Source organism: Oryzias latipes, chromosome 22 (genome assembly GCF_053564925.1).
Source record: "Oryzias latipes strain Hd-rR chromosome 22, Olatipes_Hd-rR_3.1".
Classification (NCBI taxonomy): Eukaryota; Metazoa; Chordata; class Actinopteri; order Beloniformes; family Adrianichthyidae; genus Oryzias; species Oryzias latipes.
Genome location: NC_136258.1, coordinates 4,973,602 through 5,045,000, shown reverse-complemented (window position 1 = coordinate 5,045,000; position 71,399 = coordinate 4,973,602). Strand labels below are relative to the sequence as shown.

Sequence of the window (71,399 nt, the reverse complement as noted above, 5' to 3'; positions counted from 1 at the left end):
AACACATTTCTCCTCCTCCGTTGTTCATTGTTTACTGAAAATCTGCAATCAGTAATTTGAGCATTTCTTTATTTTCTGGGTAAATTAACTCATTACACTGATATAAGACCCTGATTTGACAGGACAGGCGATGCTTTACCGAGATGGATTAACCTGTTTTTAACTGTAATATTTAGATTATGGAAAAAGTTTATTTCAAGCATTCAAATACAAAACAAAACTTATCAAGACAAACAACAGAATTATACAGAGATATATTAAAATTGGAAAATAGTTATCCATACGGTCACATACACCTGTTCAATTGTTACTCTTAATCATAAATCGACACATTAACTCTTAAGCACACAAAACGTGACACAATGAGATAATTAAACATCAAGTTTGTCCAAAAAATTGGATTAATTGGTTGAAAGGGACTTGAAGGAAGCAAATTTAAATAATCCTTCCCCTGTTTTGCTTTTCATAACTTTTCAAATGTTTATTTGCTTTATATAATTGATCATATTACCCCTTGTGCTATCTTAGATGACCCCCCCCTTATATTGACGTGTTCTCCCTACCATGACAAAGGTGGATAAAGGTGGAAAGATTTCATGTAATCCATGGACACCAGTGAAGATCACAAATCATTGAAGAAAAAAGGTTCAGAGCACTGTCTAGTGGGTCTAGATGACCCAACTCCCAATGTTAAAGTGCCTAGGATAGCACAAGGGTTAAAGACAATGAATGGATTGTTACTTTCTATTGTCAGATGCTTGTTACAAGTAAAAAAGTGTGATTTTTGTCTGTTTTTTTTTATAAATAAGTCATTCTGTCTAAAATGAAATAGAACCTGTTGCTCACTGTGTTTTCTGTTAGTGTAAAAATTAGACAAGAAAACTTTTAATTTAACATTTCTTTAGGTTGACCTCAGTCTCTAATGTCTCTACATTAGAGGTGTGTTAGTGTGTTTTACAGCTCAGCTAATAAATGACTGAAGGTGACAGACATGGTTCTGAAACTATACAAATAACCAGAACCTTTTTGTCTCATTTCCATCAGCTGTTTCAACTAGTTTTAGCCGTGCATTTGAGAACCCCTTCAATGCGGATGGGCTTGTTGTGACGCAGTTTCTGACAATGAGGCCGAGGCCTGTCGCTCCTGTCGCCGTCTGTAAATTGCATCCACCCCCACTGGCCGTGGTTTGAGCCGTGAGGTCCCACAGCGCGTTACACAACCGTGTCACGTTAAATCTGAGTAGAGCCAGATCAAGCTGCAAATGGAAACATGGTTCAGCTGGAGTTTAAAAGATTTCAACCAGCTCTAGTGTTCACGCGTCGCTGCGCAAGTTTTTAAGCCAGTTTTTGGGCACTACATACAAAACGTGTGGGGACTGAGCGGACGTCAGAAGTTTTATTGGTTGAACTTTGACCTTTCGGGGACTCTGATTTGGTAGTGACAGATGGGTAGCGCCGTCCTCAAAACACTGAAGTGCTAACTGTTTGAAAAGGGAACTGCAGGACGACCCTCTATGAGCCCGGATGAGCCAAAAACCTGTACGAGGATCACCCCTCACATGGGTCCATGTGACTAAGACGTTTGGCTGTTTGGCACAGACTGACGTTGTTGGTCATTTCTGTATAAAACACATCAGAACTGCGGTTAAAACAGGGAATTTTCTTTGTGGTTTCTACTTCACAAGGATTGATTTAAACTGCTTTCGCTCCAAATGGACCCCAAACACTGTCTATATTCCTCCAATACCATTCGGCGAATATTTTGTTTTCTAATTGGAAACAAATTCAGGTGTTAATGTGTTTTTAGAGTAAAACAGACTATAAAAGGATCTCTCATACAGCATATTTTTCTATCTTCATAAATAAAAATTCAGTGCATCATCAAACCTCATAGGTCGATTAAACAGCCAACGGTCAATGTTCAAGACCAGTTTCTGGGTGATCCTTTTCTCAGCAGCAGGAGGGATCACCTGGTCCACGCTTAGAAAAACTTCTCTCCTTTGAGTAGAACAGACCAGAAGACTTTCTTGGAGTTTTTTCACTCTCTTTAAGATCACAGTCTCCCTGACAGACCTGGTCCTTTTCTGATCCGATTATAGTCCTGTCTAATCCAGGCCTGGTTTACTCTTCTTAGGACCAAATAAGAGAATTCTGGTCCTCTGGACCTCTGTTCAGTTGCAGGTGAACCCTGGTGCGATGGGGACTTTCTGTGACCCAAAGAGAGGAGAACCAAAAGAAGGAAATGCTGTCAGGGCAGGATGAGAAAAAAACAACCTCAGAGAAAATCGGAAGAAGCAGGAATCATGAAGAAGTTTGGAAATGTCTGCTGGGTAAAGGTGGAGCAGGGAGGAGCTTCCTCACAGGTTGATAGTCAAGTTTGTCCTCCGTGCCTAAATGATCCTGTGTGCAGCTTGTTTTGGACAAACAGCGCCCCCAAGTGAGCAGCTTCTGCAATTGCATAATGTATCCAGATTGTTTGTCCACTCTAGTGTGTGGTTCTATTCCCAGCTCAGTGTTCTCTCAGTTCTCTCAGCTCAGTTGTTGCATATCTGCCAGAGGACCTGAGAGCCGCAGAGAGCATTAATGCTTTTAAGAAAAGGCTCAACACCTATCTTTTTAACCTGGCTTTTAGCTAATTTTTGACTACTTTTATTTATCTATTTATTCAGTTATTTATTTATATGTACTTTTTATTTTTATTTTATTTATTTATCTATCCATTTTATCTTGTTTTATGAACTTGAACCTGATTTTTAACGCGTTATTTTAATTAACCTTATTTTAATGTTTTAATCAATATGTTTACTTGTTTATTCTCATTTTTATTCATTTTTATTTCCGGTGCTTCCTCAGCTGGAACCTCTCCCTCTGAGTCGGCTGCTGTTCAGCCACTGCGGCTCTAGATGGGGACCTGCATCACCGCTTAGCTGTGGTGGAGCGGTCCCGCCTGTGATGCTGCATTTGGCTGTCTATGCGGCTGTTCACGGAGGGGGAGGTTCCAATTATCAGCGTTTCCTGCATCCTGTTTTTGTGCTCAGCCTATTTCTCATTGTCCTTTGCCATCAGTTAGGGGGCGGGAGGTGTGAATGGAGTGGGGGGCTAGGTACAGGGAGGGGGGCCCTATTTATTTATTTATTTTTAAATCATCAATGCTTGTTTTTATATTTTGTTGTGTTTTAATGTAAAGCACTTTGTGTTATATTTTTATATGAAAAGTGCTTTATGAATAAAGTTTGATTTGATTTGATTTGATATGTCAATGGGACAAAAAGCTTTACGATAACAACGGCTTAAACCAATATCTCTGTGCCATTCTGAGACATGATGTACTTGATTTTAGAAGTACTGCGAAGACAGAAGAAGAACATTTTAGAAACTTGATTTATGTGAGATTTTCAGTCAAGTATTCATCAAAAAAGTTTTTTTAAAACTCTTAAGTTAAAAGTTCTCCATAATTTTGTGTCCTCTGCTTGTGCTGCATCAGTATCAGCTGATGGAAATGGTGGTGTTACTGATGCTGGTTTTAAATTTGACCAGAATTGAGACGGGTGTTTCTGAGGGCTGTGACTGTTTTGAACTGTTCAGGCTGGAGCAAAAGTCAGTGTGGAGAAGAGGTTATTCTGGATCTGCAAGCATATTTGCATCAGGAAGGTTTGTCTGTCACTTTCTTTGTCCTGGATCAAGTCCAAACCTTTATTCATTTATTCATCTTCTTCCGTTTATCCCTTTCGGGGTCACAGGGCGGGTTATGGGCGAAGGCAGGGTACTCCCTGGACAGGTCAACAGTCTGTCGCAGGGTCACACATATCACACACCCATGCACACTCACACTCACACCTATGGACAACGTGGAGTGACCAATTAACCTATGAAGCATGTTTTTGGACGGTGGGAGGAAGCCCCCGAGTGTCTTCAGAGTTCTCCAAACCATTGACGTTTGTCTTTATCTTCATCAACTCTTGAATTTTGTTGCGTTTGTGAAGTTTTTCCATTTGAACTGTATAGAAGCTTTGCTTCCTCATCTTTTGTGTAAACATTAGAAAACTCACATACACATTTGTGTTTTGTCCAGTAGCTGTGTTTTGTGTGTCCAAACATCAAGGAGCAACTTTATCTCCTTCTTGTTTAATGTCCATGTGCTTGGTGTGAAATGTTGAAGCGGTGCACATTTCGCAGTTTTATTCCAGGCAGCATGATATGAGGAAAATCGCGACTTGCGATATTAGTGATCAATATTGCGATGACGATATAACTAATAGCAAAACAACCAAAAACATCATTTCCATTTCACTGTAGTTTCATTTAAATAAGAGTCAAAATAACTTCAATTACACTCCAAATGACCCTCGTCTACATAGGAAGCCAACATCTAACATTAAAGAGCTCCATTTGATTGGTCAACAAGGTGATAGCGTCCATCCGATGGTTTTTTAATTCATTAAATACTTGCCAAAAGATTATTCTAGCACATTTAAAGTAACCATTTTTTGCAATTTTTGCCGTCTTTTAGGGTATGCACATCGCACAGCTTTATTTACGATTCATTGTGCAGGCCTACTCCAGGCTTTTTCTTTCACAGCTGTATTCTGACATGTGAAATACTTGATCTTGTCATAGAATTCCAGCTGGACACAAACCGCAATTAGTAATTTCTCCTTCATGATCAATTTTCAAATGATTGGCACTTCAGTGAATTAAAAGGTCGCCATCCAAATGTCACTACCAAATCTGAGTCCCTGATTGGTCAAAATTCAACTGGTGTTCAATGGGCGGTCGTTTTATGTGTAGAACCCGACACTGGTTTGAGGAACTTGCATAGCTATGCGTGAAGGCAAGAACTTTGAATGCGGAAGCCCAAAGCTGGCATTTATGCGTTTACATAAACGATTTGTTGGAAGTGTCTGCTTGAAAGCGTGTTGTTGGGGGCGACGTGAACTTAGCTTTAGAGAACCAAAATGAACTGAACTAGTCTAAGAGTGGGCAGAGACTATGTCTTAAGATACGTTTCGGTCCACTTGTTTGATCCAGATCAAACTCCAGACCAGAGTTTGAACGAGTGTGGTCTATCTTTTCGCACTGGACTAACATCGGGAATGAGCTCCAGGACGTCTCAACTGAACGCAAGCACAGAAATCCTCTGTAGTCTCTGAGTCAGCAGATCTGTTCATGTTTGCTCTGACAGCAAAAACGCCTTTGAAGGAAAGAACAGAAGCAGATTTTTTTCATGTGATAACAACACCAGTGTGTCTTTTTCTCTATTGCTGTTGTTTTTTTGTTTTTTTTTAGTAAAGAAAGAGATTTTATAGGACCAATGTTTAAAGAGTTGCCTTCACAGTAAACCGTATAGTGTTTGTTCTTCTTCTTCTCTCCTGTCAGGTGTCATCAGTTTATCCAGCAACGTCCTAGTTCTGCTGATGTTTGTAAAGTTCAGAGAGCTGCGCACCGCCACCAACATCATCATCATCAACCTGGCTTTTACCGACGTTGGAGTGGCAGGAATCGGTTATCCCATGTCAGCGGCCTCCGACATCCACGGCAGCTGGAAGTTTGGATACACCGGCTGTCAGGTGGGGGTCTTTAGTGGAGACAGGTTCTTCCCAGTGGGGGTATATAATGGATTAATCTTTACTCAAACCTGGCCACTGCTCCCGCTTGGCTCTGAAACACACTGACACTTCTGTCAGGAGAAAGCTCTGCATGTAAAAGTCATGATGTAAAATCCCACAAACATGCAAAAATGTTAATCTCAGACCTTTGTGTCTTAAAAAAAAGCCATATTGTCCCAGCATGGTCTCCTTCTAAGCTGCTATGAGTGGGTTCAGTTGTGGCTTATGCAGGCTTGGCTCAGCGGTGTGGCATCGGGCCTCATGCTGGAATTCCTCTGTGGATTATGTCTTTCCTCCAAAGTTCGACGTTGAAACTGCTAATCCTCATAGAGAACGTTGGACAAACTGTGTAACCTTCAGTTTGAGCAAAACACTAATTTAGTGAGGAGAAGATTAATTGTGGAGCATCTATGAAGTACAACTGTTAGAAATGAAAACCCAGATCTCACCAATCAACAGAAATGTAACAAGAAAATAACCATGTAATTACTGGATCATAAATAGAGATTTTTACAATGGTGCATACAATACACATTTAGGTCATATTAGATACATTAAGTCTGATTATTAAGGAAAGTCAAGTAGAGCTTGATTTGAAAAGGAGTGGGAAGAAGCAAACTTCCCAAACATCCCACCCTTACTGTGTTATTTCAATGTAGAGAAAAGAAGATTTGAAATGTATTCTACATTTTCCACTGTGTACTGTCTTTTAGAGCAGTGTTTTTCAACCTTTTCTGAGCCGCGGCACACTTTAAGCTTAAAAAAAATCCCGCGGCACACCAGCATCCAGAAATGAAAAAAAAAAAAAGGAGAAACTCATAGTCTGTATTGATCTACAGCCCCTCCACAATCTCACATGCATTTTTGTGATAATTATTGCAGAAAAAGCTGGAAGCTGCAGCTGTTTTTCTAAAAGATGTAACAAAAGTTAAGTTAGAAGATTTAAAAAAAGTTTGAAGTGTGTTCGTTGTTTTCAAGACGTTTAACAACAGAACTCCTTTTACGCTGTCACTCACACAACCCAATGCATCATGGGAGATGTAGTGCATAAAAACGGCCGGCGGAGATCGCTTTTCGGAGCTTCATGGTTTTGTTCACTTGTTCCACGGTCTGATACCGGATTCTGTGGAAAGCTACACCGCTAAAGACGAGCTTTAGCTGGTATTTTTGTTAGAACTGAGCGACTTTACGAGCTAAATCGGGACAAGGAAGTGAAGACTTTAACCACTTCTGATTGGTCAGACTGATGACATGTGATTAAGCCTTCAAGAATGATTGGTGGAGACAGGTAAAGGGGGGGGGGGGGGGACTTTTCCTAAATACAGCCGGAGCTGCAGCTGAATCGCGCTGCCGTCATTCTTATCAAAATGTCTTTAATAAAATAAAATAAAATAAACGCAAAGAAAAAGTATTTTACGATCTTTTATATTCCTAACTCCTCAGTGTTTTATCAGGGCCTGTTTGGATGAACACAGAGCTGAAATCCTGGAGATGGGAAATGTTTTTAGATCAGTTAATGAGGGCAATTTTCCACGGCACACTTGACCATCTCCCACGGCACACTAGTGTGCCGCGGCACACTGGTTGAAAAACACTGTTTTAGAGTACAATGTTGTTTGCAATTTGGTTTGTCTGGTGTTTTTATATTATTTGCACAGCATGTTACTTATGCCACAGTCACAAGTACAACTACAACTGATGAGGAGGCATTGGCAGAATCTTCAAGATTTCATGCCACCGCCTGACTTTTGTCATGAATGTGGACAGTGGTAGTCATGCGGCCGTCAGTCAGGCGGGTATAATGCCATTACAGTATCAGGTGACCACACAGCAGTGGCAGCCTGATCGCCAGCCGGAAGCAGCTCGGATTGCAAGATGTGTAAATGTCTCTAGACGGCGGCCGTCCATATCAATGGCCACTGACCAAAGTCAAAAAATCGTCCGACAAACATGAGTTGAACAGAAATATGTAGGTGACAGCGATAGAGTGCAGGGAACAGATGAATAATAACATTGGACATAAAGGACATTGGACAAACCTGCAGTTCTCTGATCAGAGGTCGACCTCTGCAGCCTATTACATTATGTTATACTCTACAGCACACACAATACTATACTGTGTTTATAATAGAATTGACCATTCCCTGGAAGTGTGCCATCGGTAAAGCCTATGAGTGGACGAGCCTGAACCTCTGAACTGGCAGCAGATACAGAACAAAGAGGGTGGATAGTTGGGGTCTACCCAGTTGAGGTTAGCTGGTTTGTGTGCAGGTCAACATGCAGCTTGATTGAATAATCAGTCTGTGAATCAAAGGCCAAGCTTAAAAGCAGGATATCAAATCCCTCTCTAGGGCTGCAAAAGAGGCTGCTGTTTGTTGGCTACAAACAAAAAACAGCAGACAGTGTCTGGGCCACCAGGAACAGCGGCGGGCAGTGAGTCAAACACAGCTGCAGGGCTATCAGAAACCTTAATTGCTAAATGTCCATCCTTCCACAGTATTCTCACATCATCTTCGGACCTGCAAAGCCTTTTCATACGGATAAACTAACACAGAGCGTCCTTCGATTCATTCTAGACACAGCTAACACAGGTTCTCAGGAGAATGCTGAAAAGACGCAAAGATAATCGTTTTGGGAGTCACCTCCACCTTCCTGTGAAACAGAGTTGGACACAGACACTTCTGCAAACATGATAAGATCACCTATATATAGCTAGGTGATGCATAAAATAAGCAAATATGAGATAACTTATATACATTATTCCAACAGCAACCCCCTCCCCATTTAGCTCCTATAACCCATCACCTTAGGAACTATTCTATACACTTAATTTAGTCCCATATTTCTAAACTGGACAAGCTAAAGCCTTAGTCAGAATTATGGATGGATACGGGATATCTACAGGTGAAAAAGGGAGTCCTGTACAGAATTCACAGGTAGGCCACACGAAATTTCATGGTTATAGATGATTCAGTGAACCTATAGAGTAAAAATGTTGATGCACACTTTTTTAAAATACGGATATACCGTAGAGGTAAGATTTTAAGCCCGAGCCCGAGTCAGAACCCGACCTGGGTCGGGTCGGGTCGGGCCGGGCTTCTCTCTCGCTGACTTTTTTAATAAATATATTGTAATGGCTGCAAAGGGAGCCGGTTTAGCTCGTGCTGGTTTGCGGCGCCTTCCGTCCGTGAAACCAGGGTTCGAATCCGGGCTGCTCCCCGTTCCCTTCTCTGCTTCTGTGCCGGTCAGAGAAGGTTGCATCAGGAAGGGCATCTGGCGTAAAACATTGCCAAGTTTACCATGCGACTTGTTCGCTCTGGCGACCCCGGATGGGAAAAGCCGAAAAAGACAGAAGATTGTAATGGCTGCAAAGAAGCTCCTTAGGCGGGCGGTTGTCAAACAGCTCTTTATTAATCCTGTACGTCAGAACGGTTACCGCACGAACCGAAAGGCACAGCCAGCTTCTTCTTACTCAGAGGGAGAACGTTCACCGAACACACACACACACACACACACAGGTAGACCCCGCCCCCTCTATCCCACCAGTCACCAGCCCACCGTTGATTGACAGACACTGTGGTCCAGCAACTGGCAGAAAGAGGGGGGCGTCGGCCACCAGCAGCTCTGCGCACATGTCATGAATGTAATCTTCCCTCCGCAAGTCTGCATCTATTTTGTTTAGGTATCCCCGATATGGAGCAGCAAGAAGTCAAGGATAAACTTAAGATAGGGGAACTGAAAAAGCAAACATGCACCACCGTGGCTGCAGTATTTTTCTGCGTAATTAAACGAGTGTGCATCAAGATCTCTCTTTCCCTCTCTTTGTCTGGCCTCTTATTCTGTATTCCAGCATTATTTCGTTGTGCAAATGCATTTATCATGATCATAAAAATATGTAGATTATTTTAACTTTAAGAAATCTGGGTTTTTTTCTGCCAAAAATACTATGGGATAAATTGAAATTTCGGGTTTGCTTCGGGCTCGGGCCTGCATATCAAGTTAATTGGTCGGGCTCGGGCCGGGTTCGGCTTTAATGCCGGCGGGCCTGTGTCAGGTTGGGCTGGATTTTTTAGGCCCGATCTTACCTCTAGTATACTGTGAGCAGGAAGTTGTAGCCAACACTTAAACATGTACGGGTAAAGTAGAAACAAAAACACATGGCGTGTCATATGGATTTTTCATTTTATTAACCCACCAAATCCTAGGGACTGCTTAGTTTTATGAACGTGCATTCCAGACAAGCAGGTATATTCAATTCAATTCAATTTTATTTATATAGCTGAAATGGTGAATCCTGGATGGTCTCTATCATGACGTTTGTTTTTCAGGGCTCCCTGCTCTGAGGCAGTCTCGCTGTTTTTATCTTTAAGAATATTTGAATTTATAGAATGTTCATTGTGTTCCTATGTCTAATGAAGAAAAACAAACACTTTTTCTGTTTTCCAGATCTATGCAGCTCTCAACATCTTTTTTGGCATGGCCAGCATCGGCTTGCTGACTGTGGTTGCCATTGATCGCTACCTCACCATCTGCAGGCCGGACTTAGGTACCATCACAGATCACCTGGGCGTCATTCAGACATGAGTGGAAACTACAGCAGCTTATCCACTGGTGTCTGACACAACAGTAAAGCAGCAGATGTATAAACGATTGTAAAAAGCAGGTTCCGTCATTTTTTTAAAGAAGAATTAGTTAAGTTTTTAAAGTTTTGAGGTCGAAATTAAACTTCCAGGCACTTTTTAGCCAAAAGTGGTATTTAAAAAAAAAACACTGCTTAAAATAGAAAGACACCATATTCATAGTTTGAATTATTCTGCGTGAACATTTCTAAAATACTAATTCAAAAAAATGTTCCCCTGCACACAGTGCTTAGCGCAAAGTATTCAGCCCCCTTAAACTTTTCAACCTTTTGCCACATTTCAGGCTTCAAACATAATGATATAAAACTAATTTTTTGTGAAGAATCAAAAAGTGGGACACAATCGTGAGGTAAAGCGAAATTTATTGGATATTTCAAACTTTTTTAACAAATAAAAAACTGAAATAATGGGTGTGCAAAATTATTCAGCCCCCTCAGTTAATACTTTGTAGCGCCACCTTTTGCTGAGAATACAGCTGTAAGTCTCTTGGGGTATGTCTCTCTTAGTTTTGCCTATCGAGAGACTGAAATCTTTGCCCATTCCTCCTTGCAAAACAGTTCAACAATTGGATTATTTTCCAGACTTTGACTTGGCCATTCTAACACCTGGATATGTTTAAAGCTGGATATGGTCCTGTATTTGGCTTCATCCATCTTCCCATCAATTCTAACCATCCTCTTTGTCCCTGCTGAAGAAAAGCAGGCCCAAACCATGATACTGCCACCACCATGGCAATGGGGATGGTGTGTTCAGGGCGATGAGCTGTGTTCCTTTTACACCAAACATAATATTTTGTATTGTTGTCAAAAAGTTTGATTTTGGTTTCATCTGATCATTGCTCCTTTTTCCACATTTTTGGTGCGTCTCCCAGGTGGCTTGTGGGTAACTTTAAATGAAACTTTTTATGGATATCTTTAAGAAATGGCTTTCTTCTTGCCACTCTTCCCTAAAGGCCAGATTTGTGCGGTATATGACTGATTGTTGTCCTATGGACAGACTCACCTCAGCTGTAGATCTCTGCAGTTCATCCAGAGTGATTGTGGGTCTCTTGGCAGCATCTCTAAACTGTCTTCTCCTAGTTTGAGCTGAAAGTTTAGACGGACGGCCGGGCTTTTGTAGATTTTCAGTGGTCTGATGCTCCTTCTATTTCAATATTATCACTTGTACAGTGCTCCTTGGCGTGTTTATAGCTTGGGAAATCTTTTTGTGTCCAAATCCGGCTTTAAAATTCTCCACAACAGTATCTCAGACCTGCCTGCTGTGTTCTTTGTTCTTCATGATGCTCTCTGCGCTTTAAATGGTAAATGGTAAATGGCGTTTACTTATATAGCGCTTTCTACCTTTCTACCTTCACAGTCCCATTCACCCATGCGCACACACATTCACACACACATTCACACACTGATGGCGGCTCCGCTGCCGAACACTGGCGCCAGCCTCCCACCAGAGGCAAGGTGGGGTTCAGTGTCTTGCCCAAGGACACTTCGACACATGGGTCTCGCAAGGCGGGATTCGAACCTGCAATCTTACGATCATGAGTCGACCGCCCTACCGCTGCACCACGGCCGCCCCACAATGGACCTCTGAGACGATCACAAAGCAGGTGCAGTTATACAGAGACTTGATTACATCCAGGTGGATTCTATTTATCCTCGTTAGTCATTTAGGTCAACATTGGATCATTCAGAGATCCTCACTGAACATCTGGAGAGAGTTTGCTGCACTGAAAGTTAAGGGCTGAATAATTTTGCACGCCCAATTTTTCAGTTTTTTATTTGTTAAAACAGTTTGAAATATCCAATATATTTTATTCCACTTCATGATTGTGTCCCACCTTTTGTTAATTCGTCACAACTTCTTCTTCTTCTTGTGATTTTATTGGCGGGAGGCACTAACGTAAAGGTGCATTACCGCCACCTGTTGGAGTGTGGGTCAGAGTGAGGATTACCTAACCAAATTTAACTAACAGAACAAAAAAACAAAATCTTTAAAGTCATTTGTTCACCCTCTATCATTCGTATGATATGTTTCCCTATCAGATGCAATGTATTATTTAAACCAGTGTGTCCCATCCTCAACCGTGATATTATGCAGCTATCTCTGGTGTTTACTCTGACATTCATACCTCTCCCTACTTTGTCCTGAATACTAAATAAATGTCGACCTTTCCTCTCCCTTTCCCATTGTGTCTGCCATTCTTCCAAAATTCGCCTCCTAATTATCGCCCTAAATTCTGTCCTACCTAATGGAATTTCTATCTCTATACCCCGTTTCAATGCCCTTTTTGCCAGGAAGTCAGCCATTTCATTTCCGTCCACTCCCCTATGTGCTGGTACACACATAAATCTAATGTTTATTTTCAAGTTTGCCAACCTGAACAAACTCTCATAAATTTCATATTATATATCTGCTCTCAGAATAGTAAGACTTCAGAGACATCAAAGCTGATAACGAATCTGAACAAATTATACCATCTCCAATTCTGTTCTATTCTAACCAGTGTAAACTATATGATATTGCCTACATTTCAACTGCAAAAACTGAAAGATCCTTTGACATCTTAACTTCAACAGATGTGTCCAATGTAGGGATACAGAAAGAAAAACCAGTTCTCATTGTTTCTGGGTCTTTAGATCCATCTGTATATATGGGAATAAATGAAGCATGGACTGTGTCTAATCTGTCTGCTGTTATCTCATCCCAGTTTCCCTTCCCTTTTCTATCCTCCATTGTTCTATGGAGATACAAATCCACTTGTGCAGTTGGAAAAATCCAGAAAGGAGTGGTCGGGTACAAAAACGTCTTAACTAGGGTTTTACCATGAATATTTGCTTTTCTCGCTAACCTAGCTAATTTCCAAGCAGCACTTTCGTTTGTCCCATTATCACTTTCCCAACAAGGATCAGTAGCTCTCCTAACCATGTTCTCTACATCTACACAACCCTGTATTTTCACCCAATAGTTAAGCAGCAGCTGTTTAATTCATAGTTTCAATGGTAGTTCCCCCATTTCAACTTGTAATGACACAGCAGGAGTTGACCTCATAGCCCCAGTGCATATTCTCAAAGCCTGATTTTGGATGACTTCTATTTTATGTAACAACGTTTTCACGCTGTATTGTAAACAATAATTCCATAATCTATGACTGACCTAATCATTGTAATATATATTTGTTTTAAAGCCTGTGCACTAGCTCCCCACCCAGTACCTTTCAAGCATCTCATTATATTTATGACTTTCTTACATCTCCCTACTATACTATCAATGTTCTCTCTCCATTTCAATTTTGTATCCAATATAACACCCAGATACCTAAAACTATGTACTTGCTCAATTGCTTCTTCATATAACCTTAAGTTCAAAACACTTCCACGTTTCCTAGTAAAAACCATGCATTTTGTTTTAGTCACTGAAAATTTGAATCCCCAGTCATAAGACCAGTTTTCCACTTCCGTAATCGCGTCTTGTATCTTTCTCTCCACATAACGAATATTTCTTCCCCTCTTCCACAATGCTCCATCATCTGCAAATAATGCTCTCCCAAATTCACATCCAATTGAATTAAAAATATCATTAATCATAATTGAAAACAGCACAGGGCTAATCACACTACCTTGTGGGGTTCCATTATCCACTTCGTACCTATTAGAAAAGGACTTTCCTATCCTAACTTGAACATATCTATCAAACAAAAACCCCTTAATCCAATTATAGATTCTTCCATTAAGTCCTAACGTACCTAATTTTATCAATAAACCCTCTTTCCAGACCATATCATAAGCCTTTTCAATATCAGAAAATACTGCCACCAAATATTCTTTATTTACTTGGGCTTTCCTAATGTCTGCTTCTAGACAGATTACAGGATCCATTGTCCCTCGACCTTTCCTAAAACCGTTCTGATATGGGGACAGCAAATTTTTACTTTCCAGGTAATACTGCAATCTCTCATTTATCATTCTTTCCATCACTTTTCCAACATGTGATGTGAGTGCTATGGGCCTGTAATTTTCTTGCCTGCTCGGATCTTTCCCAGGTTTTAATATAGGAATAACCACAGCCTCTTTCCAATTACTCGGCAATTTACCTTCACACCAGACCCTATTATACATGTCCTACCTAAATGTTTTAACATAACATAACTTATACCACCCCTACCGGGTAATTCGTCACAACAAATTACAGTTTTATATCTTTATGTTTGAAGCCTGAAATGTGACAAAAGGTGAAAAAGTTCAAGGGGGCTGAAGACTTTTGCTAGGCACTGTATTTCCCTCTTTAAAAATTCGCGGTTTCCTGTATTCACTGATTTTTTTTCAGTTGTGCGACTCCTCTGGGTCATCTCAAAAACTCAGACAACTCAAGACGCTTGTATGAGATTTTGCGTCCGGGGGGGTCCTGCGTGAATTTCTAAAAGAGAGAAGTGGAGATGAAGACCACACCGGCCCGTCGGCTTCCTTGACGGCTACTAAAAAATATTTCCCAGCGAGCAGCAGCTGGTTCCAGCAATCTTACCGAAGTTTGTGCTCCTGCTCGGAGAAATGGCATCAGCTGACTCAGAAGCAGCTGGAAAATATCCTGAAACGCTGAGCAAGATAATCACGAAGAATAATTATCATCTGGATGAAACTGGCCTCTTCTGAAAAAAGCAACACTCAAATGGTGCTGCAGGACCTCTCCATTTAACTGATGAATGACAGAGAAGCCCTCCTAATGTGTATAAAGGACACTATGGTGCAAAAAAAAAACTTTATGTTGAGCAAATGTTTCTAGTTTATCCGGCTCGAAGGACCAAATTAATGTTGGGTTAAAACAACCTGCAACATCTGAACTATTCAAAAGGGAAGGAGAAAGACAAACAGACAGAGGTACCTTTGATGAGGAAAACGAACAGAGAATAATGCCCAGTTACAATCTCTCTCCGCTCTGCTGCATTTTCCTGTCGCCTCCCCTTTTTATTAAATTCATGGGATTCCCTAATTTACATATGCACATAGCTCCAAGGAGGGGGAACAAGAAGGCACAGCTGCAGCACGATTAGAAAACATTAATTACGACATGTCTATCTTTTGCAGTATTCTCACATCATCTTCGGACCTGCAAAGCCTTTTCATACGGATAAACTAACACAGAGCGGCCTTCAATTCACTCTAGACACAGCTAACACAGGTTCCCAGGAGAATGCTGAAAAGACGCAAAGATAATCGTTTTCTCCCAGGGGTGTCACCTCCACCTTCGTGTGAAAGAGAGTCGGACCCAGACACTTCTTCAAACATGATTATATCACTTATATATAGCTAGGTGATGCATAAAAAAGCAAATATGAGATAACTTATATACATTATTCCAACACAAATATTCCAATGTTCTTTAGTGAATGTTTTACAAAGCATCAGAAATGTTTCAGACGGGTTTTGGATGAGTGAGGATCGGCGACTGACTTTTTCCGGCTGTGGGGGGGGTTCTCCGTATTTGCGGATTCTGTGGATTCACGGGTGTCTCTGGTCCCTGACCCCTGCGAATATGGGGGTTATACTTTACATACACACTATATATATATATATATTTATACATTCAAGGAAAATAACATTTGAAACAATTTCAACCCTACTTTAGTTTATTTCAGTTAGCAAAATAAAATTAATAATTGAAAATCAAAAATAAAAAAACAAACAAAAACAAAGAAACTCTATTGTTTAAATCAAAAAGTAACTGGTTAAAAAATTCATACCAATTGAAGAATATATAACACATAGGACTTGAAGAAGATAACTCATAGAACTGGTTCAGAATCATATTCAGCATATCATGCATGCATGCATACATTTGAGAGGCTCCAGTGCAGTTTAGAGGAGCAGAGGGATGATAGGTTGTTGAGGTGGGTGCCAGGCACTCATGGTATGGGGGGAAGAGTCTTTGTAGGTTGTGTTCTGGTTTCTCTCTGTGCAGATGGTTACGTGACAGCTAATGGCCCTGGGAGCCGTGGAGACAACTGACCAGGCGAATTTGTTCTGTTCCTGCTGGGAGCCCTGTTTTATTAAAAGGCATTCAGGGAAATTGATTGAGCCCGGATATCTGTATTAGAAATATTGTTAGGGTAATAAATCTTTGGCTTGGAAACCCCCCGTCCTCAAAATGCATTTACAACAACTTAACTTTGCCATATTTTTGTGTATTTAAGCCAAAACTTAACCATAATAAAATGTATCTAATTATGAAATTATGAGTGTTTTGTATATTTTATGTATATTTTATGTGTGTGTGTATATATATATATATATATATATATATATATATATATATATATATATATATATATATATATATATATATATATATATATATATATATATATATATATATATATATATATATATATATATATATATATATATATATATATATATATATATATATATACGCCCCTCTCACCCTCCGCGGGTGGTTTCTCCTCCAAGCTCGGGTCCTCTACCAGAGGCCTGGGAGCTTGAGGGTCCTGCGCGGTATCTTAGCTGTTCCTAGCACTGCGCTTTTCTGGACTGAGATGTCTGAAGTCTTTCCAGGTATCTGTTGTAGCCACTCCTCCAGCTTGGGGGTTACTGCCCCAAGTGCTCCAATTACCACAGGCACCACTGTCACCTTCACTTTCCAGGCTTTCTCCAGTTCTTATCTGAGTCCCTGGTATTTCTCCAGTTTCTCATGTTCCTTCTTCCTGATGTTCCCATCGCTTGGCACTGCCACATCCACCACAACGGCTTTCCTCTGTTCTTTATCCACCACTACAATGTCTGGTTGGTTCGCCATTACCATCCTATCAGTCTGGATCTGGAAGTCCCACAGGATCTTTGCCCTCTCATTCTCTACCACCTTCGGAGGTGTTTCCCATTTTGACCTTGGGGTTTCCAGTTCATATTCTGCACACATGTTCCTGTATATTATTCCAGCCACTTTATTGTGGCGCTCCATGTATGCTTTCCCTGCCAGCATCTTACACCCTGCAGTTATGTGCTGGATTGTTTCAGGGGCCTCTTTGCACAGCCTACACCTTGGGTCTTGTCTGGTGTGGTAGATCTGAGCCTCTATTGCTCTGGTGCTCAGGGCTTGTTCCTGGGCTGCCAGGATGAGCGCTTCGGTGCTGTCCTGTAGGCCAGCCCTTTCTAGCCAATGGTAGGACTTCTTGATATCAGCCACTTCAGTTATGGTCCGGTGGTACATCCCATGCAGGGGTTTGTCCTCCCATGAGGATCTGTCCTCCAGCACTGTATCCTCTGCTCTCCATTGCCTGAGACATTCACTGAGCACACTGTCAGTTGGGGCCTTGAGCTTGATGTACTCATGGATCTTGGATGTTTCATCCTGGATAGTGGCTTCTACGCTCACTAGTCCTCGGCCTCCTTCCTTGTGGCTAGCATACAGTCTCAGGGTGCTGGATTTGGGATGGAACCCTCCATGCATGGTGAGGAGCTTTCGTGTTTTAACATCCGTGGTCTGTATCTCTTCCTTTGGCCATCTTATTATTCCTGCAGGGTATCTGATAACTGGCAGTGCGTAGCTGTTAATTGCCCGGGTCTTATTTTTGCCATTGAGCTGGCTTCTCAGGACTTGCCTTACTCGTTGGAAGTATTTAGCTGTTGCAGCTTTCCTTGTTGCCTGCTCCAGGTTGCCATTTGCCTGTGGAATTCCAAGATACTTGTAACTGTCCTCGATGTATGCTATTGTTCCTTCTGGGAGTGAGACCCCCCCTGTGTGGACTACCTTGCCTCTCTTTGTCACCATCCGGCTGCATTTCTCGAGCCCGAATGACATCCCAATGTCAGTACTGTAGATCCTGGTGGTGTGGATCAACAATCCCACAATCTAGATTGAAGACCAGGGGTGATAGGGCCTTTGCTGTAAGAGCACCAACACTCTGGAACAGTCTCTCTGAAGAGATCAGGCTCGCTGGGTCCCTACCAGTATTTAAATCTCTTTTAAAAACCTACCTCTATAGGCGTGCTTTTAATGATTTTACTGGTTCTTAAATTTTAAACATATGATTTTATTGATTTTATTGTTTCTGTTGATTTCGTTGATTTCATTGATTTTTATTTTATTGATTTTATTGATTTCATGGATTTTATTGATTTTACTGATGTATCAATTTTATTGATTCTAACCACTATCACCGTTTCATGTATGTGCTGGGTTTTATTTCTCCATACTGGAAACTGTTTTTAATATTGATTTTCTCCCATATTCTTGTACAGCACTTTAATGAGGGGGTTCAGACCTATGCACAACAGCAGTGGGGACAGAGCATCACCTTGGTATATCCCATATTTGATGGACACTTGTGCAAGTGGCTTCCCATTGGCTTCAAGGATGGTTTTCCACAGCTTCATTGAGTTTCCTATGAAGGCTCTTAGAGTCCTGTTGATGTTGTACAGCTCCAAGCATTCAGTGATCCATGTGTGTGGCATTGAGTCATAGGCCTTCTTGTAATCAATCCAGGCTGTGCACAGGTTGGTGTGTCGTGACTTGCAGTCTTGAGCGACTGTTCTGTCGACCAGGAGTTGGTGTTTGGCTCCTCTGGAGTCTCTACCAATGCCCTTCTGTGTGTTACTCATGAATTGATCCATGTGCTTATTTATCTTGGTTGCAATGATGCCTGACATGAGCTTCCATGTTGTGTAGAGACAGGTTATTGGCCGGTAGTTGGATGGGACTGCACCCTTTGAGGGATCCTTCTGGATCAGGATCGTTCGCCCTTCCGTTAGCCATTCGGGGTTAGTCCCATCTCTTAGCAGCTGATTCATTTGTGCTGCCAGGCGCTCGTGGAGTGCGGTAAGCTTCTTTAGCCAGTAGGCATGTATCATGTCAGGGCCCGGTGCTGTCCAGTTCTTCATACCTGAGACTCTTTCTTGGATGTCAGCCACTGTGATGGTTACTGGATTCTGTTCAGGGAGGTTGCTATGTTCTTTTCAGACCAGCCACTGGGCATTGCTGTTATGTGCTGTCTCTTTCTCCCATATACTTTTCCAGTACTGTTCAGTTTCTAGCCTTGGTGGGTCTGCTCGGCTGTTTTGACCCTGCCACTGAGCATACACTTTTGCAGGTTGAGTTGCGAAGAGCCTGTTTATTCGTCTGGCTTCATTGTCTCTCGTGTACCTCTTTAGGCGGCTGCTCAAGGCTAGGAGCCTTTGTTTGGCAGTTTCCAGTGATTCAGGTATGGGCATCTGGCTGTATCTCTTAGGTACTTGCTTACTCATTGTACCTCTTTGAGCCTCTTTCGGCTTACTCACATCCTTCCGAGTTGCCTTGATTTTGGCCTCTAACCGTTGCTTCCATGGTGGGTACTGTTTTTTTCTTCCATGGTTGCTCTTATAGCCAAGCATCTCAAGGATCACTGCTGCTGAAGTGTAAACCAGTTCATTGGTTTCTGTGATGGTTGTGGTAGGAATTGCCCTCAATGCTTCATTCACAGTTTCCAGTAGACTTTCAGGCAGTACATCACTTAACCGTTGTAGCTGGTGTCGGGGTTGCCTAGTGATCATTGTAGACATGATCTTGTCTTTCAGGTCAGTTGCTGCCTCGCTCAGGGTAATTGTGGTTGTTGGGGCTGTGTACCCAATCTCAGGGTGGGAGTGTGGTATAGCCTCCTCTCTGACCTGTTGTTCTGGCTCTCCCGTGGCATTGTATTGTATCACTTCAATCTCAAGTTGTGATAGGAGTTGCCGTTTGTGGATGTTAGAGCACTGGGCTACCAGTTGTTTGGCAGTTAGCCCTGATTGTGGGTTTCGAAGCATCCATTCATTCCACATTCTCTGGGTGGGATTACTTGAGTAGTAGCATTCTAACAGAACCTTGTTCTCACATCTAGTCCATTTCCGTCTTGTTCCAGTAGCCCACTTTCCATCAGGGTGCTCTGGTCCCCTAGCACCTGACGTAGACCTTGTTTGGCCGGGCGATGGCTGAGCCGGCATGACAAGTGGTTCGTTGTCTCTCATGTTGTGAGGTAGGCATTAGCGTAAAGGGTCTTGCCCAAGGACCCTCACTGGGTGATGTTAATTGCCCGTTATTGTTATGGTAATTGCCGCATTTCCATGGTGATTGCCCCATTTCCATTGCCTTTTTTCCATTACCATTAATTGTTCATTCCGCTCTGGGAATCAAACCGGGGTTTCCTGCATGACAGTCCTGCACCTTACCAACCGAGCTACACAGCTAATATATATATATATATATATATATATATATATATATATTGACCTGAAAGACAAGATCATGTCTACAATGAACACTAGGCAACCCCGACACCAACTACAACGGTTAAGTGACGTACCTGAAAGTCTACTGGAAACTGTGAATGAAGCATTGAGGGCAATTCCTACCACAACCATCACAGAAACCAATGAACTGGTTTACACTTCAGCAGCAGTGATCCTTGAGATGCTTGGCTATAAGAGCAACCATGGAAGAAAAAAACAGTACCCACCATGGAAGCAACGGTTAGAGGCCAAAATCAAGGCAACTCGGAAGGATTTGAGTAAGCCGAAAGAGGCTCAAAGAGGTACAATAAGTAAGCAAGTACCTAAGAGATACAGCCAGATGCCCATACCTGAATCACTGGAAACTGCCAAACAAAGGCTCCTAGCCTTGAGCAGCCGCCTAAAGAGGTACACGAGAGACAATGAAGCCAGACGAATAAACAGGCTCTTCGCAACTCAACCTGCAAAAGTGTATGCTCAGTGGCAGGGTCAAAACAGCCGAGCAGACCCACCAAGGCTAGAAACTGAACAGTACTGGAAAAGTATATGGGAGAAAGAGACAGCACATAACAGCAATGCCCAGTGGCTGGTCTGAAAAGAACATAGCAACCTCCCTGAACAGAATCCAGTAACCATCACAGTGGCTGACATCCAAGAAAGAGTCTCAGGTATGAAGAACTGGACAGCACCGGGCCCTGACATGATACATGCCTACTGGCTAAAGAAGCTTACCGCACTCCACGAGCGCCTGGCAGCACAAATGAATCAGCTGCTAAGAGATGGGACTAACCCCGAATGGCTAACGGAAGGGCGAACGATCCTGATCCAGAAGGATCCCTCAAAGGGTGCAGTCCCATCCAACTACCGGCCAATAACCTGTCTCTACACAACATGGAAGCTCATGTCAGGCATCATTGCAACCAAGATAAATAAGCACATGGATCAATTCATGAGTAACACACAGAAGGGCATTGGTAGAGACTCCAGAGGAGCCAAACACCAACTCCTGGTCGACAGAACAGTCGCTCAAGACTGCAAGTCACGACACACCAACCTGTGCACAGCCTGGATTGATTACAAGAAGGCCTATGACTCAATGCCACACACATGGATCACTGAATGCTTGGAGCTGTACAACATCAACAGGACTCTAAGAGCCTTCATAGGAAACTCAATGAAGCTGTGGAAAACCATCCTTGAAGCCAATGGGAAGCCACTTGCACAAGTGTCCATCAAATATGGGATATACCAAGGTGATGCTCTGTCCCCACTGCTGTTCTGCATAGGTCTGAACCCCCTCAGCCCAATAATCAACAAGACTGGCTATGGATACCGACTCAGAAATGGGGCCAACATCAGTCACCTCCTCTACATGGATGACATCAAGCTATATGCTAAGAGCGAGCGTGACATTGACTCCCTGATTCACACCACCAGGATCTACAGTACTGACATTGGGATGTCATTCGGGCTCGAGAAACAATAATAATAATAATAATAATAATAATAATAATAATAATAATAATAATAATAATAATAAACTTTATTTATATAGCACTTTTCAAAATCGAGATTACAAAGTGCTGTACAAGAATATGGGAGAAAATCAATATTAAAAACAGTTTCCAGTATGGAGAAATAAAACCCAGCACATACATGAAACGGTGATAGTGGTTAGAATCAATAAAATTGATACATCAGTAAAATCAATAAAATCCATGAAATCAATAAAATCAATAAAATAAAAATCAATGAAATCAACGAAATCAACAGAAACAATAAAATCAATAAAATCATATGTTTAAAATTTAAGAACCAGTAAAATCATTAAAAGCACGCCTATAGAGGTAGGTTTTTAAAAAAGATTTAAATACTGGTAGGGACCCAGCGAGCCTGATCTCTTCAGAGAGACTGTTCCAGAGTGTTGGTGCTCTTACAGCAAAGGCCTATCACCCCTGGTCTTCAATCTAGATTGTGGGATTGTTAAAAGGCCTTTCGCCGAAGATCTAAGATTGCGACCAGGTACATATGGAATGAGGAGATCGGTTATATATTTAGGGGCCAGTCCACCGACTGCTTTAAAAACAATCATTAAAATCTTAAAATCTATTCTAAAATGGACTGGGAGCCAGTGCAGGGACGCTAAAACTGGAGTGATGTGGTCTCTCATTCTGGTTCCGGTTAAAAGTCTGGCGGCAGCATTTTGGACTAACTGGAGTTGATACACACTCTGCTGTGAAAGGCATGTGTAGAGTGCGTTACAATAGTCCAAACGGGAAAAAATAAAAGCGTGAATCACCATCTCTAGACATTTTTTTGATAGGAGGGGGGTTATCCTGTATAATCTATGTAGTTGCCAGAAACAAGATTTGACTACTGATTTAACATGCGTCTCCAAATTCAAATCGGTGTCAAATATCACCCCCAGATTTCTGCAGCTTGAAGAAACATTGTTAGATAGAGACTCCAAATTCTGAGCCACGCCATTTCGGGCCTCAACTGAACCAAAAATCATTACATCCGTTTTGTCCATATTCAATTGCAAAAATTTTTGGGCCATCCAGGTTTTAATATCAGCAATGCAGCTATTGAGATTCTTTATAAGACCAAGGTCACCAGGTTTAAATGATAAGTAGAGTTGAGTATCATCGGCATAAAAATGAAAATTAATGTTATGTCGGCGAATTATCTCCCCCAGTGGTAACATGTAAATTGAAAATAACAGAGGTCCCAGTACCGATCCCTGGGGGACACCACATGTCATTTTCACCTTAGATGAGCAGGAATTGCCGATGAACACATTAAAAAAACCTGTCCGATAAATAAGAATAAAACCAGTTAAAAACTGTGCCAGAAAAACCTACCCAAGATTTTAGACGTTGTAATAAAATGGAGTGGTCAACTGTATCAAATGCTGCACTGAGATCTAAAAGAACTAAAATGGATATTTTTCCTGAGTCTGCAGCCATTAAAAGGTCATTCATCACTCTCAGCAACACAGTCTCTGTGCTGTGGTTGGCCTTGAAACCAGATTGAAGGGTCTCAAATAATTTATTTTTATTTAAAAAGGAAATTACCTGCTCAGCCACTAACTTTTCCAGGATCTTAGCCAAGAAAGGCAGTTTTGAGATTGGTCTGTAGTGCTCCAAGCAACTTGGGTCCAGGGAGGGTTTTTTCAATAGTGGCTGAATCATAGCAGCCTTAAAATCATCTGGGACTGTGCCGGTTGAAAGAGAGGTGTTCATTAAGAACAGTATGTGGGATATTTCTTTAAAAAATCTAACTGGCATAATGTCCAGAGAGCAATGGGATGGTTTCAATTTATGAACAATCTCAGAAAGAGTGTTGGGGGAGATTGACTGAAAGTCTTCTAAGACCACTGTGGGTCTTGCAGGGGGAGTTGGCAGAATAGGAGGTGACAAAGATCTGGTAATAGATGTCTGAGACCTAATGTTAGAAATTTTGTTTATAAAATGATTTTCAAATTGCTCACAGATTACTGGGGAAGTCGGTAAATTGGTAGTATGTGGGGCTTCACTTAGCTGATTTATGAACTTAAAAAGTACCCTGGGATTATTTCTATTAGCATCAATTAATTGTGAGAAGTAGTCTGATCTTGCCTTTTTCATTTGACGGTTAAAATTATTCATGTGATTTTTCAATGTTTCCAAGTCCACAGTTGATTTAGAAACCATTTGCGCTCGGCTCTGCGACAGTTTCTTTTTGAGTTGCGAATACTATCAGTTATCCAAGGCAGATTTTTATTTTGGACTTTTCTCAACTTGAAAGGGGCAATTTGGTCCAGGATGCGTGTAGTTGCTGAGTTAAAATTTGATAAAATACTGTTTGCATCAGAATTTAAAACCAAAGGGGCAGAGAAAACATTTCCAAAATTTGCTGCAGTAGATGAGCTGAAAACACGTGAGTAAATGAAATTAGGCTTAGACTCAGGGGGATTAGCATTTAGTTCTGGAGAAAACAAAATGCACTTATGGTCAGACATGACAAAATCCAAACACGTCACATTGGGGACTGAGATCCCACATGTTAGAATAATATCTAGAGTATGACCTTTAATATGGGTTGATCCAGTGATAGCTCGATCAAGGTTAAAAGAATCAATGATGTTTAAAAATTCCCTTGCTAGTTGATTATCTGAGCAGCACACATGGATGTTGAAATCTCCAGCAATAATAACTTTATCACGTGTTGGCATAACCAGGGAGAGAAGTTCACCAAACTCCTCAATAAAACCAGATGTTGATTTGGGGGGCCTATAAATAAGAATACATAAGACTTTACTCAAACCACTTATATAAAAATATAAAGACTGAAAAGATTTAAAATCACCAAAAGTGGCTGAAATGCAGTTAAAACTATTGTTGTATAAAATGGCAAGTCCCCCACCCCTCCCTGAGGGTCTGGGTTTGGTAAAGAAGGAGAAATTGGGCGGGGAGGATTCTATCAGGGGGACACAATCACCATCCCTGAGCCAGGATTCTGTTAGCATTAGAAAATCTATTTTGTTGCTAGTAATGAGGTCCTGGCAAGTAAATGATTTGTTAACCAGGGATCTAATATTCAGAAGTCCAAAGCGTGTAGGATATGATACAGGGTTTGATGAAAGATTAATAGTGACCAAGTTATGAGGATTTCTAGACCTCCTATTTTTAAGAGGATAATGGTTCTTTAGCTGGTTGTAAGAGGAATTGAGTGGATGAATCCTATTATTATATAAAACAGTTATATTATATATGGGTTGAGGTTGTGATGAACAATTGAATGCTGACAAAGGGTATTTCCTTTGGGAATTAGTTGCACAACAGTTGGGATTCTGTGAGGTAATTGAGCAGCAGGGGGAGCTGGTGAGATAACCGCGCGGCTCCTTAGTAGCAGAAGAAGACGCTGGAGGAGCGCTTTGTTGTGAAAACAGTCAGTCACTTGGTAATGTCTGAACGGCATATCTGATCTTTGCTGATAAAATCGAACTACCCATCCTGTTTGGATGAGTTCCATCCAGACAATAAAAAGAAGTGCGGTTCCAGAAAAGATTAAAATTGTCAATAAAACTGCACTTTTGTGTCATGCATGCAGTTTGTAGCCAGGTGTTCATACCTAGAAGACGACTGAAGCGTTCTGTGCTCGGGGATAATCCTGGCAGAGGACCGCTGATGAAAACTGACTTTCCACATTGTTTTAAAAAATTAAACAGGTCCATGAAATCCGCTTTGGTTTCTTCAGATTCCCGGTGGGAGATGTCATTACAGCCCACATGCACTATCAGACGGAAAACAGTTGTTGGAAGTGAGTCTAGTATGCCCGGAAGTTTTTCCAAAATACCCCGAACTGTAGATCCAGGAAAACAGCGAGTGACAGCGTTGAAAAATCGGACATGTCTTATGATGCTGTCACCCACTATCAGGGTAGTGGACGCAAATAGGGGGCGAGGTGGATGAATGTGGGGCTCAGAGTTTGCCGAGTCCACATCACTTGGCTGGACAGGTGATGCTTCCTTCATCTCTTCCTTTTGCGTTAGGGAGCCGCTCCTCTGTGACTCCAGAGATGGGAGCCCCCCAGGGCAACGACGTAGTACGGCGTTTTTCAGGATCCTCCGCCGTGAGGCAGAGGTGGAGCTGCATTGAGAAGTTACGGGAGACATTCTGGAGATGTTGTTTTCTGTATCCATCTTGATTTGCCTCTCAGCTCCTGGCCAGCGGGGGATCACAGATGCCGAGGAATACGGATCCAGTTTTTGTGGAGCTGCCGAGGGCTTGGCCTCATGCGTAACACCTGAGGGCTCGGCTTCATGCGTCACAGCTGACCACTTCGGATTCAGGGGAGGACGCTGTGGGGATTCCCCAGTCTGGATGTCATCCGCCAGCGCAGCAAAACGATTGACAAGTTTCAATCCAGGAGCCTGAGTTGAGAGGGAACGGCTTGGACCTTTTTGATAGCCACGTACAACCACCTCCGACCATGTTGACGCCGCATTTGGAGTTGAGCAGGACGCCAGTTTCTCAGGATTCCAAGGCAGTGTGTCCTGGAGGGTTTGGTTTAGCGTGGCTAGCCGCTGGGATTGACTACCCGCTAGATCCATGTAGTTCTGCAACAAGGAATCCTTTTCTCGCAATACCTCGGAGAGTCGGCCGATGTCTTCTAACAGGTTAGCGATTTTTTTATTCGCTTTCAGTAGCATATTGCTGTTAACTTCTAAACCTGGACTGTGTACTGAATGGTTGAGCGTGGCAGCAGCCATGTTTGGTTTGCAACCGGATGGTGACAAAAAGACAAAGAGAGGCAAGGTAGTCCACACAGGAGGGGTCTCACTCCCAGAAGGAACAATAGCAGACATCGAAGACAGTTACAAGTACCTTGGAATTCCGCAGGCAAATGGCAACCTGGAGCAGGCAACAAGGAAAGCTGCAACAGCTAAATACCTCCAACGAGTAAGGCAAGTCCTGAGAAGCCAGCTCAATGGCAAAAATGAGACCCGGGCAATAAACAGCTACGCACTGCCAGTTATCAGATACCCTGCAGGAATAATAAGATGGCCAAAGGAAGAGATACAGACCACGGATGTTAAAACACGAAAGCTCCTCACCATGCATGGAGGGTTCCACCCCAAATCCAGCACCCTGAGACCGTATGCTAGCCGCAAGTTAAGAGGCTGAGGACTAGTGAGCGTAGAAGCCACTATCCAGGATGAAACATCCAAGATGCATGAATACATCAAGCTCAATGCCCCAACTGACAGTGTGCTCAGTGAATGTTTCAGGCAATGGAGAGCAGAGGATACAGTGCTGGAGGACAGATCCTCATGGGAGGACAAACCCCTGCATGGGATGTACCACCGGACCATAACTGAAGTGGCTGATATCAAGAAGTCCTACCAATGGCTAGAAAGGGCTGGTCTAGAGGACAGCACTGAAACACTCATCCTGGCAGCTCAGGAACAAGCCCTGAGCACCAGAGCGATAGAGGCTCAGATCTACCACACCAGACAAGACCCAAGGTGTAGATCTACCACACCAGACAAGACCCAAGGTGTAGATCTACAACACCAGACAAGACCCAAGGTGTAGGCTGTGCAAAGAGGTGCCTGAAACAATCCAGCACATAATTGCAGGATGTAAGATGCTGGCAGGGAAAGCATACATGGAGCGCCACAATCAAGTGGCTGGAATAATATACAGGAACATGTGTGCAGAATATGGACTGGAAACCCCAAGGTCAAAATGGGAAACACCTCCGAAGGTGGTAGAGAATGAGAGGGCAAAGATCCTGTGGGACTTCCAGATCCAGACTGATAGGATGGTAATGGAGAACCAACCAGACATTGTAGTGGTGGACAAAGAACAGAGGAAAGCCGTTGTGGTGGATGTGGCAGTGCCAAGCGATGGGAACATCAGGAAGAAGGAACATGAGAAACTGGAGAAATACCAGGGACTCAGATAAGAACTGGAGAAAGCATGGAAAGTGAAGGTGACAGTGGTGCCTGTGGTAATAGGAGCACTCCGGGCAGTAACCCCCAAGCTGGAGGAGTGGCTACAACAGATACCTGGAAAGACCTCAGACATCTCAGTCCAGAAAAGCGCAGTGCTAGGAACAGCTAAGATACTGCGCAGGACCCTCAAGCTCCCAGGCCTCTGGTAGAGGACCTGAGCTTGGAGGAGAAACCACTCGCGGAGGGTGAGAGGGGCGTTTTTTAGTTTTTTATATATATAAAACATTAATTTGTGTTGTGAATGTCTTGAACAGATTTTTTAAGTATGTTTAACCCTTGTGGTATCTTAGATGACCCCATCCTTACATTGACATGTTTTCCCTACCATGACAAAGGTGGATAAAGGTGGAAAGATTTCATGTAATCCATGGACACCAGTGAAGATCACAAATCATTGAAGAAAAAGGTTTACTGTCTAGTGGGTCTAGATGACCCAACTCCCAATGTAAAAGTGCCTAGAATAGCACAAGGGTTAAAAGGAAGCAGGATTTTCTCCAGGAGGGGGGACTGGGGCATTGGGATCACAAGTGGCCTTTTTAAACCAGAGACAAACCAAAAGGATTAAAACCAAGGACGCTAAAACTAAGTACACCAACAAATGGGACAACAAAACCTTTCTAGCAAAGAGAGACAATATATCTTCTTCAGAAAGGAATAGTTCCTGTTGACGACTTCTGCTGTAGTTTCCACCACAATTTTGCGCATCGCATTGTTTGGGCAGCAATTTATCAGCGCTTCCTCTGACCTTTTTTGTCCATGTCATCTTCTCTCCAGGGCAGAAAATGACCATGCAATCATACAACCTTCTCATTTTGGCTGCGTGGCTGAATGCTGTGTTCTGGTCCTCCATGCCCATAGTGGGCTGGGCAGGTTACGCTCCGGATCCCACTGGGGCTACATGCACCATCAACTGGAGACAGAATGATGCGTGAGACTTTTATCATATTTGGTATTGAGAAATGCTACAACTAGATATTTAATCATTATTGGAACAAGGTATATGTGTGCTGGTGCAACTTTAGAAATCACAACAATGACAAAAACCCCTGTTTAACCTGCTCATTTTATTGTGTCTCTCTTTTGTTTTACATAGTGTGACCTATTTTCTGAAATCATGGCATGCACTAAACCAGGGGTCGGGAACCTAAGGCTCGCGAGCCATATATGGCTCTTTTGATGGTCACATGTGGCTCGCAGACAAATCTTTAATTCAAATTTTTTTTCTTCATTAGACCAGTCCTTCTCGTGCGCGATGCGATGGCAGAGGCGCGCAGTAGTAGCGGTGCTTAGAGAGACAAATCTGCGCCAGCACTAGTATAAGTTTAAAATTGTCTATTAATTCACAGAGTTTGTACCACCCGGAAACCTGTGAATTGCCGTGCCTAAAACTGCGCGCTCCCGTCTCTGAGAAAGAGCGCGCAGTTGCGGGGACGGGATGTGTGAGGGAGAAAGCAGAGGGTGGGGCTGAGGTGTTGTTGGGACAGGCAGCAGGTGAATCGCGCAGGGATTGTAAAAACGTAAAACCCACTGCCTGTCACTCACTGCAGCGTGTGAGTGTGTGTTTGGCTCCCCGTCTGCATGTGAGCAGTCTGTCTCACATCTACAAAACATTCATACCAACCTAAGATCACGTTTAAAGTCTCAACGCCTGCATGAAGCAGAAACTCACCACGTAAACCAGACTAGACCATCAGCAAAACTACCACGAGAAATACTCATCATTTATTAGAAACAGCATAACAATGGTATTAAAAAGAATCCACAGACTTATTGTACTTTAAAAAGGTTGAAATTACATCAAATGCACACATTCACTTGTATTTTAGTTTTAAACATATTGTCGCGGACTGAGTTGGATGGCTGTTGGGCCGCGTTAAAAGTTCTGGAGTTCATTGACCGCATCAAGCAGAGAGCTGATTGGCTCTCAGTTCTGTCGCTCAGCCTGTTGTTAGGTAGTTTGGACCAATGGGGTTCAGCTATGGGCCGAATAAGGGAAAGGGGAGGGCTGCAGCGGGAGCAGGGGAATATAAAGTTGGGAGACGCGCTCTCGTCTCGTCTCGGCGGGAGAGATTCAGGAGTTGCTGAATTAATTGTTCGGCGTTTGTTGCGGTCTGCAGTAATCGGAATAAAGAACCTTAAAAGAGGTTAAGTCTCCGTGCCTCAGTGTGGGAAAGGGACACTACATTATTGTATGGCTCTTTCGAAATTACATTTCAAAATATGTGGCGTTTATGGCTCTCTTGGCCAAAAAGGTTCCCGACCCCTGCACTAAACCAACAAGAAATCATGCACAGGAAAATAAAAAAAAAGAAACACCCAGTATTTCTATCTACATGGAATATGTGACTTGATTATTTCCTCATTATTCTCTAATGGTTGAGTAGTCATTACCTTTTTTCTTATCAAATCTTTAATCAGAAAGATTAAATCAAAATATTATTTTACAGTTAAAAAAGTTAGTTTTGTTTTTTTGGGATCAAAATACAACAAGTGCTTTTGTGTCTTTCTTATCCCCATGAGATCCTGAGCAGATTAAAGTGGCTCAGCCACGGCTCTGACGTAACGGGAACCGGGATGAGCTGTTGCTCTGGGAGGTGTCTGAGGCTCCTCCATTTTGTTTGTGCAAAATGATGATGTCTTCTTTTACTTTTTATATAGCTACACACTTGAACATTTGAAATAACACCTCCTATAGTTGTTGTGCATCTCATCCTCTTGTGTTGTGCGTGTGCTATGTGTATGGGACACTTTGTACCACAGCCAGAAGAATGGCACTGACTGATTACAATGGTTTCTATTTGAAAAGTGGTTTTTAATCCCAGCTGCCTCTGCTCAGATTCATTGTTTTGGAGACCTAATCCTGTCTGAAATACGCCTTAATTACACTGTGTTTGCAGCTCCTTTGTCTCGTACACAATGGCAGTGATAGCTGTGAACTTTGTGGTTCCTCTGACCGTCATGTTCTACTGTTACTACAACGTGTCCGCCACTGTCAAGAGATACAAGGCCAGCAACTGTTTGGACAGCATCAACATTGACTGGTCTGACCAGATGGACGTCACCAAGGTGAGGGCACCTGTTCCTGGTCAAAAATACTGAGGCCCCACATGTCAATGTCAAAACACTTTAGATATAAAATCTACTACCATGCTGTTTTTCCAGCTCTGTGTCTCCTGCATGTTTGTGGATGTGGTCAGACCTGGTCCAGATCATCATCACCAAAGATGTTTCATAGATGTTTCATAAAGCTGACATTTTGGGTGTGTGTTTCTATTGCTGACAGATGTCCATCGTAATGATCGTCATGTTCCTGGTTGCCTGGTCTCCGTACTCCATGGTGTGTCTTTGGGCATCCTTTGGTGACCCTAAGACCATACCTGCCCCCATGGCAATCATCGCCCCCCTCTTTGCCAAGTCCTCCACCTTTTACAATCCATGCATTTATGTCATTGCCAACAAAAAGTGAGTAAGGCCATCATGAGCACATGTCAGTAGGTGGGAGGGATTTGCTTTAAGACCTATAAAAAGTTTTTTCCCCCACAGATTTAGAAGAGCCATCATTGGAATGATCCGGTGTCAAACCAGGCAGCGGATCACTATCAGCACTCAGGTTCCCATGACGATCTCCCAGCAGCCTCTGACCCAATGAAATTCAAACGTGTCATTGTTAAACTTTGTAAACAAATGTTGTGTTGTCAATGTTTTACTCTCTGCTGTCGCTCTTCTGTCAAATGCACTGTAGTGTTTACTGTGTAAACTCTGCATGCTTCAGTCATGGCTGGCCTGCATTATAAAACTGTTATTGGATTGGAAGTATCCTGCAGAAGTCCAAAACGCTCAACTAGTTGTCATGTCCACACGCTCCAGCTCTGCGTTGGATGCAGCACCTGCAGCGATACAGCTTTCAGAAACACAAAATCCTTTATTTTCAATAAAAATTTCAAATTCCACTGAGGTACAAGAACATTAAATGAAGTATAATGTGAAATTCAGGCTCCAAGCTCTTCTCAGAAGCCTTGATGGAAGGGGTTATTTGCATGGTGGTGGAGGGGGGGAATGAACTGAGTCCTTAAAGGCAATAATGAGAAGGAAGATAAGACACTTATAGAAGTCTGAGTGAGCTGAAAAGAGCATTTATTCCCACTGAAGACAATCTACTCTAAATTTTTTCTCTTCATAACTAAACAGCCCAAAATTCAGATCTTTATACTGAATTTTAAATGCCGCACTATGGAAGGCAGACAACACAATGGAACCCTCCATCTTTAAAAGAGGTCATCTTTTATAGGTGGTTGGCTCCACCCTTATAAAACCAACCCAATTACCAATCAAAAGCAAATACCTTTCCTAAGAAACAAACATTCACATGCAATTTAACAACAATCTTTAAACAAAAACACAGAATAGAAATAATTTTGAATTTAAAACAGGCCTGTCAATGGAAACCAAAATAGGTGGGTCCACTGGACCTCCTGGATACATGAAGTGCTAAGAAACCAGGGGGGTATTCCAGGAAGCATGTTTAAACTAGCCTGACTTTGAGCCTGAACTCTGGCTGAAATCCGCCTGAACTTGCTTACTCTGGGTATGTCGGTTCCAAAAGACCGGATATGAGTTGGCGTAATTACGCTCGACTTGGTAACCCTGGGTTAATGCTCGTGCACAGAAGGTACATAAAGACATTCTCAATAGATCGCCGATTTCCGGAGTCACCATGGAAACGCGTGGAGAACCAAAGAGAGCGCAATACTTTAGTGAGACGGAGTCTGAGATTTTAATGACGACGTATGAAGATTACACGTCCATCAAAAAAGTAACACGGCTGCATCATCAAACTCAATAATTGTTTATACAACTCAAATTTACATATTTATCTAACTAAATATCATAATACTCCAATTCAATTAATATTTTTCCATCTTAATTATAATTCTTGAACTCTCGTATGTCTAAATTTGAGGCGGCAGATGTACTCACAACAATAAAAATAATGAAACGCTATGCAGATTCATTTAGGAATTTTCCATCATTGTCATTATGCTACAAGATGGTAGGGGTGCTATATAAACCCATCATCCTCTCTCTCCCTCTCACTCATGGTGCAGAGACTTAAACATAACAGGACAAGTAACTGCGCAATACACTGTAAAACAGCTAAACAACTAAACAAATTTGGTCAAAAACCCACACTTAAACCCTAATCCATCCAGACAGGCAAAGGGAATGGTATCCCACAATTCCTTGCGGTGCCGATCTAACAGCAGCACCAAAGTTACATCTACTACTGAATTAATTTGAATGAAAGTAAAATAAAAGTCTGAAATCTACATGCTATTTAAAGCTGACTTAACTAAAAAAAAACGATTTATCTTTACTAAAGCTAATAATTAAGTTAGATCAAAGTGAAAAAGTTTATCTTTCCAACATCCATACGTGGTCTTATCACCCTCTCATGGCGGAAAAAGTATTATCTGAGCTTCTTCATCCACTAAATCATCTTCAAATGGACACGCCATGCTGATTCACCTCTCAAAACAAACTAACCTTCAACTAAACCTGCTCCGGACCAGGTTATGTTCAGAGCATGAGTTGCTATGGCAACTTGACCTACCCTGAAACATACCTCCATTTCTGGAACTGAAAGCTGAGGTTATCAACTTCCTTAGCCTCAAACTTACCATGGGAGCTAGCATAACCTGCTTTCTGCAATACCCCCCCTCCCCCCTCCCCGGAAGTAAACTAATAAAAACAGAAAAGCAAAAACTAAACAGTGAATTGCAATAACTGAACCTTACAGCTGGACAGTGTGAGCACCCACTGATGCTGTCAGTAACAAATCCACTTTATTAAGCTCTTACACCATGACAGACGTGTGCTCTGTCACAACCTATGGAGCATATTTTTGGACAGTGAGAGGAATCCGTGAAAACCCACGCATGCACAAGAGAACATGTAAACTCCACTCAGAAAGGTCCCCGATTGGTGTTCGGTTTCTGGTCACCCAGCCCGGACCTGAAATGGGGGTCTTCTTGCTGTGAGGCAAGAGCGCTAACGCCAAGGTTTATTTTGGGACTCAGGTTGGACAGGAAAAAGGGGCCTCTGGGAGCAACATGGTAAGAGATCAGCAGGTGGAGCAGAAGTCTCTGCACAAGAGAAGAAAGTTAGAATATCTCCAACCACTATAGTGGATAATGACGGGGGGGGGGGCTTACTTTCCTATATGCGAGGGATGCTCATGGCAGTAGGAGTCCAAGGTGAGAGAAACTGGACTGCGTGAGGCCAGACCACAGTCTGAGAAGGATTATGTTGCTGGGGTTTAGCTTGACAACAGCAGATCTCTCCTGTTGAAAACATGTGGGGAACAAAACAGATTCACATCTCCAAACTCTCCTGAGAGAGGCAACAGGTCTCTCTCAGGTGGAAAGCAAAGTTGGAAGAGGAAGGCAGTTCAGAAGCATGAGACTTTCAGGGCTTGGCAACAGGACAGAGGCAAAGATGACCTGACACTGACTACAGTGCTGCAGCTTCTTATGAAGGCAGGCACACAGGTGGAGTAAATCAGCTGATTGCACTGCTGAGATGAGCTGGCCGGGTGGAGTGGCCCAGGATCATGACACATGTCCCTTCAAGCTGGCCACGCCCTGCTCAGCTATGATGTTCTGACAACATTTCTAACAGAATTTAGAGCCATTCCAAACAGCCATCCTCTGATCAGGCTCATTAGACCCACAGCATCCTGTTAGCCTAGAATGTTGCTCAGATGCTGTTTCTCCAATCTGTGAAAACATAAACAACAAGGAGATGTTAAAGAGCAGTGGAAGTAGGTGGATTTCCTCGTCAACAACTTCTGGTGCAGGAGTCTTCTTTTCATCATGTCTGACAAGTCTCTACTTCTTCCATTCTAAGTTTCTCCATTCAATGTACCAATTTTCTGTCCTTCCCTCCTTCCTTTTCTGTCTCTTGCTACAACAGGCCTTCCACCTCTCCTTCCTGGATCAGGTGTTGTTACTTCAGGCCACCATGGATCCTGTAAGAAAGTTCTGTTCATTGATTTATTTTGGCTTTATTTTATATTGAATGATCTTTTTGACACTTCCCTCTGCATTTACCCGGACTTGGGACCGGCACAAAGAAGCACTGGATTGTGCCCCCTTGTGGTTGCATTACTATTTGTTTCTCCATAAAATAAATACATTTCTTAGAATATATAATAAATGATTTTCTTTAATTGCATGATATGTTGTGGCTGCATTAGTATTATATTTGTTTACAAACTATTTTATTGATTAAGAATCACATATTTCTATGTTAGAATAATATGACTTAATGAATTACGTGTTTCTGTTGTTTTTATGCTATGTTTGTTTATGAGATAGTTTATTATATTTAACTAAATAATCTTTCCAAGCAATTAGAATAAGAGGTTGTTGTAACAATTTGTCAGCAGATTAACAATTTATAATACTTGTCCAAAACAAATGTAATAAAAATCTGGTTTCTTCAACAGTTTTAAATTTTAGATTTAAAGTAAAGTTTCTTCAAGGGATTATTAACAAATGTACATTTTTTTGTAACCCAACTCTTTCCTGTTGGATTGTGGGAAAACTGGAGCTCCCAGAGAAAACCCAAACATCTTTCCATTTCCATTTATTTCCTCACATCTAACTTCATTTATAAAGCACTTTTCATTCTTCTGTAACTCATGGTGCTTCGTGGTCAAGAAAGAGTTCTAAACACCTTTAATAACCAAACTAAACACAAAATAAATATTTACATCAAGATAAAACTAATTAAAGGAAACAAATATAATAGATCAGAGATTCCTACATTATAGCTAAGTTATTGGTACCTCCCTCCCCCTCCCTTCATAACATTTCATCCCCCCAACAATCACCTCCAATCCCAAGATTGCAGGTTCAGTTCCCGCCTTGCCTGCCCATGTGTCAAAGTGTCCTTGAGCAAATAATGCAACCCAAAAATGTAGTACTAACACAGAACACACCACATTCTGAACTTAAGAGATTCCTACAGCTGATTCATCGGTACCCCCCTCCCCCCTCCCTCCAGAACATTGAACTCCCCCACAATCACACTAATAAAGACATTTTTATGTCTTTTTTTTTCTTTTCTCCCAGCTGGATCTGTCCCATGAGCTCTTTAGCTTTGGAAGCATACTTGGCTTTCCTTTTTCTTGCAAGGTGCTTCATGGTGATGAAGTCGTGTTGGAGGGCTTGACTCGGCGTGATTCTGTTTTGAGGATTGACTTCCAGCATGCTCTTGAGAAGGTCAATGAAAGCTCTGTGGTCATCCTCATCATGGTCGTCAAATATATGCTGATGTTCATGAATCACTGCATCCAGGTTTATCACATGATCTTTTTCCACTTGTTCACCTGTTGATTCTGTGTATTCCTCTGGTGTGCATAGTCTCCAGTGGCCGTTGTCCCTAGTGAAATGGGGTGCTTTGTACTTTGCCTTATGGAGAACTTCAGCTTCTGGTAAACCAAATATCTGCACCATAGCTCGTATTGTTTCATATTCTGTATCACATGGAAAGGGATAATTTCCAAAGTAAACAGAGGCCAACACCACGCCAAGAGCCCACATGTCAACGCTGTCATCCAAAGGGAGTCCCAGGATAACTTCAGGTGCTCTGAATGGAGTTATTTGGATTTCGGTTCCGGTTGAAAGTTTCTTTGTCTCCACAGCCAGACCAAAGTCTATGAGTTTTACATTCGCTGAGTCTCGTTCCGCAAACATAATGTTGTCCAATTTTATGTCGCAGTGTGTCACACCGATACCTTTGAGCGCTTTGAGAGCCTTCAGCATTTGCTGAGCAATGACTCTGATCAAACACAAATGGGTCCGAGTAGACGAGTCCCGCTTGTAGCTGTCAATCAAGCTCACATCTAAGAGCTCAAACACTATGCAGGTCATACCTTGAAATGTAAAGCGTTCAAACATCTTAATCAGGTGGTTCTCATCAGGATCCAGGTCTTTGATCAGTTTCATCATTTTAAACTCTTTCTGTCCTTCTCTGGAACAATTCATGATTTTAATAGCGTAACATTCTGGACTCCCCAATTTAGAACATTTAGCCACTTTTCCAAAGCTTCCTTCTCCCAGGAATTCCAGAATTTTATAGATCCCCTGATTTCCAACTAAATAATGACCTTCCATCAGCTCAAGGACTTCCATTTTTCTATTTCCTTTTCTTGACGTGCTTACTTCAAGATTGTTCTTCTTCAGATCAGCTGTTTTGAAGATTTAATCTTAGAATACAGTTGATCACAAGTCTTAAAATGTTTTTGACTTTGTCCTGGGAAAATCAACATGTATTTATGTATCAAGCAGGGGTGCAAAATGACATCATAAAATGTAATTATGCATCAAGCAGTGGTGCAAAATGACATCATAAAATGTAATTATGCATCAAGCAGGGATGCAGAATGACATGATAACATTTATGATGCAGAATGATGTCATAACAGGTCATTAATTGTGAGGTCATCCATGATGTGGAAGGGTGATGTTTTCTGATGTCATTACCGAGCAGTAACATCATTCATAGAGCAGCCGCAGTCTCGTGAGTTGTGCACGTGCACAACTCACGAGACTGCCATCAGTCGCGCCTGAGTTTAAGCACAATAAATTAAACGGAGCTCGCACGGTTTGCACGTGTGAACATAACGTGCACATGATTCTCCAACCTTTAATTTAAACCGTTTTCAACATTTCGGCCTGCTCCGGCTGATCCAGTCTCCCCCGACGACAGAAAGCTCAGCCGGACTCTGCTGACGTACGCACACAGGAGGAGCGCACAATCAGAGCCGTTTGTCCAAAACAGGTCTGGAGGAAGTTCAGACCCAGAACTCCTGAACCCTGCTGTCACGAACGGACCAAATTCTTGGAATGGCTCATTAACATGAAAGATGGTATAATACGGGTGTCGTTTAGCTGATAACTGCTCTCTTTTTCTGTCTTTTTTTCCTCCCTCTCCTGAGTTTCACACGTTCACAGAAATGTTCACCAGCTCATCTTTCTCATTTCAGTGCCTCAGAGCAGCAAATGTGTGTGTGTGTGTGTGTGTGTGGGGGGGGGGGGGGGGTCCTGTTGCCGGTCTGGGGTATTGACAGTAAATTACAACTGGACTAATTGACCCCTCCCACTGGTGTTCCAAACAGGAAGTACCTGCTGCTTCCAAGAAGCCAAAATCTTCTAGACTTCTATTGAGAAATAAACAGCTGTTACTCAGTCATTCTGTTCGTCAGCATAACCATTCATGTTCTGATACCTTTTATTAACATGGTCTTGATAAGTCTTTTTTTTTTCACGATATATTTGCTGTAGCGCAAGTTATTCAACTTATAAACTGACCAATCAGATGCCTCAATAAAAGTGGCCTTGCTAAGCGTTTGATTGACAGTTTCACCCATGCTTGTTTTCAGTGGAAGGGGTGTGGCCTTCTAACATGCTCACTCCTAATTGAAAAGAGTGGTTGCCATGGCAATGTAGACTCGGACCGACACGGACTAATCTGGGCTCACTGAGGACATCTGGTTCCAACACTGCAACGGACATATCGTGAAAAAATGGCGACTGAATTGATTTAGTTTGGTTGAAACTGTGTGTGACGTCACATATGATCCATCCAGTTATATTATACAGTCAATGTTCTGGAGTCATGAGTTTTGCTGTTTTGTCAAAAAAATCTTCTGGTATTAAAATGTTTCACCAGAAGCTTTTTTTGTGTTTTGCTGTTTGTTTTTCTGAAAATAGCAATAAAAAAATGTTAAAACACAAAAAATATGTATTGTATGCATACAGTACACAGCCACACAAACAGGATGCTGCTATCTTCATTCTTTAAAGGTCTGTTGCTCAAAGCTGCTGAGATGAATGAAGACACTCGGATTCCTTTAAACATAAAAGATAAAGACTGAACGGCCATCCAAGTCTGATTTCACAAGTCCTGTCACGTCTCTACACCAGGCTCTTCAACAAGCGTACGGCAACAGTTACTGGGACCACAGAAGAAGAAACATAAGACATGATATCATGTAATCAATGTCACAATTTGCTCAGGCTGCACATGTAGATGCATTATTTGTTGCACAAACTTGTGTGTCTTTCAGAAGTGAACCACTTTCTTGTGTGAACTACAAGATCTTCTATGAGCAGACTATCAGGCACAGATTATTCATAAATCAAGGGCAGCTGAGGATGAATAATCAAAGAAGAAAGTCAATCAGTTTTGGTAAAGAGACTTTGAATGTTGATGCTGTAACCTACAGGCAGTGGAACAGTAATAGCATAATTGTCTTTGGTAGCTTTGGAGAAAAACACACTCCAGCTATTCTAAAGGATACTTAAACCACTAAGTAGGGTTTAGAAAAAAGGCCTTAAAAAGCCTGAAAAAAAGTCTTATATTTTGATGTCTTGGTCTTCAAAATGTTTTTTTTTAACCTTGATTATGTAATTAAAGCACATTATGTATCATCCAGTGGATGCCAACCTTCAAAAAAAAAGAAAAGCAGGGTAAAAAGAAAATGAGAAAGGAGGAGGTGTATTTTCTGCATTTATCAGTATTCTTGGTACAATAATCAATTCAAATTTATTTGAAAGCCCATTCTACATTTTTATTCTTTACAGTCAAGATTTATTCTCAACTATGTTTACCTGCATTAGGGGTGTAACGATTCCTTTGAACATGTTTCTTATCATAAATTGTGCTCGCTGATTCGATTCATACTTGATATTTGGTTCATTTTAAACGATCTGATTGGATCCGATTGACTAACCTGATAAGGATCCAGGACATCTTTATTCAAAACTTCAACCAGTGTGACTCAGAGAGAAACACCTGGTGCTGAACAGTGCAGGTGAAGTTTTCCAGATTCCTTGGATTTCCTCAAGATAATCAAGTGTAAATGAAATATGTGTTCAAACAAACAAACAAGTCAACAAGAATCAGTGTTGGATAAATTACTTTTAAAGAGTAATTGATTACAGTACTATATTTACTGGATGAAACAGCAATTCAATGACTTTACCCATTCCCCAATTTAAAAGTATTTCACTAGTCATGACTTTTTTCCACTTGCACATAATGTCATGGCTAGCAAGCGTGGTCGACTCAGGTGCTGGAACCCGGAAGGAGGCTCGGCAGGCAGCGAGGTGAGTAATAATGAGGTTTTAATAAAAAAGTCAGGATAGAGTTGAGCTCCAGTATCTTTCCAGATAGTCCAAGGAGAGGTTGGAGGGTCCTGCTGGCAGCAACCGCGTGATCCGAGACTGGGGTTGGAGAACGTCAGAGCGAGAAGGCGAGAGATGAACCGTGATCAGGTAAGTTCCACAGGTAGGCGAGGTCCTGGAATGAATGTGGAGACAAAAACAGTTTAGTCTTGGAACAGGCGTTATGTGGAAAGATCAACCTGTCAGATCTTCCATTTATTAGTCAAATAGTTAAAAGACAGGATTGTTTCAAAAGTATTAATATAAATGCCACTTTAACAGCCTGGTGGGAATTTCTCAAAATATCAAAATCATCAATTCAACCGTGCAAAATGACACCCATCTGGAACAACCCAGACATCCTCATAAACAAAAAAATTATCCACTTCCCAGCTTGGCAAGCAGGGGGCATAAAACAACTAGAGCACATAATTATTGATAGAAGATTCATAACTCCCCAGGAACTTTAAGACAAACATGGAATATATAACTTCTTGGAATATCAGCAACTTAAATCAATTATTACTAAAAAGTTTAAATACAGAGACAACGATTTAAAGCTACCAGATGTAGTTACCATTCTGATCAATTTCTCAATGAATAAAACTCTCTCCAAAATATACAAACTTTTATCTAATTTAGATAACAATATTTCACTTCCGACAACAAAATGGGATGCGGATTTGAGCATCAGCACAGATGAAAGTTTTTGGTCAGAACTTTGTCTAAACACCTTTAAAATGACAAAAAGTCCAAATCTGCAGCTAATCCATTTCAAAACTCTTCACAGAATTTACTACACTGGACAGAGGATGTTCAAGATGGGTCTCAGTAACTCAGACATTTGTCAGCACTGTGACAGTAATCTATCCCACAATTACATGCATGCACTATGGTTCTGCACGCCTGTCCAGGCTCTCTGGCAGCAGGTATGTGCCGATCTATCAGTCTGGCTTAAGGTTTCAATCACAGCTTCACCGTCACTTTGTGTGCTTGGTGATATGAGTGCCATCGATGTAGAAGGAGGATTAGGCTCTATCATTTTCATAACTCTTTGCATTGCTAAAAAAACTATTTTAATAAATTGGAAAAGCAAAAAAAATATAAATATAAGTCAACACAGAAATCTGCTGCTTGATCATATCAGCTTGGAAAAAATGTCAGCCCAAAGTTCAAGTAACTTTGAAAGAATTCGGTCTCTCTGGTCTCCCATAGCTAACTCCGTGACTTAGGGGGTGGGGGGGGGCATGGTCGTCGCTGCTCCTTGCCCTTCTGCCGTGGGCCGGGGTGGGGGTCGGGGCCTCCGGTGCCTGGCCGGGGGTGGTGGGGGCTCCGTTGGTCGGGGGGTCGGGTCCGGCGCCTGGGTGGGGCGGCCCGGGGCGCTGCGTGGTCCTCTGGGCTTGGGTGTGGGGGTGCGTGGTGGGGGGGTGGGGTGGTGGTCTGGCTTGGCTTGGGGGGGTGGTCCCTTTGCCTGTGCTGGGGGGGGTTGGCGGGGGGCGCTACTCGGGGGGGGGGGGCCCAGCGGCGCTGGATGGGCTTCCCGTCTACACCTGGGGCTGGGATCGGCCCTTCCCTGGCTCTGGGGCGGGACGGGACAACCCTCTTGGGGCCCCCGGTCGCTCTGGGTGTCATCCGCTTCGGCTGCGGGGTCTGGGGGTGGGGTGGGGTGGGGGTCTTGTCGGCCCTGTCCTGTGGGGGGGCATTCTGGGGGAGGGGGGGGGGCACTATTGGTACGGGGCAGGGGGGGTTGACGGGTCGGGGTCTCCGCTGAGACCATCGGCGGTTTCCCCGGCCGGTTGGCTGCCTCGGTCCCGTCGAGGCCTGACCAGAGCTCTTCTAGGGCCGGCGTTTGGGGGTGGGGGCCTGGGCTTGCTCCGGGGGGGGGCGGCGCTTTCTGGCTCCCCTCTCTCTGTGTGGGGGATGTGGTGCTGGGCCTGGGGTGTCTGCGCCTCCGGGGGTGGGGCCCCGGGGCGGGGTGGGCCTGGCCCCCTTGCTGGGGGGGGGGGCGGGGGGGGGCTGTTTGACCACCGGGGGACAGTCTATCATCTGTCCCCAACTTACCCCCTTCCTCATATAACCTCATAATAGGGTGAGGGGGTGGGGGGCTTAGCCTGCGATGAGCCTTGGGGGGGGGGTTTACTAGGCAGTGGCCCCCCTCCTGTGGTTGCCGTATGGAGTGGGCCCCCCCTCTCTCGGTTTTATTTGCACCTTAGACATGTAGGGCCCTTGGTAGGGGGGGTGCTTGGACATCACTGCCAGCAAGCAGCGGATGTCCTCCTAGCACCCTACCCGCCAATTTTAACCGCACCTTAGACATTTAGGGCCCCTTGGTGGGGAGGGTGAGGGGACGTCACTGTGAGTAATCAGGAGATGTCCCCTTAGTGCCCTACCCGCCAATTTTAACCGCACCCCCCTTAGTACACACACCCCTCCCCCCTCAATATATACATCCCAACATAAACACACACACATGCACACACACACCATCTCAAACACACATACACGCACACACATTTTGCAAGGAAGGTGGGACCTAGGACCATCTGTCCCCTGCCTCTTCCCTGGTGGGGGGTACGGGCCCCTTTGCAACGGCGGCTGTGTCCCCGGGGTGCCGGCTTCCTGGGCCCGGCGGTGCTCTCTCCGCGCGGTGGGGGGGTTCACATTACATCTGAGCCGGGGGTGTTCGTGTCCCTGGGGGGTGGGTTCTGGTCCTTGCTCCTGAGTGCTGGGCCCCGCCAAATTTCCAACTGTGGCCGAGCCTGGTCGGCCATATTTACAACACCCCTTGTGGGCCCTCTTTTTTCCCCGGGGTTCCCCCCTCCTGGGCGGGGGCGGCGGGCCCCTGCCTCGCTCCTCCCTGGACCAACCGTCGGCCGGGCGGATGGCTGCCTGGAGTGCGGAGTGGGTCTCCCTTGGGGGGTCCTGGCTCGTACCTGGGGTTGGGGCGGGGGGATGCCCGGAACTCCTGGGTGGTGGTGGGGTGCTCGTCTGGGGCTGTGGGCGTCCTTTTCAGGTGGGGCCCTGCGTTGGGTTCTCCCGGCGCGGCGGGGGGGCTGCTCTCCTGGTTGGGCTGGGGCGGCGCCCTCTTTCCCTCCGTGCCTCCCTGCTCTCTGGCTCTGGGGGCCTTGCGGCGGCACTGCTGGCCCTGGCCTGGGTGTCGGGCTTGGTCGCCCGGGCGGCGGTTGTTCCCTGCCGGTTCCCGTGTGGCGTTGGGGGGATTCCGGCTGCCGCTGCTGGTGCGGTGGGGGTCTTGGGATGGGGATGGCTGGGTTCTCTCCCTCCTTCTTTTCACGTTCCACCATCCATTTTAGAAGAACATAAACACTCACCTGAGCACAGGTGTTAGCTCAACAGACTGAATGACTGAAATATTTCACACTAGTTGGTTTTAAGGCATAAGTATGCGTGTGAACACTATCTGTTTTGTGTACATATCGACAGGTGGACATTTTTGCAACTAACAGGTGTGTTTATAACATTTGAGTGTGTGTGTAGACAGGCTCCGCCCTTTTTTTTTTTTTTTTTACATTTAAACCTTACCATAATGATTAACAACCAGTAAACTTGTTGCTTTATGCTGCTTCATGGTCTTATCCCCCTTCCCCTCCTATTATCACCCCCTACCCCCCCTCTCTCTTCTTCCCCTCTTTCCTTTTCCGTCCGGTCCAACACCAAAGATTTTCAGACATGTTTGAAATTAATAAAGTTTGGCCTCAATTACAAAAGGGGTTTATTCAGACATACCTTTGGTTTGTCTGAAGATTAATAACCCCTCTTGTTAAAGTAAAATATGTCCAACCCAAGAGGCCCTCAGCTCTCATCTGACTGCCCAGCTGTTGGACAGGACAAGTTAAAAAAAACAAAAAAAACAAAACAGTTTATTCGAGAGCATGAGACAGGCGAGGGCAAGAATCTAAGAGAGGCCAGGAGATGCACCATAGGAGTACAACGAACTAGCGTCGGTTACAGGTCCGTGGTCTCCTTAAGAGTCTGCTGGCTGACGAGGATGAGGAGGCGCAGCTGGAGGCATCAGGTGGAGCTGATGAGGAGGAGAGGTTTGCCGGAGGCACCGTGACACATAAGTTCTAAAGGGAATAATGCTGCCACAAACAAGATACTCTAAGAGTAAAAGCATAGAGGTTACACAAGGTCAGTCAGGTTCAACACGCAAACATAAACAAATATAGCATATTATACCATGGTCCGGGTGAATACTCGATTCTGATTGGCTGCTGGGTGTGCATTAAAAAGTGATATACCACAGTGATAACTGCACGGTGAAAAAAGAAGTTCTGGTCACCTGGCTTAAATGTTTTGTAACACTGTGCCGGTTTCCTTAAAACAACCTTTATGTCATGACTTGCTAAGCTAGACAGACCTAGACGCTGGAACCCGGCAGGAAGACAACAGGTGGGTGAAGTGGTAAGTAAGGAGTTTTATTTTCTCCGATGTGGTTTGGTTTGAGGCGTAGCAGGAAGGCAGCATGGTTGGTGGTTCCGTAGACTCGTGACGTGGCTGGAGGTTCGGCCAGCGGCGGTTCTACCCTGAATTACTCCCAGGGTGAGACCCTCCCCAGCCATTTAACATTTATGAACTAAGCATACAATAGCAAAACACAACAAAACCGCTGTGTTACAGCAGAGCAGACAGACACACGAATCATAACTAATGTTACAAGTTAAAGCAGAGCAAACGTTTAAGAAGAAAATCTTTAAAATGACGTTATTTGCAACATTTGGGCCTACTTCAGTTTTAGTCATAGACAAAAAAAAAAGTTTTCATCGGCAACGTTGTTGCCATACCAGATAGCATTAGAAAACCTGCATCTAGCTGTGAGGATATACCCTTTTCTTTATCTTTTTTCTCCTCTTCTTTTCTTTCTCTCGGCACCAAATGGCTTTGACCTTATTTTCTCCATATTTCAGATGTTTTTGGCATTTAACATAAATGTCCTCACGAACGCATCAAGTTTGTCGACTAAACCGACTTTCACCTTAGTAACTGTAACAAAGATCTCCTTTGTTACTTTATTAAAGTTATAGGTATGGTACGTGGGCACACAACATTTTAAAAAGTAACATTTAAAACAGAAATGTCACATTTTATAGGTTTGAATAAGGGTTTATTGGGGTTTGCATGATTTTATTTTTCCTGTGTGGTGTGTAGATGAATTGGCAGCTACCTGGAAGGAAGGAATGTTAGTTTCATTATAATTAGGTTAAGATGTGACTGCAAGATGGACTCACCTGTGTTTGTCTTTTCCAGTGTGCTCCAGCAAAACCCTTCCCCCTTCTTCTTCTTCTTCTTGTGATTTTATTGGCGGGAGGCACTAACGTGAAGGTGCATTACCGCCACCTACTGTGTTGGAGTGTGGGTCAGAGTGGGGATTACCTAACTAAATGTAACTTTAAAAATAAAAAAAAAATAAAATAAAAATAATAATAATAATAAACTAAATTCTCCTCAATAACCTATTTCTTTTCAAAAAACCTATAATCGCACCATTGAAATTCTCCTCCCCTCCCAAAAGCTTCTTTAAAGTCATTTGCTCACCCTCTATCATCCGTACCCTACTTTCCAGTTTTCGTCTTTCCTCCCTATACAGTTCACACTGACATAGAACATGCTCCACCGACTCTTCCCCTCTCCCGCACTCACACAAACCAGTTGGATGTTTCCCTATCAGATGCAATGTATTATTTAAACCAGTGTGTCCCATCCTCAACCGTGATATTATGCAGCTATCTCTGGTGTTTACTCTGACATTCATACCTCTCCCTACTCTGTCCTGAATACTAAATAGATGTCTTCCTTTCCTCTCCCTTTCCCATTGTGTCTGCCATTCTTCCATAATACGCCTCCTAACAATTGCCCTAAATTCTGTCCTACCTAATGGAATTTCCATCTCTATTCCCCGTTTCAATGCCAGGAAGTCAGCCATTTCATTTCCCTCCACCCCCCTATGTGCTGGTACCCACATGAATCTAATGTTTATTTTCAAGTTTGCCAACCTGATCAAACTCTCATAAATTTCATATAAAATATCTGATCTGCTCTCAGAATTGTATGACTTCAGAGACATCAAAGCTGACAATGAATCTGAACAAATTATACCATCCCCAATTCTGTTCTGTTCTAGCCAGTGTAAACTATATGATATTGCCAACATTTCAACTGTAAAAACTGAAAGATCCTTTGACGTCTTTGTTAGTGTTATTTAATTATCATTTGCGTGCACACCAAATCTCCATAATATGTTTGTCTCATTTCTATCTTTCAGTAAGAAAACAATGACCTGAAAAGCTCTGATTATACGAAACTTATGATGTTCTTGTTGTTTCTGATTAAATGACCCACATTCATGTCTGCAACCTTCAGTTTTCAATAAAAGAAGGCTCCATGCACTAGGATGGCAGAACTCCTCTGTGACAGTTCGCGCTGTCACAGACCGATTCTCCTTCTGCAGAAGTCTAGCAAAAGTTCTCATCTCCTGTGTGGTTCTTCTCTTTATTAAGGAAAAAGTCAGAACCCTGACAGTCTTAACTCCAACAGATTTGTCCAATGTAGGGATACAGAAAGAAAAACCAGTTCTCATTGTCTTGGGTCTTTAGATCCATCTGTACATATGGGTATAAATGAAGCGTGGACTGTGTCTAATCTGTCTGCTGTTATCTCATCCCAATTTCCTTCCCTTTTCTATCCTCCATTGTTCTATGGCGATACAAATCCACTTGCGCAGTTGGAAAAATCCAGAAAGGAGTGGTCGGGTACAAAAACGTCTTAACTAGGGTTTTGCCATGAATATTTGCTTTTCTCGCTAACCTAGCTAATTTCCAAGCAGCACTTTCATTTGTCCCATTATCACTTTCCCAACAAGGATCAATAGCCCTCCTAACCATGTTCTCTACATCTACACAACCCTGTATTTTCACCCAATAGTTAAGCATCAGCTGTTTAATTCTTAGTTTCAATGGTAGTTCCCCCATTTCAACTTGTAATGACACAGCAGGAGTTGACCTCATAGCCCCAGTGCAAATTTTCAATGCCTGATTTTGGATGACTTCTATTTTATGTAACAACGTTTTCACGCTGTACAGTGATCCCTTGCTATAACGCGGTTTACTTTTCACGGTTTCGCTACTTCACGGATTTACGTCGTGCATTGTGTTCTGCATTCTGATTGGCTATAGAGTCACTCCGCTTCTTCTCTACCTGTGCGTCAATAATGTTGCAGTTTAATGTAATGTACACGTACGTAAATCAGCTTTCCAAATTACGTACATGCAAATCATCTTGCAATTTCAAATTTCTCTAAAACCCATAGAAAAAGACCAACACCAACTGTCAATCACTATGTTCTTCTCCCGAACAAACACACACAGCTGCACCGCGGGCTTCAGAAGGAGAAAACACTGCAGCTTCTCAGACTGAAGAGCAGTGAAATACACCTGAGCCACTATTTGTCTGTTTGTACTTTGTATTTTTTTCATGATCATTTTAAATTTTCTCCCGTTTAATTCAATTACTCTCGGGTCGCGGTGGGCGGGGCTAATCTCCGCGATTTGAAGCCTTCTGTTTACATCGATGATTCAAATTATTATTTGACAGTACAGTACAGAAGTTATTTGTTGAAAAAAAAACGTTTCTAAAGTACTTTGATTTGTGAAACAAATGCTTGAGCCTGTAAAATGGTTTGTTCTTTCTTTTCTATGTATAAAAGAGTATTTAATTGTATATTGTATTTAATTGTTAAAAAAAAATAGAGGTTTCTACTTCACGGATTTTGCCTATCACGGGTTCTTTTTGGAACGTAACCCCCGCGAAAAACAAGGGTTTACTGTATTGTAAACAATAATTCCATAATCTGTGACTGACCTAATCATTGTAATATATATTTGTTTTAAAGCCTGTGCACTAGCTCCCCACCCAGTCCCTTTCAAGCATCTCATTATATTTATGACTTTCTTACATCTCCCTACTATACTATCAATGTTCTCTCTCCATTTCAATTTTGTATCCAATATAACACCCAGGTACCTAAAACTATGTACTTGCTCAATTGCTTCTCCATATAACCTTAAGTTCAAAACACTTCCACGTTTCCTAGTAAAAACCATGCATTTTGTTTTAGTTACTGAAAATTTGAATCCCCAGTCATAAGACCAGTTTTCCACCTCCGTAATCGCGTCTTGTATCTTTCTCTCCACATAATGAATATTTCTTCCCCTCTTCCACAAGGCTCCATCATCTGCAAAAAATGCTTTCCCAAATTCACATCCAATTGAATTAAATATATCATTAATCATAATTGAAAACAACACAGGGCTAATCACACTACCTTGTGGGGTTCCATTATCCACTACGTACCTATTAGAAAAGGACTTTCCTATCCTAACTTGAACATATCTATCAAACAAAAACCCCTTAATCCAATTATAGATTCTTCCATTAAGTCCTAACGTACCTAATTTTATCAATAAACCCTCTTTCCAGACCATATCATAAGCCTTTTCAATATCAAAGAATACCGCCACCAAATATTCTTTATTTACTTGGGCTTTCCTAACGTCTGCTTCTAGACAGATTACAGGATCCATTGTCCCTCGACCTTTCCTAAAACCGTTCTGATATGGGGACAGCAAATTTTTACTTTCCAGGTAATACTGCAATCTCTCATTTATCATTCTTTCCATCACTTTACCAACATGTGATGTGAGTGCTATGGGCCTGTAATTTTCTGGGCTGCTCGGATCTTTCCCAGGTTTTAATATGGGAATAACCACAGCCTCTTTCCAATTGGTCGGCAATTTACCTTCACTCCAGACCCTATTATACATGTCCAATAATTTCAATTTCATTTTCCTACCTAAATGTTTTAACATAACATAACTTATACCATCCCTACCGGGTGATGTAATTTTAGATTTATCTAGTGCTAAGTCCAATTCAAAGCAGGTAAACGGAGCATCCATGGTTGTCAAATAAGTGTTATCATCAAAGTCCTTGTAGTGCCGTTCCCTAATTTCATCTCTCCTCCCTTTCCTATACCCTGACAAATTCTCATTACTTTGACTTCTCACAAAAGTTTTAGCCAACATTTCTGCTTTATCCGTATCCGATATCGCCAGGTCATCACCTATTTTCAATACTGGATATTGTAATTCTCTCCTTATACCCTTCATTTTTCTAATCATTCCCCAAACCGTATTAACTGGAGTTGTTCGACCAATTTTATCACAAAAAGCCCTCCAGTACTCCCTTTTCTCCTTTTTAATAATCCTTCTTGCCTGTGAACAAAGTCTCTTATAATTCAACAGATTTTCATATGTGTGAGTCCGTTTTAAGAGTTTCAAACCCTTATTCCTATTCTTAACTGCTATCTTGCAGTCTTCAGTCCACCATGGAACATTTTTCCTCGTCATAGTTGCTTTACTTCTCGGAATTGTTTTTTGCGCCGCTGAAATTATTAAATTTCGAATTTTCTTTTCCATTTCTTCAGCCGTACTCTCCATACTAATGTTTGAACATTCCTCCTCACACATAAAAGTAAATTCACCCCATTTTGCTTTATGAAAAAGCCATCTTCCTTCCTTTCCATTACTTGGTGGTTCTCTATCACCACCAACCCTAGAGAACACAGGAAAATGGTCACTCCCCATTGTGCTGTTGTGTACATTCCACTCACTACCCCCTGCCAAAACATTTGAAACAAAAGTAAGATCTAGTTCTGACATATTCCCTATTCGAACATCAGTTCTTGTTCCTCTCCCATCATTGAGACACACCAAGTGTAATTCATCCATCAAATCCTCCAATACCTCACCATTAACATCTGTCACCTTCCCCCCCCATAATGTGCTATGTGCATTAAAATCCCCACAAACAATGACATGCCCATTGTCTAGATGAATAATTGATTTAAGAAGACTGAGATCTAACTTTTTGCATGGATTATAGTAATTAACAACGTTTATTCTCCCCAGACCAATATAAATTTCAATGCCAATAAATTCTTCTTGTGTTCCTATCTTAATCACCCTGTAATTGAAATTATTTTTTATAAATGTGGCACAACCACCCCCACCTCCCTCTGCTCTATCACACCGGATTCCCGTATATTGGGAAATTCTAAAATCTAAATTTGGCCTTAACCACGTCTCTTGAATACATATAATATCTGGTTTTTGATCCAGGTCATCTATACACTTTTTCAATTCCTGTCCATTTGCCAATAAGCTCCTTGCATTCCATTGAAGTATAAGAACCATTTACTATCCCACACTTCCCACCTCCTGACTAGACTGGGCACTAAGGTTATTCCGAACCTCTTCCCATGTCAACTCATTGATGTCCAAATGGTTCGCTGCTGCTTTTACAATGATTTGTATTCTTTCTGTTTTTGATTTAGTTTCCATGGTTGCATTTATAACTCCAGCTACAAACGTGACCAGTTTCTTCAAATCTATCAAAACTCTCCCCTCAACATTCCTGTCCTGTATACTGTTTGGCACCTCGTGTATGACTCCTGCCTGTCTATCAGAACTTTTACCAACCATTTTAACTGCATCTGCATATGAGATTCTATGTAGTACTCTGGTTTTTTGAATATGGACTTCTCTCCTCATAACCTCACAACCTGCATATGCAGCACTATGGTCCCCCCCACAGTTACAACACTTTGGTTTCATCTTGTTTCCACAGGACTCATAGCCATGATCTTCTCCACACCTAGGACACCTCTGCTTGCCTTTACATACAGCAGCAGTGTGTCCAAATCTCTGGCAGTGAAAACATCTAATGGGTTTAGGAACATATTCCCTCACAGTATAAGACATGTATCCCAGGGACACTCTGTCCGGCAGGCTCCTTCCCATAAATTCCAACAATATTCCCTCAGACTCCCTCCTCACACCATCCCGAAAAACACTTAATCTCCTTGCTTCTCTTATTTCTGCCCCTCGTAGGTTAGCTTTAAATTCCGTAATAGACATTTCCACAGGTATGCCCCAAATCACTCCACTCCGCCCCTGACCTCCCAATCCTACCTTGCTCATACTAACAATTTTATGTTTCCCCACTTCTCTCATTTTACAGGCCCTGTCCCTCTGCTCCTCACTTCTACAAACAATCAACAGGTTCCCATCTCTCAGGACTTTAGCAACTTTAATGTCCCCCACTTGATTCTTCAAGATAGTCGTCAATTTTATCGGGCTCAAAGTACTTAACCCTTGTCCTTCAGAAAATCTCAAAATGACTTTATAGCCATCCCGTCCTTCTTCATCACTGTTAGTTGACATCACTCGTCTTTGTTTTTTAGGATCAGCTCCATCAAAACTATTTCCTCTCTTTTCCCTTCCTGTTTCAATCCCAAAGCTCATCTCCATACTATCCTCACTTTCACATCCCCCGCCATCTCCCCACTCCTTCCCAGTCACAACACAGCTGTGCCTACCCGTCACCGCCTTAGCGTCCATCCTCGATTTAGCCATCGTAAACCTCGAGCCCTCACACCGGGATCACCGCTCTCAAAAAACCCTTCCCCTAGGAACAAAGCTATATTTAAGGTTCCGGGAGAATCTATTCAGATGCCTGAGGGGGGAGTCACTGTATTTGGGAGATATTTGTTGTTTTAATGTTTCTACTTGATGTTTTAAATTAGAGTAATAAAAATGAATAGGATTTTAGAATTTATTTAAGGAATTTAGAATAAATAATTTGGCCTTTTTATTTGAATTGTAGATCTCAGTAAAGGTAAACCTCCCTCCAGGAAGGAGGAGATGGTATGCTTAATTAGTATTTAAACCACTTGTAATTTTAGTGGCGAGACCTCTTGCGTTTGTGAATGTGTTGGACAAATAAATATCTTTACTAATTTAACCCGACCTCTGAGAACTTCCTACACTCACACTGCTCAAAGCCCAGCTGGTGACAGTAACAATATTATTTTTATTTGGGCATTTCACACAAAAATAACCCAAAAAAACAATGATTTTTTTATAGCTTTATCACAGGGGCGGCAATTTGCTACATGGCAGCGCTGTCGCAGTTTTTATTTTTTCATCAAGCACTAAGCCGCAGCCCGTGACTGTCGCCCCCCTTGAAGATGATCCAGCCAGGTTTTGCTCATGCGCAAACGAGGGGGTGCTCCGTGCTCACCTCTCAGCCTGCACCCTTCACCCCGCACCCCTTCTCTTCTCCTTCTTTACACACATTTGCATCTACTTCTCAAAGACAGGAAAGCGCGCAGATGCGGTGCAGGGGCGCCGCCAGGTTTCAGGCTGTTACAGACTCAGTGATATAAGTAAACCATTATTGGCGCATAAATTATTTTACAAGGGCTGACCCGCTGGCGCCGCCTCCCTTCATTTTTGTGCCCCGGGCCATGGCCCGTATTGTCCGTGCCTAAAGCCGCTACTGGGTTCGGCGATGGCTTGTGACATGGCTGGAGGTTCGGCGAAGCTTCCTGGCAAGGTAAGAAGCTTCCTTGATGTAGTACTGCTTGGATAGTCTGGAAACTCTGACGTCCACTCGTGGTTTTGGTAATCCTAAAGACAAGGCAAAGCATTCTCTGCTTGCGCGGCTGATAGTTGAAACAACGTGACCTGTGATTCTCTCGTGCGAATTCTCCAGAATCACATGTAGTATGCTCCACTCCCTTCCGTTCAAACTTTCCCATTAGTCAAACTGTTATCAGCCTGTTCATGCTGCTGTTGAAATGAGACGCAGTTCTTGTCTGTTTCACTTTCAATGTGTTTTTTTTCACAATTTTTATTTTTTAATTTTTATTTATTTTATTTTTTTCCTGATTTTTTTTTCTACTCTCATGCCTGGCTCTACTGAAACCATTGATGATTTACATGATTGTTTGAAGAAAGCTGTGAGAACAAAGGAACACATTGAGTCTGCCTCCAGCTCTCTCCTCCCCACAGACTCTGCATCCCGACCAGAAGGCCCCTGTCGGTGACCTGCTTTACCCTGAAGACCATTTAACGGACTGATTGGTCACACCCGAGGTGGACAGGACCCTTCAAGGTTCTCCTCGCTATGCCAACCGCAGTACGAATTGCTGACTGACCCTTCTGGATTCACGTAAGCCACTGTAAATTGCTGAGAGCCTACGAGACTGACATTTTGAGACGCATCCCTGGTTGAAGTCCAACTACGAAGCCGCTGCAGTGTGACACTACTCCTGGCGAGGGGAGCTCCCTGGAGTGTTTCCTCTAGCGCTGCTCTCTTCCAGCTACAGTGAGCTTCGAACCAGCTAACATGGGTCCAGCTGTTCCTCGTGGTTTCATCTTGTACTTTTATTCCCTCTTCCTCTGGAGATCTCACTCACATCATCAGTGAGGTCAAGGCCCTTAAATCACAAATTTCTTCTCAGATGACTGACGCCTACTGGTCTGGGTCCCCACTTTATTGGTTTACTTCTGGTGGAGTGTACTGATAAAACTAGTCACTCCGGTCCTCTGTGTGTTTTTCTTTTTCTTTTCGTCAACTGTTTGATTCCATGTGTCAAATGAATGATCGGTGCCAGGCCGACTCTATCAGCATTATGCCAACAATTCACCTGGTTCGCATCCGCTCGTGGTTGAAACTGGTCTTTACAGATTTATTTTATTGTTTTTCTTTTGTTTGATTTGATTTTTTTTCTCCTTATTTCCTGATTTGTTTCTTGTTCTATGTAACTTTAATTAATGAAATTGTGCCGAGGTCTGGACTGGTGATGCATGCGTATCCTTACGGATGACTGCTGAGGGGCACAGAGCCGTTGATGAGTTTTGCCCTCCCTGACTGCTCAATGAATGTTTCACACAGATGGTATAAGTTTAGCCCTGGAGGTTTTCGCATCAACACTCATGTATCACCTACCACCTCTGATATGCTCATTTATTCACGTTGATTTTATGTTTTCTTTTGAATTTACCTGTACCTCTACACTTTTGTTTTCGATGCAGAGCCGATATGCTGCCTATACTGAAAATCTTCGTGAATTGGTATTTGGTTGATGATGACAGGAGTTCTGCTGACTATCCATGTATAATTTTGATATGACAAACAGGGGGGTATGTGAAGAATAGTTAGAAACTGCCTTTAACTTTTATTACACTAATGGTTTAAACTTTATTCACTGAGCATGTATTGTCATCTCAAAATTATATTACATTTGAAGAAAGCACAGCCAAGCTATTGTTCTAACAGTTTCTTCCCATACTCCCTCTTTTCTGTGCATGTTTTCTGCTGAGCAGGCCTCAGAGTTATCTTCACTTTAGCCTTGGAGGTTCTTTCCAGCAGTAACCTGTGGGCGTGATTTTCACATGAGGTCCATCGGACGATCTTCTGAATATGCAAATGCAGGGTTTTTATACCAAAGCCCATCCTTGAGCTCGTTGGTTCAGACTTTGAATGCACTTTGTTCATCTGTCTGTAACCCTACGTACAAATCTGTGGTCTTTGTGCGGAGTAAATCTACAAAAGATAAGTAACTGTCTCTGAGTCGTTATTCATTATTTCTGTGTGTAAGAAACTGACGGGGTAGCGAACTAATACAAATACAGTCCTTTCTAGAAAATCCAGTTTCTTCACAGTAGATAAGGCAAGAGCAAATACATAGAACCTGAAGAGTAAGAAGACCAGACTAAGCCCCATCTGGGGCAACGAACTGGTGATGGATACTGGTCCTAGAGCTCCTTATGAAGGCCTCGAGGCATGATGAGATGAGTGGATGCAGCGGGTATGATTGAGAGGCCAAGCAGAGAGGGGAGGGGGAGGAGAACTGACACAGGCACCATGATACTTTAGCTTCATCCTTTTTTACAAAAACAAGCGGTAAGAGGTGAACTTTCTCTCTGAACTGATGCTATATTCAACCCATCGGAAAGATCAGCATATTTATATCACCGAATCTTGACTGCAGCGGTGGTGCTGCGCAACGCGGACTATGTGTTACGTCGCACCGCACCACGCAACAAATACTGCGCTTTTTGTGAGAAAAACGATCCAAATCGGAAAAAAACAAGAATTAAGGTCTAAAAACTGGTATTGCTGTATTGCTTTTGTAAGTGACCATGGTATAAGCGAGTTAATGGCCTTCGAAGTGAGCATTATCACTTTATAACACACTTCGCGGAAGCAACCATTCAGGCTTCCAGGGTGTGTGTTAAAAAGTAATAATGCACACTTTGTCTGCAATTAACCCTTACATATACTGTAGCGGACTGACTTTAATTGGGTGGCTGTTGTTGGGTCGGGTTCCAAGTTTCGGAGTTCATTGAACGCAGCAAGCAGAGATTCTGATTGGCACTCAGTTCTGTCGCTCAGCCTGTCGTCGGGAAGTTTGGACCAATGGGATTCAGCTATGGGCCGAATAAGGAAATAGGAGGGCTGCTGCGGGAGCGAGGGAATAAAAAGTTGGGGGGAGCGCTCTCTTTGGGGGAGAATAGAGGAGTTCCTGGGTAAGTTGTACGACGTTGGTTACGGCCTGCTGTAACCAGAATAAAGAACCTCCAAAGAGATTAAGTCTCCGTGCCTCAGTGTGGGAAAGGCTACAATATGTATAATATAAAATAGTAGCCTATATAGTGTATAAACAGGTTGCTCAATGACACTAGGTAAGTGGAAAGCAGTTCGTCTCTAGGACTTACCTCGCTCTTACCTGAAATGTTTTTGCCTTTGTTTTCAACCAATTTGAAATAATCTGAACTTCTTTAGTTGCTGAATGTCCCTACATATTCGTCCATGACCATATTACCCTCTATTCATCTGACTTTGACCAAACTCCAGCTCTGCATTTGCATGAGTATCCGTTTTGTTTCACTTAACCTGCAGACAGATGTCAAAGTCAACTGTTTCCACACATTTGTTTGATTAGTCACCTGTGCTTTCACTGCACCAAAATGTGAGAAGTGAAGTCATGAGGGTCTCCCTTTGTCCAGTAATTGTAACTGATTACGTTACTCAGTTACTGACAAGTGATAGTTCTGAAATTCAAGCATTTTGTTTTTTCTTTCTCCACCGGGCCGGGAATTAGGCAGAGAAATTACAGTCTCGATGAAAATATGAAAAATATCGTAAGGAAGCCCCAGCTCTGTCTGCTGGCCAGCGAGCTGCCTGGGTGGCGGCAAAACAAGCCACCAATGTTTTTTTTTTTATATGGGCGAAGTGGGCGGTGGACCAGGGCGGCACTTCACATGCTCATGTTACACATAATGTGCTACTAAATTCAAAGAGGCAACTTTAAGCTTTTTTTTGACATGCCTGCAGCTGTTGACACTTTCCGCTCCTATTTTGACACATCAGACTGTTAAAATTTCTTCATCCTCTCTCCTCTTAACACTTATGGTGCAAAAAAGAAAAAACAAAAAAAAAAGGATGAAATAATTCAGAGTGAAACAACGTAAAACAGGCACATGAAAAGGAATTAGGCAGAACAGACACCCGTGCTCAACACAAATTCGACCAAAGCAGGCAATGGGGATTATTTCCCACAATTCCCTGGTCCGACACAGCAGACCCGACGTGCACGTGACCACCGCCCTATGCTGCACCTCTTTGTGATAGTCTTTGGAACATAACAAGTCAAAAAACTCGAGAGGGGGGCGACAACTCACCGGTGGCTGGGTGAATCACACTACAGGTGATTGGGAGTCTTTTTCTATCTAACAATCAACTCTGAGCCGCAGCTGCGCCTCCCGTCATAGAGACGGAGCCGCGTGAGTCAGAGGGAAGGGGAGGGGTGGTGGACGCAGACCATTTTTTATGGATTGAGTTTTTTTGGAGGATTTCTACTGTTGGTGTTGCATAAATTTAGGGAAATGCCAAATATTTTTGAAGTAATCCCACTAATGAGTTCCATGATTTAGTTTTTAATGTTTTATAAGACCTAAAAATAGTATTCACAATAAGTTTTTGTAGATCAGATCCCTCTGATATGTTTCACAAAGACACACACAGGACTACACACATTAAGAAATTATTGCTAAAAATGAAGCAGGAGTCCAGCTCTAAAAAATTATTATTATTTCCAGGCTTTCTTTGTTTTGTTCTGCAGCATGTTCATATTTGTATAATTTTGACAAAATATATTTTTATGGAGAGCAAAATATTATAAGTTATTTAAGGTTTAACTTGAGTTACTCTGGATTAATGTTCCTGTTTTTATTCATATTTATGTTCAAAAAGTTCAGTTTAAAAGGTTTAAAAGTTTAGCTTGAGTGTGTTCAGTAAATGTTTATCATCTTCGGCCGAAAACCTTAAGCGTGTTTTTAATTTAGGCCCCCACTGAGCGTGACCCCCCCCCCCCCCCCCCCCCTGTAATATGAGTCTAGAAAATTCATGCCTTTTTTGTGTAAAATGGCTAAATAGAAGATAGGGAACACAACAGGTTGTTGTCAAATTTTTTGTGTGTGTGTGTATGGGGGGGTGGGGGTGGGGGGTGGGGTGGCGTGGGGATTCTCGCCCATGGAGTAAGTCAATGTAGAAACGCCACTGCAAGCCACGCCCTGCTCAGCTATGACGTTCTAACAACATTTTTAACAGAATTTAGAGCCATTCCAAACAGCCATCCTCTGATCAGGCTCATTAGACCCACAGCATCCTGTTAGCCTAGAATGTTGCTCAGATGCTGTTTCTCCAATCTGTGAAAACATAAACAACAAGGAGATGTTAAAGAGCAGTGGAAGTAGGTGGATTTCCTCGTCAACAACTTCTGGTGCAGGAGTCTTCTTTTCATCATGTCTGACAAGTCTCTACTTCTTCCATTCTAAGTTTCTCCATTCAATGTACCAATTTTCTGTCCTTCCCTCCTTCCTTTTCTGTCTCTTGCTACAACAGGCCTTCCACCTCTCCTTCCTGGATCAGTTGTTGTTACTTCAGGCCACCATGGATCCTGTAAGAAAGTTCTGTTCATTGATTTATTTTGGCTTTATTTTATATTGAATGATCTTTTTGACACTTCCCTCTGCATTTACCCGGACTTGGGACCGGCACAAAGAAGCACTGGATTGTGCCCCCTTGTGGTTGCATTACTATTTGTTTCTCCATAAAATAAATATATTTCTTAGAATATATAATAAATGATTTTCTTTAATTGCATGATATGTTGTGGCTGCATTAGTATTATATTAGTTTATAAACTATTTTATTGATTAAGAATCACATATTTCTATGTTAGAATAATATGACTTAATGAATTACGTGTTTCTGTTGTTTTTATGCTATGTTTGTTTATGAGATAGTTTATTATATTTAACTAAATAATCTTTACAAGCAATTAGAATAAGAGGTTGTTGTAACAATTTGTCAGCAGATTAACAATTTATAATACTTGTCCAAAACAAATGTAATAAAAATCTGGTTTCTTCAACAGTTTTAAATTTTAGATTTCAATTAAATTTTCTTCAAGGGATTATTAACAAATGTACATTTTTTTGTAACCCAACTCTTTCCTGTTGGATTGTGGGAAAACTGGAGCTCCCAGAGAAAACCCAAACATCTTTCCATTTCCATTTATTTCCTCACATCTAACTTCATTTATAAAGCACTTTTCATTCTTCTGTAACTCATGGTGCTTCATGGTCAAGAAAGAGTTCTAAACACCTTTAATAACCAAACTAAACACAAAATAAATATTTACATCAAGATAAAACTAATTAAAGGAAACAAATATAATAGATCAGAGATTCCTACATTATAGCTAAGTCATTGGTACCTCCCTCCCCCTCCCTTCATAACATTTCATCCCCCCAACAATCACCTCCAATCCCAAGATTGCAGGTTCAGTTCCCGCCTTGCCTGCCCATGTGTCAAAGTGTCCTTGAGCAAATAATGCAACCCAAAAATGTAGTACTAACACAGAACACACCACATTCTGAACTTAAGAGATTCCTACAGCTGATTCATCCCCCCTCCCTCCAGAACATTGAACTCCCCCACAATCACACTAATAAAGACATTTTTATGTCTTTTTTTTTCTTTTCTCCCAGCTGGATCTGTCCCATGAGCTCTTTAGCTTTGGAAGCATACTTGGCTTTCCTTTTTCTTGCAAGGTGCTTCATGGTGATGAAGTCGTGTTGGAGGGCTTGACTCGGCGTGATTCTGTTTTGAGGATTGACTTCCAGCATGCTCTTGAGAAGGTCAATGAAAGCTCTGTGGTCATCCTCATCATGGTCGTCAAATATATGCTGATGTTCATGAATCACTGCATCCAGGTTTATCACATGATCTTTTTCCACTTGTTCCCCTGTTGATTCTGTGTATTCCTCTGGTGTGCATAGTCTCCAGTGGCCGTTGTCCCTAGTGAAATGGGGTGCTTTGTACTTTGCCTTATGGAGAACTTCAGCTTCTGGTAAACCAAATATCTGCACCATAGCTCGTATTGTTTCATATTCTGTATCACATGGAAAGGGATAATTTCCAAAGTAAACAGAGGCCAACACCACGCCAAGAGCCCACATGTCAACGCTGTCATCCAAAGGGAGTCCCAGGATAACTTCAGGTGCTCTGAATGGAGTTATTTGGATTTCGGTTCCGGTTGAAAGTTTCTTTGTCTCCACAGCCAGACCAAAGTCTATGAGTTTTACATTCGCTGAGTCTCGTTCCGCAAACATAATGTTGTCCAATTTTATGTCGCAGTGTGTCACACCGATACCTTTGAGCGCTTTGAGAGCCTTCAGCATTTGCTGAGCAATGACTCTGATCAAACACAAATGGGTCCGAGTAGACGAGTCCCGCTTGTAGCTGTCAATCAAGCTCACATCTAAGAGCTCAAACACTATGCAGGTCATACCTTGAAATGTAAAGCGTTCAAACATCTTAATCAGGTGGTTCTCATCAGGATCCAGGTCTTTGATCAGTTTCATCATTTTAAACTCTTTCTGTCCTTCTCTGGAACAATTCATGATTTTAATAGCGTAACATTCTGGACTCCCCAATTTAGAACATTTAGCCACTTTTCCAAAGCTTCCTTCTCCCAGGAATTCCAGAATTTTATAGATCCCCTGATTTCCAACTAAATAATGACCTTCCATCAGCTCAAGGACTTCCATTTTTCTATTTACTTTTCTTGACGTGCTTACTTCAAGATTGTTCTTCTTCAGATCAACTGTTTTGAAGATTTAATCTTAGAATACAGTTGATCACAAGTCTTAAAATGTTTTTGACTTTGTCCTGGGAAAATCAACATGTATTTATGTATCAAGCAGGGGTGCAAAATGACATCATAAAATGTAATTATGCATCAAGCAGTGGTGCAGAATGATGTCATAACAGGTTATTAATTGCGAGGTAATTCCAAATGTAGAAGGGTGATGTTTTCTGATGTCATTACTGAACAGTGACATCATTCATAGAACCGTCGCAGTCTTGTGAGTTTGCGTTCCAAGTTCCGGAGTTCATTGAACGCATCAAGCATCTCTGCTTGATGCGTTCAATGAACTCACCAACTTCGTCTGCAATTAACCCTTACATATATTGTAGCGGACTGACTTTAATTGGGTGGCTGTTGTTGGGTCGGGTTCCAAGTTCCGGAGTTCATTGAACGCAGCAAGCAGAGATGCTGATTGGCCCTCAGTTCTGTCGCTCAGCCTGTCGTCGGGAAGTTTGGACCAATGGGATTCAGCTATGGGCCGAATAAGGAAATAGGAGGGCTGCTGCGGGAGCGAGGGAATAAAAAGTTGGGGGGAGCGCTCTCTTTGGGGGAGAATAGAGGAGTTCCTGGGTAAGTTGTACGACGTTGGTTACGGCCTGCTGTAACCAGAATAAAGAACCTCCAAAGAGATTAAGTCTCCGTGCCTCAGTGTGGGAAAGGCTACAATATGTATAATATAAAATAGTAGCCTGTATAGTGTATAAACAGGTTGCTCAATGACACTAGGTAAGTGGAAAGCAGTTCGTCTCTAGGACTTACCTCGCTCTTACCTGAAATGTTTTTGCCTTTGTTTTCAACCAATTTGAAATAATCTGAATTTCTTTAGTTGCTGAATGTCCCTACATATTCGTCCATGACCATATTACCCTCTATTCATCTGACTTTGACCAAACTCCAGCTCTGCATTTGCATGAGTATCCGTTTTGTTTCACTTAACCTGCAGACAGATGTCAAAGTTAACTGTTTCCACACATTTGTTTGATTAGTCACCTGTGCTTTCACTGCACCAAAATGTGAGAAGTGAAGTCATGAGGGTCTCTTTTGTCCAGTAATTGTAACTGATTACGTTACTCAGTTACTGACAAGTGATAGTTCTGAAATTCAAGCATTTTGTTTTTTCTTTCTCCACCGGGCCGGGAATTAGGCAGAGAAATTACAGTCTCGATGAAAATATGAAAAATATCATAAGGAAGCCCCAGCTCTGTCTGCTGGGCAGCGAGCTGCCTGGGTGGCGGCATTACAAGCAGATGAGCTCAGCTAGCGGCATAGTGTTCTCCGGCGGCAGACAGCGGCTGTCTGTCTGCCGCCTGGCATAGCGATCACTTCGCTATGGTCAGAATCAGAATCATTTATTGTCATTGTACATGGGGATACAATGAAATTGCAGCAGGAAGTTAAATAAAATAAAAATAAAATAGAATAGAAATAGAAATATTGTACTTACAACTCTTAACAAAAAAAGAACAATATGTACAGAAGCTGTTAAGTGTTAAATATTTGTGGATAAGATAGAATGGAATGAGATGAGTTGCTGTGAGCACAGCATAATAAATATCGAGTTTTTGCACAGTGACCCGGTCATTGCACAGTCAGGATATTGCACGCATTGTAGTAAGAAGTCAGAGTGAGGTGTGGTTGATGGACGTATGTGTATTCCGTATGGTAATTGCCTGTGGAAAAAAGCTGTTTCTTAGTCTGTTTGTCCTGGTTCAGATGGACCTGTACCTCCTACCAGAGGGCAGCAGCTCAAAAAAAGGGAAAGCAGGATGGGTGGAGTCATTGATGATGCTAGTCACTAAGCTGAGGCAGCGTGACTGGTATATGTCCTTCAGTGAGGGGAGGGGGCAGCCGATGATCCTCTGCGGTTTCTTGACCACTGTCTGGAGGCTCTGCCGTTCTGCTTCAGTGCAGTGGGAAAACCACACTGTGATGCCATAGGACAGGAAACATCTATGATGCAGTGGCTAAATATATTTTAATTATATTATTGCTTTAAACCCGTTATCTTATTTACAGCAAATGTGTAACTGGATGTATTACGGTTTTTTCCGGTTGAAAATATGGGGCGTGTAAAAGTTCACTATTATTTCGTAGGAAACGAATTAGTATTTTTTTTACTTATGTCAGGTCATGGGCTCTGTAGTAAAACACATTGAACTGAGACACATGGAAGTGTTTTTTTTTATAAAGTTTGATTGATTGCTTGATTGATTGATATTCTCTGTAAAATATCAAAATTTTCTTCTTTTAATTTATTGGTAAATGGCATACTTCTATAGCACTTTTCTACCTACAAGGCCCCAAGTGCTTTACAGTCACAGTCACCCAGTCACACACTGGTGGTGGCTCTGCTGCTGAATGCTGGCGCCACCTACTACCAGAGGCAAGGTGGGGTTCAGTGTCTTGCCCAAGGATGCATTGACTCATTGGCATGCAAGGCAGGAATTGAACCAGCAATATTACGATCATGGGTCGGCCACCCTACTGCTGCACTACAGCCGCCCCACATTCTATGATCTCACTTCAAACATTCATTCACAACTGATAAACACATCTGTCTTACCTTTCAAACAGGTTTAACTAAATCTGAACAAACATTTCCAGCAGCCAGCCATCCCATCTATTCTCAGGTGCTTTTCCCTCACTGTGCAAAAGCGCCATTGATCTCTAAGCCTATAGGAGTAAAAACTACAGATGGACTATAGATGGAGTTGATCCAGCTGTTCTAATGTCCGCAATTCAATTCAATTCAATTTTATTTGTATAGCCCAAATTCACAACAACAGTTGTCTCAGTGGGCTTCGTACCGGTAATTGTAAGGTATACATACAATCACAAAAGATTATAAATGCATAGAATACAATAGGATGACACTAAAACAAACTGAACTGGGCATCCCTGCCCTTAGACCCTCCTTCGGGGTAAGGAAAAACTCCTAAAACGGAATCGGGAAAAAACGAAGAAAACCTCAAGGGTGTCCACATGAAGGAGGGATCCTCCCCCAGGACGGAAAGGCGATCTACCAGTACTCTTAAGAGAGAATTAGCTTATCAAACACTACAACTACATGTTTAACCCTTGTGCTATCTTAGATGACCCCCCCCTTACATTGACGTGTTCTCCCTACCATGACAAAGGTGGATAAAGGTGGAAAGATTTCATGTAATCCATGGACACCAGTGAAGATCACAAATCATTGAATGAAAAAGGTTCAGTGTACTGTCTAGTGGGTCTAGATGACCCAACTCCCAATGTTAAAGTGCCTAGGATAGCACAAGGGTTAAAGTCCAGCAGACGAGCTTCATCCAGTTGAAGTTGGGGGACGACTGGGGGCGCAAGACGAGCCGGGGACAGGATCCACAGCCAGGTGTAGGAGCAGTAATAGAGACGAGGTACACGGTCAGGTACAGGAGCACGGATAAGCCAACTGGAATATGGAAGCACTCCCAAAGAGGGACAGAACATGAATATTGTAATGTCTGTTCTTGTCTTACAGACATAAAATAGTATGCGGGACACTCTGCAGGTTCAAACTCTTAGACTTTTTATTCCTCCGTTGCTCTCTGACATACATTCCAGTTCCAGTCATTCATCAACTCTTCTTTTGCTCTTTCCTATGGAGTCCTTTACTGTTTATAATTAAATAAATAAATATTTAATTCAATAAATAAATATGACCTCATGCAAATACACAATCAACCAATTAAATCTCTCATAAATATATAAAAAGATCAGGAAATTGTGAAAAACCTGCACACAGATTTTAAATCAGCCATTATATTATTCAGTATATTTCATTTTGCTTTATAAACCTGTTCATTATTTTAAAACAGCATTTTAAAATATTCATTTTAATCATGTGGAATATTATTATAATTCTATGGCTTTTTTCAGAACCTCGGATTTAAAAATCAGTATTTTCCAAAGTAGCTTTGGTTTTATTTCATTTTGCTGTTTTTCACAATGACTTATTTATTTCATGAAGAGCTTTTTCAGCAGAATGAGTCTGTCTGTCAATCAATGCCCACTCCTCAACACTAGGGGGAGTATGCACCTCAACACATCCACAGTATTTCCAGAAATTGGGCAGTTTTGGTTCTAAATTTGTGGATAAAAGTGGCTTTGGGCGAGTGTGCATAATTCAGGTGATTTTGTGATCGGTTCGGCGGTTTTCATCTTCTCATGAACGTATATTAGTGGTCTAAGTTAGGCTGGGTGGCTGTTGGAGTTCCACAAAACTTGTATGAACTGGAGTTCCATGAACGCACCACGCTGTATGCGTGAGGAGCTACCAGCTAATGTTTTTAGCCTGATAGCCACATGGAGCGGAGCCTGTGTTTATCTCACCTAAGATGCATGGATGCACAATGCACACGGAGAATGTTAAGAGATCAGGGGCCTGTTTCAGAAAGGAGGTTCAACCAACTCTGAGGTTAAACTTGAACTCTGAGTTGGTCAATCGAGAGATTAACAACTCTGAGTTTTCTGTTTCAGAGAAGCTGATCCGAGTTAGGTCAATCAACTCTGAGTAGACTGATTCGGAGTTAAGCGTGCGCACCGCGTCTATAAGAAGCCATTATCAATGGAGCGCAGATATTACGAGTCACCATGGCAACCGTGGAAAAAAAGAGGTCTGCGTATTTTTCGCCAGCTGAACTTGACGTGCTGCTGCAGAGTTACAGTGAATATGAGCACATATTCCAGAAGATAAGCAACACCGCTGCATCTGCAAAACAGAGACAGTTAGCGTGGGAAAACATAGCTGCTCAAGTTAATGCCTAAGTTTGCATTGAAATCATTGTTATAAAATATTGGCTGTAATACCTTTCTAAATAGCGTAAGGGGTGAAATAAAAAATGGTGATATTTAGGTGTACTTTTGAAGTGTTATTCCTGGTGTAATTGCATGAAATGCTGCACAGTGTACAGAACCAATCTGGGGGGAAAATGCTTTTAACGTCGGTAATGTTTAGAGGACTTTTTTGTTAACCTTCCCCTCTTGCAAATGTTGGTCAGTTTAATGTTAATACATTCAATTATGTTTTTAAAAGTGAACTCTTGTCTACCCTTGTATTGATCAAGTGGTATTGGTTTATATGGGATTAAGAAAGTAAGCAGTGCTAGCAAATTGTGTTTCCAAAAAGTAATTGTTACATTAATCTAATTCAATGTCCCTGATTTCATTTTCATGTAGATGCAATCCTGCAGGAATTAAAAGAACATGGCAGCAGCTAAAAATGAAGTATAAAAACATAATTCAATCAGGTCAAATTTGAGCATGTCATGGATTTGACAGATGAAACATCTACATAGCAATACATATCTAATGTTGTTTTCATTGTTTATATGCAATTGACTGCAACAAAAAACGGTAACACTCAAACAAAAACGTATGGGGAAATGACAAAAAATCGAGTCTAGGTCTCAAAATCCTCGCACAACGTAATTGTAATTCTCTTGGAATTAATGCAGCCTCCTCGTCTATTGGGTCCTCCAAAAAGGACAAGCCATTCTTGTCACTTAGACCGTCTCTGTGTGACGGAAATGTGGGCAATGAAGGTTAAAGCGAAAAATACCGCTTCGTCTTTGAAAAGGGGAGGGGACCGGCAGAAACCTTGAGTTTAGAGAATAAAACCTGCTCCCGACCAGGTTAGGTTCACAGCATAAGTAACCATGTATACTGACTCCGAGTAGAAGTTACCTCTCTTTCAGAAACGGGTTTGACTTACTCTGCTTTCTCTGGTTTAACAAACCTCCCATTCTGAAACGGAAAACCCAGGGTTTCCCTGATTTCAGGGTTAACGCACTCAGAGTTTACACTTAACCTCCTTTCTGAAACAGGCCCCAGGTTTATTTATTTTGAATAGTTCTACATGATAACAATGTTTCCATGTTTGAGTTCATGAGATCATCCGAGAGAGTCTCTGCTTCAGCTCCTCCAGTGAAACTACGTCTTAAATTACGTATAAATCAGAGCGCGCAGCAAGTGTGTGTGTGAGAGTGCAAGTTAAGGGTCTGTTGCTCAGTTCGCCGGAAAAGTAAAAAAGGGTTTCCTCCAAAGTATAGAGACTGGTTCTTTTAAGCCGCTCTGGAGGCGTCAGGAACGGGGAAGTGATCCCCAAATCAAACCCCGGATCTCTGCTGCGTTTTCCGTCCACGGTCTGAGACGTCATCGCAGGAAAGGTTCAACATTTTCCAGAGAGGGAAAAATAAAATCAGAGGACCTGATTATAATCATTGTCTCAATGAAAATAGAAAAATATCATAAGATTCAGGAGGCCCGAGCAGGCTTATTCCACGTGTTCAAATTCGTGTTCTCATGTGGAGGTTGGAGCTGACCTTAGCCCTGGATGCCGGTAATGGAACCTAAGGTTATCCAGGAATGATTGATGGGGACTCTTTTCATCGGTGAACCGAGTGCACCCTCGTATGTGGTCCAACGGCAGGGCGGAGTGAACCCTGTGGCTGCAACTCCAGCTATTAGGCCAGTGAAAGCAGGAGGGCTCTCGGCTGACGTATCAGAGCTACCAGGGGCGGAGATTCGGCCGCCACGATGTTTCCGGAAGGCGGAGATTCAACCACATGTTAAAAAGACTGTTTTGATAGTTTTCTTTTTTTTTTTTTTTTTTTTTTTTTTAACTTGTCCTGTCCAACAGCTGGGCAGACAGACGAGAGCTGAGGGCCTCTTGTGTTGGACATATTTTACTTTAACAAGAGGGGTTATTAATCTTCTGACAAACCAAAGGTATGTCTGAATAAACCCCTTTTGTAATTGAGGCCAAACTTTATTAATTTCAATCATGTCTGAAAATCTTTGGTGTTGGACCGGACGGAAAAGGAAGGAGGGGAAGAAGAGAGAGGGACGCTAGAGAGAGGGGGGTAGGGGGTGATAATAGGAGGGGAAGGGGGATAAGACCATGAAGCAGCATAAAGCAGCAAGTTTACTGGTTGTTAATCATTATGGTAAGGTTCAAATGCAGTACAAAAAGGGCGGGGCCCGTCCACACACACACTCAAATGTTATAAACACACCTGCTAGCTGCAAAAATGTCCACCTGTCGACATGTACACAAAACAGATAGTGTTCACACACGCATACTTATGCCTTAAAACCAACTAGTGTGAAATATTTCAGTCATTCAGTCATGCAAGCTATTAGTTCAAAGGTGAGCTAACACCAATGCTCAGGTGAGGTTTTATGTTCTTCTAAAATGGATGGTGGAACGTGAAAAGAAGGAGGGAGAGTGCCCAGCCATCCCCACCCCAAGACCCCCACCGCACCAGCAGCGGCAGCCGGAATCCCCCCAACGCCACACGGGAACCGGCAGGGAACAACCGCCGCCCGGGCGACCAAGCCCGCCACCCAGGCCAGGGCCAGCAGGGCCGCCGCAAGGCCCCCAGAGTCAGAGGCCAGGGAAGCACGGAGGGAAAGAGAGGGCCGCCCCAGCCCAACCAGGAGAGCAGCCCCCCCGCCGCGCCGGGAGAACCCAACGCAGAGCCCCACCGGAGAAGGACGCCCACAGCCCCAAACGAGCACCCCACCACCACCCAGGAGTTCCGGGCATCGCCCCAACCCCAGGTACGAGCCAGGACCCCCCAAGGGAGACCCGCTCCGCACTCCAGGCAGCCATCCGCCCGGCCCACGGTTGGTCCAGGGAGGAGCGAGGCAGGGGGCCCGCCGCCCCCGCCCAGGAGGGGGGAACCCCGGGGAAAAAAAGAGGGCCCACAAGGGGTGTTATAAATATGGCCCGACCAGGCTCGGCCACAGTTGGAAATTTGGCGGGGCCCAGCACTCAGGAGCAAGGACCAGAACCCACCCCCCAGGGACCAGACACCCCCGGCTCAGATGTAATGTGAACTCCCCCACCGCGCGGAGAGAGCACCGCCGGGCCCAGGAAGCCGGCACCCCGGGGACACGGCCGCCGTTGCAAAGGGGCCCGCACCCCCCACCAGGGAAGAGGCAGGGGACAGATGGACCCAGGTCCCACCTTCCTTGCAAAATGTGTGTGCGTGTATGTGTGTTTGAGATGGTGTGTGTGTGCATGTGTGTGTGTTTATGTTGGGATGTATATATTGAGGGGGGAGGGGTGTGTGTACTAAGGGGGGTGCAGTTAAAATTGGCGGGTAGGGCACTAAGGGGACATCTCCTGATTACTCACAGTGACGTCCCCTCACCCTCCCCACCAAGGGGCCCTAAATGTCTAAGGTGCGGTTAAAATTGGCGGGTTGTTTTGATAGTTTTCAATTGTTCTAAGGAATACCTATGAGTAATTCGCATGTAACTTATGCGTCTGTAGGCATTTTAACTTGAGAATCCAGATATCTGCAACAATGTCTTTAAATCTGTGTTAGAACTATTGTCAGGGCAAAAAACTTTGTGTATTTTTAATCCGGTTGAATCCTTGGTTTGTTTACCACTCTCGACTACTGAACACGCATGGATGGAAAGAACTGAAAAGCGGAAGATTTCTTTCCTATTGTTAGTTGCAGAGCAGAGAAGAGCTCTGAGTCAATGGAATGAGGAGTGTTTCAACGGGGGACTTCAAGATGTGGACGACCGGAGCTCCTCTGCAGTTTGGTCCACACAAACCCTCAAACTATAAAAACAGAGTCGTCCATGTTTGCATCTTCTGCAGCAGACAGGTTGTTTGTCTCTATTTGATCCTCTAAATTCATCAAAGCTGTGTCGCTGAAACATGTCATCTCTCTGACTGGCACACTGCAGAGCGGGTATCCAGGAATGTGAGTCGATTTCCATGGATGAGCCAATGAGCGTTTAGATCCCGCCCACTTTAACTGATTGACAGACAGACTCATTCTGCTGCAAAAGCTTTTCATGAAATAAATGTCATTCTGAAAATTAGCAACATGAAATAAAAACAAAGCTACTTTGGAAAATATTGATTTTTAAATCCGAAGTTCTGAAAAAAAAGCCTTAGAATTATAATAATATTCAACATGATTAAAATCAACATTTTAAAATGCTGTTAAAATAATGAACAGGTTTCTAAAGCAAAATGACGTATATTGAATGATATAATGGCTAATTTAAAATCTGTGTGCAGGTTTTTCACAATTTCATGATCTTTTTATATATTTATGAGAGATTTATTGGTTGATTGTGTATTTGCATTAGGTCATATTTATTTATTGAATTAAATATTTATTTATTTAATTCTGAACAGTATAGGACTCCATACTTTCCACATCAATACCTTCATGCTCAACTTACCAGTGCCCTCTACTGGTCATTTCTAACATTACATCTTCCGCTTCAAGTAACACTGTTTTAGAAAAATCTTAGTGGAACTAATAACTTCCTTGTGTAAACAGTTATTTTAATAATAACTCAATTGCCTTATAAAAAGTTTAAGCTTCATACTATTACATGAAATTGAACACTCTTCCTTAATCTAGGCTTAAATTTATTACCTAAAATTAACATTTTCCTTGAACTTATTACCTGAGATTAACATTTTTCCTTTTTCTCTTACCCTCCTTTTCTTTCAAAACAGCTCCAGCAAAATGGCTTAACTAATTGAAACAGTTGTTGAAATACATCTACAAAGAAAGCATACATATTTCAGAGTTTACTAATCTTCACTACTAATCTTCCCACAAAAGTCCGAAATCACCAATCTAGTCTGACTGGGGCTTTGCTCACTCTGCCTGAGCGAGTGACTGTACCTGTCCCTGGGGAAGTTGTAGGAGTTTGTTGCTTTTCCCCTTCCCGCGTGTCTTCTAGAATATGCTGGTGTGTGGTCTCACTGACAGGCTCAGGTGGTGATGGGATGAACTGCAGGTGTTGTCTTTTTCTTCTGTAGCGCTCTCCTTGTTCTGTTTCCACGATGTAGGACCTTAGAGTAGAGCTAGAACTGTGAACCACAGCAGACGTTGTCCATCCTTTCTGTCCGTCCAGTGTGGTGAGCACTGGGTCCCCCGGCTGCAGTGGACGTAAAAGACTTACTCCATTTCTGCTATTGTAGTAGTGAGCTTTCTTTTGCTTGGCAGCTGCATCTGCCTGTCTGATCTCCTCCTCTGTGGGCCATCCCGGTTTCAGGTTGTCATGCAAGGTAGCGTTGTTCTTATTTTCCGGCCCATCGGCAGTTCCGCTGGACTGACACCTGTGGAGGAGGAAGGTGTGGCTCTGTGCGACATTAAGGCAAGAAGTGGGTCATCCTGTTTCAAAATGCTTTCAGCTGTCTGAACTGCCCGCTCAGCCTGCCCATTATTCTGTGGGTAGTGTGGGCCTGACGTGACATGAACAAAGTCAAATTCCTGACTAAACTCTCTCATCTCTGCAGTAACTAGCTGGGGCCCATTATCATTCATCAGCACCTCCGGGATGCCAAAACGTTCAAATGTGGCATTCAGGTTAGTTACAACCTGACTGCTGGTAGTTGTGGGCAGGTTCAGTATTTCAAGGTATCTGGAGTAATGGTCTGATACCACTAAATAGTGTTTCTTCCTAAACTCCAACAAATCTATGGCAACCTTTTGCCACGGCCTTGATGGGAGCTCACTAGGCATCAATGGCTCCTTTCTCTGCAAACCTTTGTTTTCCCCACAGAATGCACACTGTTGCACAGTTTTCACAATCTCCTCAGACATTCTGGGCCACCACACAGACTGATTAGCTCTTTCCCTGCATTTAACCAGGCCTTGATGTCCATCATGTATTCTCCTCGATACAATCTCTCTCATTTCTGTGGGAACAACATTGCCTCTGATGACTAACCCATCAACCTCTGACAGTTCTCCTCTGACGTGATAGAATTCCCTGACCGACTCCGGTACCATGTCGACACCCATTTCTGATGAAACCTATGACTGCCTGTAGCTGACTGTCATTTTCTGTGTGTTGTCTTAACTCTGTCATCCTGTATGTTGTGGCTGGGACCTGACTCATGACCACCTCAATATGTGTTGCCACATCCTCATGACTGGTCTCATCACCATAACACTGTTCAGGGCTGCTAGAGAGGGCGTCTGCTACCGCTAAAGTCTTACCTGGGCCATACTCTGCCA

General features: G+C 42.6%; 2 protein-coding genes and 1 long non-coding RNA gene across 3 annotated transcripts in view; 1 reads left to right on the top strand and 2 right to left on the bottom strand.

Moving 5' to 3' along the window:
- The window catches only part of rrh (retinal pigment epithelium-derived rhodopsin homolog), a 31,858-nt gene extending 177 nt beyond the window's left edge, over window positions 1-31,681 (top strand). Inside the window, exons 2-7 of the mRNA XM_023951987.2 lie at window positions 5,376-5,566; window positions 10,052-10,151; window positions 28,771-28,924; window positions 30,894-31,062; window positions 31,280-31,458; window positions 31,540-31,681. Coding sequence (XP_023807755.1) covers window positions 5,376-5,566; window positions 10,052-10,151; window positions 28,771-28,924; window positions 30,894-31,062; window positions 31,280-31,458; window positions 31,540-31,645 — 899 coding nt within the window. The 3' untranslated portion in view covers window positions 31,646-31,681. The remainder of the gene's footprint in view (window positions 1-5,375; window positions 5,567-10,051; window positions 10,152-28,770; window positions 28,925-30,893; window positions 31,063-31,279; window positions 31,459-31,539) is intronic.
- An 8,288-nt stretch (window positions 31,682-39,969) lies between these two features.
- On the bottom strand, window positions 39,970-58,262 carry LOC144989021 (uncharacterized). Its single transcript, XR_013653161.1, has 2 exons — window positions 44,166-58,262; window positions 39,970-40,365 (listed from the first exon to the last, which is right to left on the bottom strand). It is a non-coding gene; the product is annotated as an uncharacterized LOC144989021 (long non-coding RNA).
- An 84-nt stretch (window positions 58,263-58,346) lies between these two features.
- LOC144989101 (homeodomain-interacting protein kinase 1-like) lies at window positions 58,347-60,405 on the bottom strand. Its single transcript, XM_078941082.1, has one exon. It carries the CDS (start codon window positions 60,269-60,271, stop codon window positions 59,162-59,164), a length of 1,110 nt encoding a protein of 369 aa, XP_078797208.1. The 5' UTR covers window positions 60,272-60,405; the 3' UTR covers window positions 58,347-59,161.
- Between the last annotated feature and the right edge of the window lie 10,994 nt (window positions 60,406-71,399).

Bases quoted from the DNA above. Each gene is read 5' to 3' on its own strand.
- LOC144989101 (XM_078941082.1), bottom strand. From the start codon at position 60,271: ATGGAAGTCCTTGAGCTGATGGAAGGTCATTATTTAGTTGGAAATCAG.